This window comes from Telmatherina bonti (assembly GCF_933228915.1).
Source record: "Telmatherina bonti genome assembly, chromosome: 5".
NCBI lineage: Eukaryota > Metazoa > Chordata > Actinopteri > Atheriniformes > Telmatherinidae > Telmatherina > Telmatherina bonti.
In genome coordinates this window covers 6,825,569-6,896,218 of record NC_136623.1, presented here as the reverse complement: position 1 = coordinate 6,896,218, position 70,650 = coordinate 6,825,569, and the positions used below count along the sequence as shown (strand labels likewise).

Below are 70,650 nucleotides of genomic sequence, written 5' to 3'. Positions count from 1 at the left end.
CTTGTATTGTTTGACCACTAGGTGGCAGCACCGTACATTTATGGTCACAACCTAGTTAACTAGGAACGTTTGTGCAGGCGGTCGGTGTTGCTTGTGCAAAGGTGAACACAGTTTTTTGATCATTCGTTGTCGTGCATGTTCATTGTTTTCTTCCATCATCTATGGACAATATGCTGACAATCATCGCGAACGGATTGGTTCATGATACACACGGTGGGCAATAAAAGGTCAAATAAATCTGTGTTTAGAACTGACATTTTTGGATGAAACTAGTCTTAGCGATCAAACGCGTCGATTAGAGTTCACGCAAGCAGCACCAGAGGCGCTTTAAGGTTAGGCTTAGCACCTTTACACTCACCTCCAGGTCGTCTTCCACGATCACCACAGAGGAGTGGGCGAGCGTGCGGAACACCTGGTTGAGCGCCCAGCGGTAGTGTCTGGAGATCTTGTAGTAGCCCTGAAACTTCTTGTGCTCCGGTCGAACTGCGATGTCTGACAGATCCGGCTGTTTCAGGTGAGTTACTTTATCGCCGTAAGAGCGGATCACCTCCGCCGTGTCGCTGTGCCCGCAGTCCTGGCTCACGATGATGGGGTAGAGCTCTGGCGAGGGCCGGTACTGGAGGAGCTTGTCCAGGCAGCGCCTCACGGTGACCCTGTTGCAGGCGATGACCAGGATGGGGATGACGGGCTGACTGGCGGCCATGACCTTCGTTTTACGCCTGCTGGACGGCTCCCACAGCGTCAGAATTTGCAGCAGGAAGTTCTTCTGCTGCTCCAGCTCCTTTTCAAAGCCGTCGGCTATTCGGATCAAATCTCCCACCATGTCGCTGGTGGGGGCCTCGGCCGCTTCTTGCTCTCCGTTTTCCAGCTGGCCCGACGGAGGACGGCCCCACAGCAGGAGCACCAGGATGGCATTCCAGGTGACAAACAGGAACGCGGCGCAGAATACGAGGGAGCCACGTTTACGGATCATGTCACAGAGATGCAGGAGGTGGCGGGGCGGGGAGGACAGAAGGAAGGGGAGGCGACGGCGTGAATAAAAAGAGCTGTCCTGCTTACAGACAAAAGGGAACGGAGAATGGAGGGGCGGCCTGGCATCAAAAGTGCATGATTATAGTTCTACATGCCTCACTGTGCTGCTTCTACAGTCAGAAAGACACCAATCAGTGTCAGAAAGGGCGAAAGTGGCTGAAAAGTGACGAGGACTCATCCTGGAGCACAGCGGAAAAAGGCTGATGTTGAACTTTAGAAATCAATAGTCTGCAAAAGATAAGGAGAGAATGTTCAAATTCCACATTTTTACCGTAGAAAAGGTTTAAATTCCACATTTTTACTGTAAAAAGGTTTAAATTACACATTTTTACTGTAAAAAATGTTGAAATTCCACATTTTTTTCCGTAGAAAATGTTGAAATTCCAAATTTTTTACCGTAGAAAATGTTTAAATTCCACTTTTTTTACCGTAGAAAATGTTTAAATTCCACTTTTTTTTACCGTAGAAAATGTTTAAATTCCACTTTTTTTTTTTTACCGTAGAAAATGTTTAAATTCCACATTTTTTACTGTAGAAAAGGTTTAAATTCCACATTTTTACCGTAGAAAATGTTTCATGTTAGAAATTTCTGTCCAAACTTTTGATTTCTGCATAGAGACAAATAAAGTTGGTTTGATTCAGTGATGATTCATCAAACTGAGACTTTTTTCATTTCTCTCGGATCACCTGTGGCTGTCGCGCGCACAGCCGCGCGCTCAGTCTGAAGGTGAAAAAGCACCAAACAGCTCCATGATTCTCCAATTTTTGGCTTTTTACTTTAGTTTCTAAACATGACCCTCTTACAGCAGCTCGAGGAGCAGCGAGTGGAAATGATCCTATTACCTGACCACGCGCAACTTCCACGTCGCGCGAGCTTTTCCACGATGGCCAAAGTTCCACGCCGTGCGGCTTTTCCGCTGATTCTTCCGCATAAAAACGATCAACTTATCGCCTCTGAACGCCTGTTGTTTCTCACGGAGCTGAAAGCGAGAAAAGGAGGAGGAGGAGGAGGAGGAGGACTTCCTGGTTTGAGGGGAGACGCGGAAGTCCCGCCCTAACTGTCACCTTGAGAAATTACGCAACACTTTGACGCGCGAGCTTCTCTCCGCGGAGCTAATTAAAAGCAGCCGCCTTTGATGTCTCTGTTCTGATTTATTGTTTTCTCTCACACACCAAAACCTCGACATATGGCGACGTTCAGACACATGTAGAAACTTTAATAAATCTGGTTAATTTTCACTTCGCTCGAGCTGAATCATTTGCATGATTCTCATGTCTGGAGGGACTGAAGACAAAAGGAGGGAGGTTTCCACACCTGATACGAACTGTGTGCTGAACAATAATCTAAACTCTACAGTCACAAAATATAATGCATATAATGAAAATTACGAAAGGTGGATTTTAGGTTTTTAATTTATTTGAATCAAAACTCAAAAGAGGAAAAGTTGGAATGACGTGGAAAATCAAAACAAACCCAAAATAATCCATGTTTATCCCACCAGATGCATTTAATCTATTAATATAATACCGACATTACAGTTTCATGATTTGGCAGAGGTGTTACTAAACATGAGGCACTACTGAGGAACAGCCCCCACCCCACCCCCACACTTTTATCTCAGCAGCCGGCTGAAGCACTGATCCCACAGACTGTATATAAAAGGTGGGCGGAGCCTCCGTGACGTCATCCGTAGGTTTCTGAAGAGCTGAATTGAAGCTCAGTGGGCGGTTCCTACCATCACCATCTTGGCAGGGGCATGCGTGTCGTCTCGCCCGGAAAATACAAAAATAAGTGAAAAGAGGTGGAGCTGAGAGGGGGTGTTGGGGTCCACCACAGGGGGCTGTGAGTGTCATGGTGGATGATTGACATCTAGCAAACTCCGAGCTTTCAGTAGCTAAGAGCTAACCGAGCTAACCCGGAGATAACAGGAGCTAACCAGCTAACGGAGGTAAGCGGGCTAAAGCTAAGTCATGTTGTTAACCAGCTAAAAACCGCAGTTGTTCTACGTTCTTCTGACTTGAAGCGGGAGATTGGGTACCTGTCAATCAAAAGGACACGCCCCTAAATATGCAGAATTTCAAGATTAAATTACTTTTAAAAGGGTGAGTTAGAAAGAAATTCACTCCCCCCACAGTTGTCATGAAGGTAAACCTGACCTAATAAACCTAAAATGGATTTTTGTACCAGGCTGTAAACATGTTTATTTCTGCTGTGAAGTTGATCTTTTTAACATGGGCGTCTATGGGGATTTGCGCTGTTTTGGAGCCCCTAGTGGATGAAGGGGGAACTGCAGTTTTTGGCTTAATTTTTATGTAAGTTACCGCTTGTCATCAACTGTCTGCAGAAGATGAAAGAGATTTAATACAATCCAGGCATTTCCCTTGTGAACATGCAACTTTATTCAGTTTTATTTTCAACGCACTTTTTAAAAAAAGTGCCAAACTGTGTTGGTTAAAACTTAAAACAGAATAAATAACATACAAGACAATTAAAATGTAAAATACTACAACTAAAAGTAAAACAATTACAATCATCTAAAAGACAATCAAAACAAAATCAGATTTAAAATAAGGGAATTAATCATTGCATATAAAAAGCCAGCGTAAACAAAAGGGTCAATGTAAACATGCTAACAAAAAAGACCAAAGTAGACCGGAGCTTGCTGCCTGGTTGATCCTGACAGCAGGATGGATCCATGTTGTCAAGATGTTTCCAGCAGATTCTGATCCTACCATGTGGATGTGGAGCTGAACTGGAGACTCATCAGACCAGCAACGTTTCTCCATCCTCTATTGTCCTTTTTTGTACAAACATCAGACGTACTCCTAACTACCAGAATCTGTCAGAAGAGTTTATCTGCATTGTTGTCATTTCACACTAAACGCAGATTATTCTTTAATTCTTTTAAATTCAGCTGAAATGTCTCACATAGAAGATCTGAAGCATGATGAAGGTTATTCTAACCTGCCCGAGAGGCCTGTTAAACATCCTTTCCAGGCCGGACGGAGCTGTCGACCAGGACCCAGCGGGACCTCAGAGACCTGCAGCTCAGACTACAGATCCATTTGTTCTCATTTTCCTGCTGAAGACGACTCTTTCTGGAGATTTACATTCAGGTTTCAGACCTTCTTGGTTGTAAGCAGAAACAGTAAAAATGCTTCGGTGTGTGAACTGTAGCCTCAGTTTCATGTTATTTCCTGCTCTACTTCCTGTTTCAGACCTTCCCTGGAGATGGTTGTGTGTGTGGGAAAAAACCAGTAAACAGACCAGTGTTGTGGATATTTTATGTTCTGATTTAGATATTCATATATTTCATACATGGGCAGGCTTGGTCTGCTTATCCTCCTTACAGACATGGGTAATGTATAGAGACGTATAGAGATGTCTGCATTCAGACATCTGGGCTCTGATTAGCCAGGACACTCTCTACCATGGTAGAGGTTTACAGCTCGGAGGTCAGATACCAGGGAGCCACAGGGAGACTATAAGTCTGTAGGATAACAGATCATCCTTGGTTTAGATAACATAGACTGGGACAGACAACGGACGTCCTGTAGGTGAGTCTAGGAAAGCAGAAGTAGAAAGTAGAAGAAGAATGTAGAACGTAGAAGTAGAAAGTAGAAGTAGGAAGTAGAAAGTATAAGGTAGAAGTAGGAAGTAGAAAGTAGAAGGTAGAAGTAGAAAGTAGAATTAGGAAGTATAAAGTAGAATTAGGAAGTAGAAGTAGAAGTAGAAGTGGAATTTGAAGTAAAAAGTAGAAGTACAAAGTAGACCATAGAAGTGGAAAGTAGAAGTAGAAAGTATAAGTAGGAAGTAAAAAGTAAAAGTACTAAATAGAAGGTAGAAGTAGAAGCTAGAAAGTAGAAAATAGAAAGTAAAAGTAGAAGTAGAAAATTGAAAGTAGAAGGTAGAAAGTAGAAGTAGAAAGAAGAAGTGGAAAATAGAAAGTAGAAGGTAGAAGTAGAGGCAGAAAGTAGAAGTGGAAGTAGAAGTAGAAAGTAGAGAATAGAAGTAGAAAATATAAAGTAGAAGGTAGAATTAGAAAGTAGAAGTGGAAGTAGAAGTAAAAAGTAGAAGCAGGAAGTAGAAGCAGAAATAGAAAGAAGTAGAAAGTAGAAGCAGAAGCAAAAATAGAAAGTAGAAGTAGAAAGTAGAATTTGAAAGAAGTAGAAGTAGAAAGTAGAAGTCCTGTCTGGCAGCTCTTTCCATCCACTGCCGGCAGACGAGCCTGTTGGTGGAAACACCTCTAGATGCATCGGTAGATCCAAACAAACGGCAGGACTTCTACTTTACTTCTACTTTACCTCTACTTCTACTTCTACTTTATAGACCTCTGCTGGTCTCATCCTGACAGAACCGTGGAACAGTTCCACACCAGTTCTACTTTTCCTGGTGGAAATCGCCACCATTTAGGACGTGGGGTGTGAAACTCAGTATCTGTCGGATTTTTGTCCTGATTTTCCCTCCAACAACACACCTGATTCAAATCAATGGATCCAGCAGCTTCTTGTCAACCCATGTATTCATTTCAGTCAGGTGCGTTGGAGCAAGGAGACAACAAAAGCCTGCAGGATACCGGCCGTCGACGACTGGAGTTTGACACCTGTGATTTAGGTTGTGAAAATCAGACGTAGGGGATCCTGAAGTCCGCCTGCCGTCCCCTTCAGGACGCTTGGAGAAGATCTGATCAGAGTCTCTTTCCGCCGCCGCAGCAAGCTGACAGAAAAAGTCTGGAAATGATGCGACATAAGAGAAGAGTCGCTCCGGAACGTTCCACCATGCTTTTCTTCCAGCCAACAGAGATGAAAACCTCCCCAGCCTTTAGACCAGTGTTTTTCAACCTGTTTTGAGCCAAAACACTTTTTCTCACTGAAAAATCAGAAAACACACCACGAACCAAAATGTTGTTTTTTTTAAAGTCCATATTAATAACATGAAGTCCGTCTCTTCGAAACATCTTGAATAGAAATCAGACAAACACGAGAAGATGGAACTTTATCATCCTCCACCGGGCCTGTTTGGATGAACACACAGCTGCTTTTTAGACCAATCAGGTGAAACTGGGAATCCCTCAGAACACACGAGTGTACCACAGTGGTTGGAAACTTAGACTGCAGGAAGTTAACTGATGAGGCTGAAATTTCCACTTCAAACTGTTAATAATGGAAAACAAAAGGTTCAGTCGTTCTTTCTGTTTTTATTCTAATGTCCTGAAAGTTGTTTAAACTTTTCATAAAAGGCTGAGATAAAAGAGCTCCAACGCTGGCCGCTGGCTCTCGTCCACTGGGACCACTGGCCTGACGGTTATCTGTCCAAACGAGGACATTCACCCCGATCCAGAAGCTGGCTCCAAACTTTCTGTGATACTTCAGTCTTTTACTGGAAACATAAATAACACGTCTTTGCCTTGTAAGCTGACAGATCAGACAGAATGAAGAGAAAACTTCTTATCACCAGTCTGAAACGCGCTGCAGAAGCTTGATAAGGCTAGAAAACTGTGAAACGGTTCGTTACGAGGAGCGGTGCTGCTTTCTAAATGCAGCTGTAACAGCGGGATCTGCAGTAAACACACCTCCTACGTGGACAAACATGGACGTAACGTTTTACTCCCAGCAGCAGAGAAACAACATGTCCGATGGTGAAACTTACATCTGATCGTTGCAGCTGATTGGGAATCTGATGCAGCAACACATCTGGAAACATCTGGAAACAGCTGCAACAGGAGGAACAAAAGGCTGGAAGAGAAACATCTGGAGGCGTGTTAGATGAGGTAAATCTCTCAGACAGAAAGATGAACAGAGCTTCGCCAACCCAGGACAAACTGGTTCTGAAAACTGTGGAACAACTCCAGGAGAAGATCTCACCAAAGTGTTGATTATCAGAGAATTAGAAGGAATCTCTGTATGGACGGGACAAGGTTTGATGCTGCTGATCTTCTGCATTAACAGCAGACATGATTCTCTACTGGAAACCAGTGCATGGACTCAGGAAGCTTCCAGAAACCAGTGTGAACCCAGTTCATGCAGGTTAAAGCTCCATCATGAAGAGGATCCAGAAACACGCCGTCTTCTCTGGACCAAAGCTCATTTAAAATGTTCTGAGTGGAAACCTGGATGAAGATGTGGAATTGTCTGTGGACAGCATGGACGGCGTGTCCTGCAGACTAAAGAGGAGAGGGAGCATCCAGCTTGTTATCAGCCTGCATCTCTGATGGGATGGGGTTGCATTAGTGCCGATGGCGTGGGCAGCTTCCACATCTGGGAAGCTCCATCAATGCTGAAACATCTGCTCCCATCCAGACAACGTCTCTTTCAGGGAAGACCTTGCAGGTTCCACCATGCTGGACCACATCCTGATGGTGGAACAGGAGAACTGGTCCAGCAGGACCATGCTGAACCACATCCTGATGGTGGAACAGGAGAACTGGACCAGCCGGACCATGCTGAACCACATCCTGGTGGTGGAACAGGAGAACTGGTCCAGTAGGACCATGCTGAACCACATCCTGATGGTGGAACAGGAGAACTGGTCCAGTAGGACCATGCTGAACCACATCCTGATGGTGGAACAGGAGAACTGGTCCATCAGGACCATGCTGAACCACATCCTGATGGTGGAACAGGAGAACTGGTCCATCAGGACCATGCTGGACCACATCCTGATGGTGGAACAGGAGAACTGGTCCATCAGGACCACGCTAGACCACATCCTGATGGTGGAACAGGAGAACTGGTCCATCAGGACCACGCTGGACCACATCCTGATGGTGGAACAGGAGAACTGGTCCATCAGGACCACGCTGAACCACATCCTGATGGTGGAACAGGAGAACTGGTCCATCAGGACCATGCTGAACCACATCCTGATGGTGGAACAGGAGAACTGGTCCATCAGGACCATGCTGGACCACATCCTGATGGTGGAACAGGAGAACTGGTCCATCAGGACCACGCTGAACCACATCCTGATGGTGGAACAGGAGAACTGGTCCAGTAGGACCACAGGAGAACTGGTCCAGTAGGACCACGCTGGACCACACCCTGATGGTGGAACAGGAGAACTGGTCCAGCAGGACCACGCTGAACCACATCCTGATGGTGGAACAGGAGAACTGGTCCAGTAGGACCACGCTGAACCACATTCTGATGGTGGAACAGGAGAACTGGTCCAGCAGGACCACGCTGAACCACATCCTGATGGTGGAACAGGAGAACTGGTCTGCTGCAGTCCAGACCTTCCACCAGTACAAAACATCTGGAGCATCATGGAGCAGCTGGAATCCTGCATCAGGACCAGAATGGGACGACATTCCTCTCCTACAACTCCAGCAGCTGCTCTCCTCACTTCCCAGATGTTTGCAGAAGAAGAAGAGATGCTAACAATGCTAACCATCATTCTGATGCTACTTCTTACAGATTCACAATCAGCTCGGATCAGTGGCGGATTTAAGGGATTTGGGGCCCCAGGGAAAGGCAGGCAGGGGGCCCCGTGTACATTATCTAACAAACAGCCGGGGTAAAAGTCTCTTTCAGAAGAAGGGTTGCTTCACTCGATGGTACGAACTGATCATTTATTGTGACGAGTCATTCTTTAAGTTACAGATCAACTTACTGACCGCATCACACACAGATCACATCAGGTATCAGTGCGCGGCCCTATATACCAGAAGGGGGGGGGGGGGGGGGCCCGAGACACACATAATATAATAATCATTCTGCTGACAGTTTAGCATATGCATTTTAATCAAAAACATAATTTTAGTTAGTAATGAATAACTAAGTAATAAATAACCAGAAATGTGTGACAAGTTTTATGGGTCCCTAAAGAACTGGGGGCCCCAAAGAACCGCCTCATGGTTTTGCCTCATGGTAAGTCCGCCCCTGGCTCAGATTTTCCATCAAATGATAAAACGTCTCAGTTTCATCACCTGATGTGTTGTTTATGTTCTGGGAATAAAATATGGGATTTATAAATCATTGCTTCCTGTTTTTATTTACGTTTCAAAGCGATTTGTGGAGCTTTGTTGGATCATCAGGATTATTCTGAGATAAATGAATAACAGGAGAGCTGAGCTGATGGATGACGTCATCCTCTCGACTGGCGATTTGTTGGGAGAAAAGGTGAAAAATGGAAATAAAATAAAGACATCAGCTTTTATTTGTCCATCTAATTACAGAATTCGCTTGATTTGAATGAATTTAGGTTGAAAAGTCTGAAAGTTTCTTTTATTTTGGGCTGAAAAGTTGGAAATGAGGGAATGGAGTCCAGACGGACCGGGTCTGGTCTTCACCTCCTGTCCAGATCAGAGGCCGTCCCGCGTGGACACGTGCACTTGTCCACGTGTCTGGAAGAGCATGATGTGCAGGCATCAGGTTGGTGTTCAGAAAGGCTTCAGTGAAAGTGTCGCGCGGCTCACCTGGCGTCCCGCTGCAGATGCGCCAGATGTTGCGCATCGCCGCTGCTGCGTCCACGCAGCCTCACCAGGAAGACTCTGGACAGCAGCTGGGTGACACAGAAGCAGCTGTGGATCAGCCTCCAGCAGCAGCTCCGCTTTTCTGCCACGGACAGCTTCAGAGATCCGCGTGGGAGCGTCCACGCGTGGACGGAGAGCACTCCACAGACATGCGCAGCTTTAGCTTTGGGTTCCGTCGTGGGAATGATTGTGGAGCAGGTTTCTCTGCCGAGCAGTGCAGATCTCAGTCCGCGCGCGAGCGTCGCACGCGCAGAGTGGGGTGTCGGGTTCCACGCGGATTGCGTAAGTTCGGGGTGACGTAACTTGTTGTTTTTCTTGTATTCTTCTTGTCCTGACACGTCATCGCCCACCCTCGCCCACCGACACGCCACGGCGAGCCGTGTCCCCGCACAGAGCGTCCACGCGGACGCCAGCGTGGATCCGCTGCGTGGATCCAGCCCGAGGCCGCGCGCCGCGCCGGAGGGCCGCTTGGTCGGCGGGTTCCGGGTCCAGATCTTCCCCCGGCAGCGCAGGACTGCAGTCAGGGCGGAGGCGGAGGGGGTCGACGCCATTCCCACAGAGCCCGTCCACGCGTGTCCCGAGTCCCAGCTGTCCACAGACCGTCACATAACCAGGCCTGGGGGGTGGGACGCGCGAGGGGACGAGAGGAGGGTGGGGGGCTTTCCACCACACTGACCCGGAGGGGTCAAGGGGGGGAGTGTCTCTGCGAAGGAAGAACACTGTAAAAAGAGTCCGGTTAGAAACACTCGTGGGTTTTTTCTCATTAATGTTCAGCTGAGATGAAACTTAAGTCCTGATCGAAGCAGATGAACATTCCTTCATTTTTCAGTTCCAGTTCAGGTCCAAGCTGCAGTCTGTCCCCAGTGGGGGGAGTTTGGGACCAGACACTACCCACTCTGCAAACTGTACATTTTTGTTTCTGCTTCAATTGTTTCAAAATGATTTTTAAAAAAGCTTTTCGTGGGAATAATAAAGAGCTGGGGCTGTTTTTAACCCTTTATGGGGCAAGTGACAATTTTTTATCTCTTTATTTCCTTTCATATTCAGCATGAAACTTTATTTTTGTTAATGTAACAACAGAATGGAGGTCTTGGTTCATACCAGGACGATTTTAGGTTAAAATGTTTAATTTGAAGGTATTTCATTGAGTGCCCTATAAAGGGTTAAATCACAGCACATGTAACTTGGTTATCTTGATGCTGATATCTGTTCATCCCCTTTCATTAAAGAAAAGCTGAATTTACAACATTCACTCAAATAACTGGAGACTTAAAAAAGGAACAATAACTAAAAATGTGCAAAAATATAATTTAGTAATATAAGACACTTTTTTTTTTTTTTTTTAAATTTAATTGAGTTAAAGAAAGAAAAAAACAAACAAACAAATTGGTCCTGGACAAATGAGAGACTTTTCTGTTGAACAGTGGGACAAAATACCTGTCAACAGGTGCAGAAGTCTGACTGAGAGGAACAGAAAACACCTGACTGGAGCGGAAACATTAAAGGATTCTTCAACTAAATATTACTTTATGTAATATGTAATAAATTATCTTATTTGTTTGCTTTTTAAAAAAATATATTTCTATTGAACCAGAATTAGAAAATAATGTCATGATTTTCATAAAATGTTTATTTATTATTATTTTGTCAATATCAGTTTATTTTACAGGCAGCTGTTTTTCTCCTTCTTTAATGAAAGGTGATGAATAAATATGAGCACAACTGTAGATGGTTTATCAGTTTATATTACTGCTATATTATATTACAACATTTGAAAAAATATTCATTATTTTTAATGACAGTTAAATGATTTTCTTAGTACATCTTTTTGGGCCCGTATCAAGTCCTGGGGCCCTTAGAATCTTCCTAACTTTCGCCCGCATATGGCGCCTCTGGTCCCCAGACCAGGTTTCTGTGGACGCCTCGACGATTCAAAGAAAACATAAAATCAAAGAGAAACAAAGAGAAAAATCTCAATTAAATCATAAACTAAACAGTTGAAAAGAAAGATAAGTTAAAAGTTAGCTAGCAGGACAGAAACACTTCGGATCCAGATATAAAACATTGTTTAATCACCACTGATGGTGCGTTCGCTGACCCGGAATCTGCAGGAAACATCATGACAACATGGATCCACCCTGCCGGATCAGCAGTTTGCCTCCGCAGCCTCCATGTCCATCCCTTTCTGAGCACAGTGTAGCATCTTCTGATGGAAACTTCCAGCAGGATGATGCACCATGTCACAAAGCTCACATCATCTCCACCATGACGATGAGTTCACTGTCCTCCAACTGCAACAATGAAAACTCCTAATATGAACATAAAAAGCTTAAACGGGGAAGTTTCAGAGGAATATCCAGTGAAATAACGTCCAGGTGCAGCTGAAACCAAACATGACTTCAGACAAGTTTTCTTTTTAAAAAGAACCATTTAAAGCTCAGGTGTCGGACTCCAGTCCTCCAGGACCAGTATGCTGCAGGTTTTTCTTGTCTCCATGCTCCAACACACCTGACCAGAAAAAAGAACAGGTTGACAAGAAGCTGTTGGATCCATTTGATTTGAATCAGGTGAGTCTGAGCAGGGAAACAACCAGGACCTGCCGGATACCGGCCCTTAAAGGGTCTGAGACACCTGATTTAAAGGAACAAACCTCCCAACAGCTTCTTTTCTGTGTCGTTCAGATCCTAAAACAAGATGATTCTCCACACAAGTGCTGCCGACAAGCTCTCCCAGAACCACCAAACACTCTGACTGGAGCTGGTTAATGTGTTACATGGTCCGACTGGTGGGGCGGCAACGGACAACGTGAGGAATCCGCCCTCCTGCCGCCTGCTTCATCATCTATTCCTCCATCCATCCATCCATCCAACAACCAAGCCATCCATCCATCCGTTCACCCACCCACCCATTCATCCATCCATCCATCCATCCATCCATCCATCCACCAACCCATTCATCCATCCATCCATCCACCAACCAAGCCATCCATCCATCCATCCACCAACCCATTCATCCATCCATCCATCCACCACCCCATTCATCCATCTATCCATCCGTCCATCCACCCACACATTCATCCATCCATCCATCCACCAACCAAGCCATCCACCCATCCACCAACCAAGCCATCCATCCATCCGTCCATCCATCCACCCACACATTCATCCATCCATCCATCCATCCATCCACCAACCAAGCCATCCATCCATCCATCAATCCATCCACCAACCCATCCATCCATCCACCAACCAAGCCATCCATCCATCCATCCACCAACCCATCCATCCATCCATCCACCAACCCATCAATCCATCCACCAACCCATCCATCCATCCACCAACCAAGCCATCCATCCATCCACCAACCAAGCCAGCCATCCATCCATCCATCCATCCACCAACCCATCCATCCATCCATCCATCCATCCACCCACACATTCATCCATCCATCCATCCACCAACCAAGCCATCCATCCACCCACACATTCATCCATCCATCCATCCACCAACCAAGCCATCCATCCATCCATCCATCCACCAACCCATCCATCCATCCATCCACCAACCCATCCATCCATCCACCCATCCATCCACCAACCCATCCATCCATCCACCAACCAAGCCAGCCATCCATCCATCCATCCATCCATCCATCCATCCACCAACCCATCCATCCATCCGTCCATCCACCCACACATTTATCCATCCATCCATCCATCAACCCATCCATCCATCCACCAACCCATCCATCCATCCGTCCATCCACCCACACATTTATCCACCCATCCATCCATCCATCCATCCATCCATCCATCCACCAACCCATCCATCCATCCGTCCATCCACCCACACATTTATCCATCCATCCATCCATCAACCCATCCATCCATCCACCAACCAAGCCATCCATCCATCCATCCATCCATCCATCCACCAACCCATCCATCCATTCATCCACCAACCCATCCATCCATCCACCAACCCATCCATCCATCCATCCACCAACCAAGCCATCCATCCATCCACCCACACATTCATCCATCCATCCATCCACCAACCCATTCATCCATCCATCCATCCACCAACCAAGCCATCCATCCATCCATCCACCAACCCATTCATCCATCCATCCATCCATCCATCCACCAACCCATTCATCCATCCATCCATCCGTCCATCCACCCACACATTCATCCATCCATCCATCCACCAACCAAGCCATCCATCCATCCGTCCATCCACCCACACATTCATCCATCCATCCATCCACCAACCCATCCATCCATCCACCAACCAAGCCATCCATCCATCCATCCATCCACCAACCAAGCCAGCCATCCATCCATCCATCCATCCGTCCATCCACCCACACATTCATCCATCCATCCATTCATCCATCCACCAAGCCATCCATCCATCCACCAACCAAGCCATCCATCCATCCACCAACCCATCCATCCATCCATCCACCAACCCATCCATCCATCCATCCATCCACCAACCCATCCATCCATCCACCAACCAAGCCATCCATCCATCCACCAACCAAGCCAGCCATCCATCCATCCATCCGTCCATCCACCCACACATTCATCCATCCATCCATCCATCCACCAACCAAGCCATCCATCCATCCGTCCATCCACCCACACATTCATCCATCCACCAACCCATCCATCCATCCATCCACCAACCCATCCATCCATCCATCCATCCATCCACCAACCCATCCATCCATCCACCAACCAAGCCAGCCATCCATCCATCCACCCACCCACACATTCATCCATCCATGCATTCATCCATCCATCCATCCACCAACCCATCCATCCATCCATCCATCCATCCACCAACCCATCCATCCATCCATCCACCAACCCATCCATCCATCCACCAACCAAGCCATCCATCCATCCATCCATCCACCAACCAACCCAGCCATCCATCCATCCATCCACCAACCAAGCCATCCATCCATCCATCCACCAACCAAGCCATCCATCCATCCACCAACCCAGCCATCCATCCATCCATCCATCCACCAACCAAGCCATCCATCCATCCATCCATCCACCAACCAACCCAGCCATACATCTATTTTCCATACTCCAGTTCAGGGTCGTGAGAAATTGGGAGTCTATCCCAGCAATCATTGGATGAGAGGCAGGTACACCTGGTCAGGTTGTTTGTCCTCTAAGTGGAACAGATATGATACAAATCGTTTCAGATTTTTATTTTTATTTAAATGTTTACTGACTTCATTTTTTCTCTTACTTGGGTTTTAATGTTGTTTAAAACTCTTATTTATTGTCCTTGCAGTATTTTCTTTTAAACCAAAGATATTTTTTTATTGATATCTTTGGTGTGCATACTTTGAACTTGATTATAATTTTGTTCAAAACTTTGGTTAATGGAGGTTGTGTTAATAATAGAAATAAAGTTTGAACTGAATTGTTACATTTAGCATCACTTTATGGTAAAAACTTTGCTCAAACTCTGTTGGACACAATCTGATGTTTTTCGTCCTCCTGTTAATGTACTCCAGAATAATTCCACATATCAGATGGAAATTTATGGTAAATATCAATACAAATTCCTGAAAGTTTGTTGAAAAAGCAAATAAAGAAAATCTGTTGTTTTCCAGGAAGTTCCAGGTAACTTCCTGTTTCTTTCTGAGTGTGGAAAATGTTTCCTGATGAGGACGTTTGGTTTTCTCTCCCTTTTCCTCATATTTTCTCTTTTTCCACCTTTTCTTTCTGCTCTCTCTTTCTCTCCTGTCTGATCAAGCAGTTATAGGCAGAAATGGCAAAAAAAAACAAACAAACAGAAAAACAACAGAAAAACATCTATGATATAAATAAACTAATAAAGAATAAATCCTAAGAATCCGGAGAAGCCTCGTGTCCAGAAGGTTCCTCTTGGCAGAGTGGATCTGTTCAGCACAACACGGCAGCTGGACCATCGTTCTGCTGTCAGGATGCAGGTTAAAAAACAAACAAACAAAAACAAGCCATGGCACTAAGAATTAAATCTGTTCTGGAGGAAAATATAAGGTGGACCAGGTAAAGTGGCTCCTGGATGTAAAAATGAATCCAAACTACAGAATCTGTTCATCATAAAGGAGGAAAGACATCAGAAACGTTGGGAGAAAAGCAGATTGTTGCTCCGAGACGTTTTCTTCTTTTGTTTTTCTAAGCCAGTAAACATAAAAGCTTGGTCATAACTTCAGGATGACATTCTGTTTCATCCCCCTGCAAAGAAAACTGGTCCTGGACCAGCTGGCCTGATTAAAAGCCTGGACGGATCGCCTTGACATTCCCGCAGCCTGTTGTTGACACATCCGCCCTGCATCAACACGGCGAATGGCATGCGGTCCAACCAGCTGCTCCGCCTGACAGCCAGGACTGCAGCCGTCGTGTTTCCAGCTGACTTTGCACCGCTAGAGGGGATCCGGTGTCTGCAGATCTGGACCGGCTCAGAGAGATGGACAGGAAGTCCCCGTCACAACAAACCCGTTCGGCGCGGTGAAAGACAGGGACAGCGTGGAGATGTTACAAAGAACGACTAAAATGTCTTCATTTCATGATAGAAGAAATAAATCTGTACTTATTTACTTACAAATATACATCTTCCATTTGTACAAGCAGAGTAAAGAAAGGAAAACAATCCGGGTTTGTTTATTTACATGAACTTGATGTTTTTCCTTCATTGCTTTGTGTGTAAAAATGCTGCAGGCCTCGTTTTCCTTCATTTCATCACGCCGCTGCTTCAGGGCGCCCTCCTTCCTCCACCACGCCGTCACGTCCGCGCTCGCCGCCTCAAGGTCTGGTCTAATGCCCGTCAGGATGGCCGTCGTGTCCTGGCAGGTTGGTGGCGTTCTGGCCGCCTGGTCGGGGGGGCCTGCTGCTGCTGTTGATGCTGGGGATGATGACGAAGGCCAGGATCCCCACCAGCATGAGCCCCACGGTGATGGTGATGATGGAGGCCACCACGGCGTAGTAGCACTGGTCCGAGCGGAACAGCCTGCGCAGGCGGCCCCCCATCCTGTTGGGAGGTCGGCCCACGTCCACCACGGTGGCCGGGGCCACCCCCAGCTCCATGGCGTTCAGGTTGCCTCCGGCGCCATCCGGCTCCTGAACGTCCTGGTTCTTCTTGGGGAGGGAGAAGACGCTGGGCTTGGTGTGGCTGTTGGGGAGGGGGTTCTTCAGCACCAGCTTGCCCTTGCTGCGCTTGAAGCGGACGGACAGAGCCCGCTGCATGTCCGCGGGCAGCTTGCTGATGATGTCCTGGTTGTTGCCCAGGCGCGGCAGGTCGCGGCTGTGGCGCAGCTGCGTCAGCTCGCGGCACACGGGGCATGACAGCGTCTTCAGCTCGGGGGAGGTCACGTTGATGCGAGCCAGACACTCCAGGCAGAAAGTGTGGCCGCACACCAGCAGCTTGGGGGTCTTGAAGACGTTGTCATAGGAACAGAAGCACACGGCGCACTCGGTGTCCTCCACGTCGTCTTCCACCTGCTTCCTACTCCAGTCGCTTCCAGCTTCCTTTCTGTCCTGTCTCCGGGCCTCCTCACTCCTCCCCCGGTGCGCCCTCTCCCCCTGCAGTCTGTCCCGCTCCCTCCTCCTCCCCCGCTCCGAGTCGGTGCTCCGTGACCTCCTGACCTTTGGGGGCTTCTCCTTCTTTCTGGGCTCCTCCTTGCTGTTGGGCTCCTCCTTCTTTCTGGGCTCCTCCTTCTTTCTGGGCTCCTCCTTGCTGTTGGGCTCTTTCTGGCTGAGTTTGGGTTTGACATTGGGGGCCAGTCCGGTTCCCTGGCTCCCCCCAGGCCTGCTTCTGCTCGTATCATCGCTCATGATGGAGGGATGTTTGTCAGCTGGAGGTCGGTTCCCAAATCCCCAGCAGCAGCTGTGGGGTAAACAAACGCCATTAGCAGAGCAGGAAACAAGGTGCAGGACTTTACTTTCTGCTGTGTCAACATGATGAAGCAAAATGTCCACTTCCTGCTCATTCAGCTGCATGTTGATGAGTTTTCTGCTCTGACAGGAGCAGAGAGAGTTCAGCCTTTAAAAGCTGGCGACGTCGAGGGCAGACGTCCACTTTGGAGACTGAAGTCCTGCTTCACCTTGCCAGAGTCGCGTATTTTAGGTATTTTCAGCTACAGCTACGTCATTGTGGAGATAAACCAATCAAACCTGATCTCTAAAAATCTTTTCTGACATTTTAATACCAAGAAAACAAACTGAAACAGCAAAGATCCTCGCTGGCAGATTTTTGCTTTACTAAACAAATAAGTCTAAAGTTTTAGATAATGTCAGCTGTCTGAACTTCTCCGTACGACTCGGTAAAATCAGCTTTATGGAGCCAAAAATGTGTCAACTTGCGAAATAAACTGGTATTTTCTGACTGGCAGAGATCTCTACTGGTCACCATTTCTGTTACGGATGCATATGTAGCGGGTGAGGACCGGTGGGTCTGGGAGGCTAAAAGTCTGGTGAATCCTTTGAGCTGAAACCATTAAAGTTTGGAAGCACACAGGAAGCAACATTTTGTGGTTGTCAGCGGAGTTTGGTGTCTCGATAAGGTTTAGTGACCAGATGAAACCAACAAAATGGAGCCATTCATATTTTCTTCCTCATTTTATCCAGGTCATTTATGACCTGGGAGCAAAACTCAAATATGAAGTGGGGCAAAAAAAAGTAAAATTGGAAAAACTCGCAGGCCAACATGGATATTCACTGAAAAAATCTTCCAGATGAGACAAGGAAGCTCCTGAATTGGTGGTTAAATTCTGCGTTTCTGTTCAGCCTTCACTTAAAAATGCTTTTTTTTCCTCACAAACCTTCATCTCAGACCTTTTCCACAAACTCTCCCTCATTGAAAGGCTCATTTAGCCTCTCTAGCTTCAAGTTGCTATGACTACCGTCGACTAGAGGTGGGAAAATCAAATTTAAAAAAATCGGGATTTTTTGCTTCACAATTTTAAAAATCTTTTTTTTTTGTTAAAAAAAAAATCTTTTTTAAAAAAAAAAACAAATTAAAATAATCCATTTAAAAATTTTTGTCATTTCTATTGATCTTTTTACTCGTCTTCTTGGAGGTTATAGCAGCAGAATGATGGTCTGGCTACTGTGTTGATTTTTTCCTCATAAAAAAAATAACTAGCAAAAAAAAAGTTTTGTACATTTTTCTTTGTTTATAATCTTCAAAAATCAGTAATATCAAAGAATTGTGAGAATCGCCATTTAAATCGAATCGGCAACCAAAAAAATCGGGACAAAAGCACATCGTCACAGCCCGACTGTCTACAGAGGAGAGGGTCCCGATTCACACACCAAACCACCACCAGGTTACATGTGCTGTACAACACCAGTAGTATCGCCTTCGGGGCCAAATAGTTTGACAGATTTGCTCTTCTTTCCTTTCATCTAAAGGAAAAATTTAGATGAATTTGCTGTAATATGTAGAATGAAACAGACATAAACCAGTGTATGGAAAGCTGCGTTTAGGACTCTGAACACAGGAGCCAAACTGCAGTCCTCAAGGGCCGGTATCCTGCAGGTTTTAGTTGTCTCCCTGCTCCAACACACCTGACTGAAGTTCATAAACAGGTTGACAAGAAGCTGCTGGATCCATCTGATTTTTTCAGCTGTGTTGATAGAAGGAAACAACAAAAACCTGCCGGCCTCCAGGACTGATGATCTTTTTTTTTTAGGCAAGCCAGAGTTTTCTTCCTTCATGCTTTGTGCCATTTTAATTCATCTTTCTCCATAAACACAAACACTGATATTCAGACATCTCTTTACTGAAAATATCTTTTCATTATAATCCAAAAGTATTTAAATAAACCTCGTAGCTGTAGAGATTTATTTATTATTTTACGCAGAGGTTAAAACAGTCGGGCTCAAACCTTTTAATGCTACCACCAGTCTGGTTTGAAAACTTCCTTCTGTAGCTGTTTTCAGACCAGCTGGGAGCATCAGACGCAACATTTCAGACAATGTACTCATTTAAAAAGTCTACAAACATGCAAAATGGTTAGAAGAGAACTTTTTCTGCTTCCTTTAATGGATTATGGATGGATTATTCTTTTTTATGTTAGATCTATTTTTAGGCAATCCTGAATTTGTTTTCCTTTGTGCCGTTTTAATCTATCCCTCAGCAGAAACACAAACACTGATATTCAGACATCTCTTTACTGAAAATGAGCCTTTATTATGATCCAAAACTGTTCAAATAGACCTGCTGGTTGTAGAAATGTACTTATTTCACGCAGAGGTTGGAAAAGTAGGTCTCAAAGGGTTAACCTTTAACACCACTGCCTCGCTGGTTTGAAATGTCACGTCTAACTTCCCGCTGTATCAGTTTTCAGAGCGGCTGGCGCTTCAGGTGGAAAATTTCATCACTTTTATTCCTTCAAAGCATCTAAAACCAGCAGAAACATCTGCAGCAGGTTGGAACATTTCAGCTGCGAGCAGCAGAGTTTTCCCACAGAGAAGAAGACGACGACGAGGCTGTAAACCAAACTGACCTGCTGAGGTGGATGGAAGTCAGAGCCGTTAAGTAATCCTGTTGTGCAGAAACACAGCGAAGTGCGAGTCACCAAACTTCATCACTAGTCAGGAACATGAGGATCCGAGCTGTGGAACTGGCCTCTTCCCTCTCCCCCACGCAGACTTTTCCTCTTACATGTTATTTCTGATGGCAGCAGGGCGCAGCCTCCTCCCAACCCGCCCCCCGACTGGTCGGACCAGTCCAACCAGCTGCAGAGGTCCACTGCTCTACTTCCCCGTCTGCGTGTGGAAGAGGCAGACATGTACTCAGATAGCTCCCATGGTGGTGTGGAGCTGGAATCTGTCGTCATGTAAGGTCTGATCAGATCAGGAGGCAGAAACATGTTCATGTTAATCAGCTGGAAAATTCCTCCGGTGGAGAAAGGCCGCAGGTATGCAGCGTATCAGCATGTCATAGCTGCCATACCGCCGCCACACGCAGCACACACACCCACACACACACCCAGCATGTTAAACTTTAACAGAATTAAACCACACAGAATGTTTCTGTTTGCTTTGTAGAGCAGCTCTTCCTTAAGATGCATCACATGTTGCTGAACGACAACCTGCAGCAGTCAGGACAGAGGTCTGACGTCTGAGGACAGAGGTCTGAAGACGGAGGACAGAGGTCTGACGTCTGAGGACAGAGGTCTGAAGACGGAGGACAGAGGTCTGACGTCTGAGGACAGAGGTCTGAGGACTGAGGACGGAGGACAGAGGTCTGAGGACAGAGGTCTGAGGACAGAGGTCTGAGGACAGAGGTCTGACGTCTGAGGACAGAGGTCTGAAGTCGGAGGTGTGAGGACGGAGGTGTGAGGACGGAGGTCTGAGGTCGGAGGTGTGAGGACGGAGGTCTGAAGTCGGAGGTGTGAGGACGGAGGTGTGAGGACGGAGGTCTGAAGTCGGAGGTGTGAGGACGGAGGTCTGAGGTCGGAGGTCTGAAGTCGGAGGTGTGAGGACGGAGGTCTGAAGTCGGAGGTGTGAGGACGGAGGTGTGAGGACGGAGGTGTGAGGACGGAGGTCTGAGGTCGGAGGTGTGAGGACGGAGGTCTGAAGTCGGAGGTGTGAGGACGGAGGTGTGAGGACGGAGGTCTGAGGTCGGAGGTGTGAGGACGGAGGTCTGAAGTCGGAGGTGTGAGGACGGAGGTCTGAAGTCGGAGGTGTGAGGACGGAGGTGTGAGGACGGAGGTGTGAGGACGGAGGTGTGAGGACGGAGGTCTGAAGTCGGAGGTGTGAGGACGGAGGTGTGAGGACGGAGGTCTGAGGTCGGAGGTGTGAGGACGGAGGTGTGAGGACGGAGGTGTGAGGACGGAGGTGTGAGGACGGAGGTCTGAAGTCGGAGGTGTGAGGACGGAGGTCTGAGGTCGGAGGTGTGAGGACGGAGGTCTGAGGTCGGAGGTGTGAGGACGGAGGTGTGAGGACGAAGGTCTGAAGTCGGAGGTGTGAGGACGGAGGTCTGAGGACGAAGGTCTGAAGTCGGAGGTGTGAGGACGGAGGTGTGAGGACGGAGGTCTGAAGTCGGAGGTGTGAGGTCGGAGGTGTGAGGACGGAGGTCTGAAGTCGGAGGTGTGAGGACGGAGGTCTGAGGTCGGAGGTGTGAGGACGGAGGTGTGAGGACGAAGGTCTGAAGTCGGAGGTGTGAGGACGGAGGTCTGAGGACGAAGGTCTGAAGTCGGAGGTGTGAGGACGGAGGTCTGAAGTCGGAGGTGTGAGGACGGAGGTCTGAAGTCGGAGGTGTGAGGACGGAGGTGTGAGGACGGAGGTCTGAGGTCGGAGGTGTGAGGACGGAGGTCTGAAGTCGGAGGTGTGAGGACGGAGGTGTGAGGACGGAGGTCTGAGGACAGAGGTCTGAGGACAGAGGTCTGAGGACGGAGGTCTGAAGTCGGAGGTGTGAGGATGGAGGTCTGAAGTCGGAGGTGTGAGGACGGAGGTCTGAAGTCAGAGGTCTGAGGACAGAGGTCTGAGGACAGAGGTCTGACGTCTGAGGACAGAGGTCTGAGGACTGAGGACGGAGGACAGAGGTCTGACGTCTGAGGACAGAGGTGTGAGGACTAAGGACTGAGGACGGAGGTGTGAGGACGGAGGTCTGACGTCTGAGGACAGAGGTGTGAGGACTAAGGACTGAGGTCGGAGGTGTGAGGACGGAGGTCTGAGGTCGGAGGTGTGAGGACGGAGGTCTGAGGACGAAGGTCTGAGGACGAAGGTCTGAAGTCGGAGGTGTGAGGACGGAGGTCTGAAGTCGGAGGTGTGAGGACGGAGGTCTGAAGTCGGAGGTGTGAGGACGGAGGTCTGAAGTCGGAGGTCTGAGGACAGAGGTCTGAAGTCGGAGGTGTGAGGACGGAGGTGTGAGGACGAAGGTCTGAGATCGGAGGTCTGAGGACGGAGGTCTGAAGTCGGAGGTGTGAGGACGGAGGTGTGAGGACGGAGGTCTGAAGTCGGAGGTCTGAGGTCGGAGGTCTGAGGACAGAGGTGTGAGGACGGAGGTCTGAAGTCGGAGGTGTGAGGACGGAGGTGTGAGGACGGAGGTCTGAGGTCGGAGGTCTGAGGACGGAGGTCTGAAGTCGGAGGTGTGAGGATGGAGGTCTGAGGTCGGAGGTCTGAGGACAGAGGTGTGAGGACGGAGGTCTGAAGTCGGAGGTGTGAGGACGGAGGTCTGAGGTCGGAGGTGTGAGGACGGAGGTGTGAGGACGGAGGTCTGAGGACGGAGGTCTGAAGTCGGAGTTGTGAGGACGGAGGTCTGAAGTCGGAGGTCTGAGGTCGGAGGTCTGAGGTCGGAGGTCTGAAGTCGGAGGTGTGAGGACGGAGGTGTGAGGACGGAGGTCTGAAGTCGGAGGTCTGAGGACAGAGGTCTGAGGACAGAGGTCTGAGGACAGAGGTCTGAAGTCGGAGGTGTGAGGACGGAGGTGTGAGGACGGAGGTCTGAGGTCGGAGGTCTGAGGTCGGAGGTCTGAGGACAGAGGTCTGAAGTCGGAGGTGTGAGGACGGAGGTGTGAGGACGGAGGTGTGAGGACGAAGGTCTGAAGTCGGAGGTGTGAGGACGGAGGTGTGAGGACGGAGGTCTGAGGACGGAGGTCTGAGGACGGAGGTCTGAAGTCGGAGTTGTGAGGACGGAGGTGTGAGGACGGAGGTCTGAGGACAGAGGTCTGAGGACAGAGGTCTGAGGACGGAGGTCTGAGGACAGAGGTCTGAGGACAGAGGTCTGAGGACGGAGGTCTGAGGTCGGAGGTGTGAGGACGGAGGTGTGAGGACGGAGGTCTGAAGTCGGAGGTGTGAGGACGGAGGTCTGAGGACAGAGGTCTGAGGACGGAGGTCTGAAGTCGGAGGTGTGAGGACGGAGGTCTGAGGTCGGAGGTGTGAGGACGGAGGTCTGAAGTCGGAGGTGTGAGGACGGAGGTCTGAAGTCGGAGGTGTGAGGACGGAGGTCTGAGGACAGAGGTCTGAGGACGGAGGTCTGAAGTCGGAGGTGTGAGGACGGAGGTCTGAGGTCGGAGGTGTGAGGACGGAGGTCTGAAGTCGGAGGTGTGAGGACGGAGGTGTGAGGACGAAGGTCTGAGGTCGGAGGTGTGAGGACGGAGGTGTGAGGACGGAGGTCTGAAGTCGGAGGTGTGAGGACGGAGGTCTGAGGTCGGAGGTGTGAGGACGGAGGTGTGAGGACGGAGGTCTGAGGTCGGAGGTGTGAGGACGGAGGTCTGAAGTCGGAGGTGTGAGGACAGAGGTCTGAAGTCGGAGGTGTGAGGACAGAGGTCTGAAGTCGGAGGTGTGAGGACGGAGGTGTGAGGACGGAGGTCTGAAGTCGGAGGTGTGAGGACAGAGGTCTGAAGTCGGAGGTGTGAGGACGGAGGTCTGAGGTCGGAGGTGTGAGGACGGAGGTCTGAGGTCGGAGGTGTGAGGACGGAGGTGTGAGGACGGAGGTCTGAAGTCGGAGGTGTGAGGACGGAGGTCTGAAGTCGGAGGTCTGAGGACGGAGGTGTGAGGACGGAGGTCTGAAGTCGGAGGTGTGAGGACAGAGGTCTGAAGTCGGAGGTGTGAGGACGGAGGTCTGAGGACGGAGGTCTGAGGTCGGAGGTGTGAGGACGGAGGTCTGAGGTCGGAGGTCTGAAGTCGGAGGTGTGAGGACGGAGGTCTGAAGTCGGAGGTGTGAGGACGAAGGTCTGAGGTCGGAGGTGTGAGGACGGAGGTCTGAGGTCGGAGGTGTGAGGACGGAGGTGTGAGGACGGAGGTCTGAAGTCGGAGGTGTGAGGACAGAGGTCTGAAGTCGGAGGTGTGAGGACAGAGGTCTGAGGTCGGAGGTGTGAGGACGGAGGTGTGAGGACGGAGGTCTGAAGTCGGAGGTGTGAGGACAGAGGTCTGAGGTCGGAGGTGTGAGGACGGAGGTGTGAGGACGGAGGTCTGAAGTCGGAGGTGTGAGGACAGAGGTCTGAAGTCGGAGGTGTGAGGACGGAGGTCTGAGGTCGGAGGTCTGAGGACGGAGGTCTGAGGTCGGAGGTGTGAGGACGGAGGTCTGAAGTCGGAGGTGTGAGGACGGAGGTCTGAAGTCGGAGGTGTGAGGACGGAGGTGTGAGGACGGAGGTCTGAGGACGGAGGTCTGAAGTCGGAGTTGTGAGGACGGAGGTCTGAGGACAGAGGTCTGAGGACAGAGGTCTGAGGACGGAGGTCTGAGGTCGGAGGTGTGAGGACGGAGGTGTGAGGACGGAGGTCTGAAGTCGGAGGTGTGAGGACGGAGGTCTGAGGACAGAGGTCTGAGGACGGAGGTCTGAAGTCGGAGGTGTGAGGACGGAGGTCTGAGGTCGGAGGTGTGAGGACGGAGGTCTGAAGTCGGAGGTGTGAGGACGGAGGTCTGAAGTCGGAGGTGTGAGGACGGAGGTCTGAGGACAGAGGTCTGAGGACGGAGGTCTGAAGTCGGAGGTGTGAGGACGGAGGTCTGAGGTCGGAGGTGTGAGGACGGAGGTCTGAAGTCGGAGGTGTGAGGACGGAGGTGTGAGGACGAAGGTCTGAGGTCGGAGGTGTGAGGACGGAGGTGTGAGGACGGAGGTCTGAAGTCGGAGGTGTGAGGACGGAGGTCTGAGGTCGGAGGTGTGAGGACGGAGGTGTGAGGACGGAGGTCTGAGGTCGGAGGTGTGAGGACGGAGGTCTGAAGTCGGAGGTGTGAGGACAGAGGTCTGAAGTCGGAGGTGTGAGGACAGAGGTCTGAAGTCGGAGGTGTGAGGACGGAGGTGTGAGGACGGAGGTCTGAAGTCGGAGGTGTGAGGACAGAGGTCTGAAGTCGGAGGTGTGAGGACGGAGGTCTGAGGTCGGAGGTGTGAGGACGGAGGTCTGAGGTCGGAGGTGTGAGGACGGAGGTGTGAGGACGGAGGTCTGAAGTCGGAGGTGTGAGGACGGAGGTCTGAAGTCGGAGGTCTGAGGACGGAGGTGTGAGGACGGAGGTCTGAAGTCGGAGGTGTGAGGACGGAGGTCTGAGGACAGAGGTCTGAGGACGGAGGTCTGAAGTCGGAGGTGTGAGGACGGAGGTCTGAGGTCGGAGGTGTGAGGACGGAGGTCTGAAGTCGGAGGTGTGAGGACGGAGGTGTGAGGACGAAGGTCTGAGGTCGGAGGTGTGAGGACGGAGGTGTGAGGACGGAGGTCTGAAGTCGGAGGTGTGAGGACGGAGGTCTGAGGTCGGAGGTGTGAGGACGGAGGTGTGAGGACGGAGGTCTGAGGTCGGAGGTGTGAGGACGGAGGTCTGAAGTCGGAGGTGTGAGGACAGAGGTCTGAAGTCGGAGGTGTGAGGACAGAGGTCTGAAGTCGGAGGTGTGAGGACGGAGGTGTGAGGACGGAGGTCTGAAGTCGGAGGTGTGAGGACAGAGGTCTGAAGTCGGAGGTGTGAGGACGGAGGTCTGAGGTCGGAGGTGTGAGGACGGAGGTGTGAGGACGGAGGTCTGAAGTCGGAGGTGTGAGGACGGAGGTCTGAAGTCGGAGGTCTGAGGACGGAGGTGTGAGGACGGAGGTCTGAAGTCGGAGGTGTGAGGACAGAGGTCTGAAGTCGGAGGTGTGAGGACGGAGGTCTGAGGACGGAGGTCTGAGGTCGGAGGTGTGAGGACGGAGGTCTGAGGTCGGAGGTCTGAAGTCGGAGGTGTGAGGACGGAGGTCTGAAGTCGGAGGTGTGAGGACGAAGGTCTGAGGTCGGAGGTGTGAGGACGGAGGTCTGAGGTCGGAGGTGTGAGGACGGAGGTGTGAGGACGGAGGTCTGAAGTCGGAGGTGTGAGGACAGAGGTCTGAAGTCGGAGGTGTGAGGACAGAGGTCTGAGGTCGGAGGTGTGAGGACGGAGGTGTGAGGACGGAGGTCTGAAGTCGGAGGTGTGAGGACAGAGGTCTGAGGTCGGAGGTGTGAGGACGGAGGTGTGAGGACGGAGGTCTGAAGTCGGAGGTGTGAGGACAGAGGTCTGAAGTCGGAGGTGTGAGGACGGAGGTCTGAGGTCGGAGGTCTGAGGACGGAGGTCTGAGGTCGGAGGTGTGAGGACGGAGGTCTGAAGTCGGAGGTGTGAGGACGGAGGTCTGAAGTCGGAGGTGTGAGGACGAAGGTCTGAGGTCGGAGGTGTGAGGACGGAGGTCTGAAGTCGGAGGTGTGAGGACGGAGGTCTGAGGTCGGAGGTCTGAAGTCGGAGGTGTGAGGACGGAGGTCTGAGGTCGGAGGTCTGAAGTCGGAGGTGTGAGGACGGAGGTGTGAGGACGGAGGTCTGAGGTCGGAGGTGTGAGGACGGAGGTCTGAAGTCGGAGGTGTGAGGACGGAGGTGTGAGGACGGAGGTCTGAAGTCGGAGGTGTGAGGACGGAGGTCTGAAGTCGGAGGTGTGAGGACGGAGGTCTGAGGTCGGAGGTCTGAAGTCGGAGGTGTGAGGACGGAGGTGTGAGGACGGAGGTCTGAGGTCGGAGGTGTGAGGACGGAGGTCTGAAGTCGGAGGTGTGAGGATGGAGGTGTGAGGACGGAGGTCTGAAGTCGGAGGTGTGAGGACGGAGGTCTGAAGTCGGAGGTGTGAGGATGGAGGTGTGAGGACGGAGGTCTGAAGTCGGAGGTGTGAGGATGGAGGTGTGAGGTCGGAGGTGTGAGGACGGAGGTCTGAAGTCGGAGGTGTGAGGATGGAGGTGTGAGGACGGAGGTCTGAAGTCGGAGGTGTGAGGACGGAGGTCTGAAGTCGGAGGTGTGAGGACGGAGGTGTGAGGACGGAGGTCTGAAGTCGGAGGTGTGAGGACGGACGTGTGAGGACGGAGGTCTGAAGTCGGAGGTGTGAGGACGGAGGTGTGAGGACGGAGGTCTGAGGTCGGAGGTGTGAGGATGGAGGTGTGAGGACGGAGGTGTGAGGACGGAGGTCTGAAGTCGGAGGTGTGAGGACGGAGGTGTGAGGACGGAGGTGTGAGGACGGAGGTCTGAAGTCGGAGGTGTGAGGACGGAGGTGTGAGGACGGAGGTCTGAAGTCGGAGGTGTGAGGACGGAGGTCTGAGGTCGGAGGTGTGAGGACGGAGGTGTGAGGACGGAGGTCTGAAGTCGGAGGTGTGAGGACGGAGGTGTGAGGACGGAGGTCTGAGGTCGGAGGTGTGAGGACGGAGGTGTGAGGACGGAGGTCTGAGGTCGGAGGTGTGAGGACGGAGGTCTGAAGTCGGAGGTGTGAGGACGGAGGTGTGAGGACGAAGGTCTGAAGTCGGAGGTGTGAGGACGGAGGTGTGAGGACGAAGGTCTGAAGTCGGAGGTGTGAGGACGGAGGTCTGAGGTCGGAGGTGTGAGGACGAAGGTCTGAAGTCGGAGGTGTGAGGACGGAGGTCTGAGGTCGGAGGTGTGAGGACGGAGGTGTGAGGACGGAGGTCTGAAGTCGGAGGTGTGAGGACGGAGGTCTGAGGTCGGAGGTGTGAGGACGGAGGTGTGAGGACGAAGGTCTGAAGTCGGAGGTGTGAGGACGGAGGTCTGAGGACGAAGGTCTGAAGTCGGAGGTGTGAGGACGGAGGTGTGAGGACGGAGGTCTGAAGTCGGAGGTGTGAGGACGAAGGTCTGAGGACGGAGGTGTGAGGACGGAGGTCTGAGGACGGAGGTGTGAGGACGGAGGTCTGAAGTCGGAGGTGTGAGGACAGAGGTCTGAAGTCGGAGGTGTGAGGATGGAGGTCTGAAGTCGGAGGTGTGAGGACGGAGGTCTGAAGTCGGAGGTGTGAGGACGGAGGTGTGAGGACGGAGGTGTGAGGACGGAGGTCTGAGGTCGGAGGTCTGAGGACGGAGGTCTGAGGTCGGAGGTCTGAGGACGAAGGTCTGAAGTCGGAGGTGTGAGGACGGAGGTGTGAAGTCGGAGGTGTGAGGACGGAGGTCTGAAGTCGGAGGTGTGAGGACGGAGGTCTGAAGTCGGAGGTGTGAGGACGGAGGTGTGAGGACGGAGGTCTGAGGACGGAGGTGTGAGGACGGAGGTGTGAGGACGGAGGTCTGAAGTCGGAGGTGTGAGGATGGAGGTGTGAGGACGGAGGTCTGAGGTCGGAGGTGTGAGGACGGAGGTGTGAGGACGGAGGTCTGAGGACGGAGGTGTGAGGACGGAGGTCTGAAGTCGGAGGTGTGAGGATGGAGGTGTGAGGACGGAGGTGTGAGGACGGAGGTCTGAAGTCGGAGGTGTGAGGACGGAGGTCTGAGGACAGAGGTCTGAGGACGGAGGTCTGAGGACGGAGGTCTGAAGTCGGAGGTGTGAGGACGGAGGTGTGAGGACGGAGGTCTGAGGACGGAGGTGTGAGGACGGAGGTCTGAAGTCGGAGGTGTGAGGACGGAGGTCTGAGGACGAAGGTCTGAAGTCGGAGGTCAGACATGACTCGGCTGGTTTTGGCCAGCAGGGTGGACATGAAGGAGCGTCCAGAAGAGACGTGGACGCTCCTCCTGAGCCTCCAGAGACGTTTCCAGTCTTCAGTCACGACGAACTCTTCAGGTCTAACGGATCATTCACGGTGATGACGGATCGGCCGTGTGATTGGCTGATGAGCCAGTGGGCGGGTCAAGGTGGCGGTTCATCTCTGATGGAACACAGAAACCGGAGCGACACGGGAAAACGTGGACAACGGACAGACTGGAAGAAAAGCAGCTCCACAGACTGATTGTAAAACTTTATTACTACACAAGCCGTGAACGCCGTCGGTCGCCCCGGCGTGGTGGACGTCTGCTGCCGGCAGCTTCAGGAAGTCCCTTCCTGCATGTCGACAGTCGGGTTTAAAAGGCACCAACAGTCAGGAAACAGTGTCTGCTGCAACTGGTTTGTCATTAGACCAGTAAGACTGGCAGAAGGCCGGTCCAGGAGAACCGCCGCGGGGAAGATTAAACAACGGCTCCTCCGGCGACAGTTTCCTAGCTTTTTTACCGATACAGAGCAGCAAATGGCCGCAGCGACGCGGCGCCTCAGCCCAGCTCCTCCTTGCTCTTGCCCTGCTTTCGGGGCATCTTCTTGCTGCTGCTGTCCTCCAGCTCTTTGCTCTTGTAGTAGTGCGGCGCCACCTCCAGCAGCCAGCCACTCTCGATCTCGATCACCTGAGGAAACCGCCAGAAAGTTAGATATGATGCAGGAAAACGTTTGCATCCTCACCGGGCTGCGCTACTTTCACGTCTTCTCTACGGGACGGATCTGGGAACATGGCGTCTCACCCACCTGCCTCATGAACTCCTTGGTGGTGAAGACCAGCTCGTGGTAGATGAGCCAGCGAGGCTGCTCCTCGAACAGAGAGCTGTTAGGGTGGACGTAGACCGTCTGCTGGTGCTTCACCGTCTTGTAGCCGCCTTTGCTGAGTCGTGCCGTGTGGTAGAAGTATCCTGCAGTCACCGCCTGGCGGGAAAAGGAGACGCATGTAGGAAGCGGATCAGTGTCAGGTTTGGAGATGCAGACTGAGGTTCTGCAGCAGTTTGGGTCTGAAGGTTCTGCAGGTTTGTACAGAAATGAAATGGAAAACGGGGATGAATCAACAAAACACGCTGAAGTCTCATCCTGAACACGAAGAAAAGACGGAGAATTCTCCCGAAGAAATAAAAACGCGAGACTCTCATCCTGATGAGGTGGAACGGGAGATTCTCATGGTGATGAGGTGGAACGGGAGATTCTCATGGTGATGAGGTGGAACGGGAGATTCTCATGGTGATGAGGTGGAACGGGAGATTCTCATGGTGATGAGGTGGAACGGGAGATTCTCATGATGTGGTGGAACAGGAGATTCTCATGGTGATGAGGTGGAACGGGAGATTCTCATGGTGATGAGGTGGAACGGGAGATTCTCATGGTGATGAGGTGGAACGGGAGATTCTCATGATGTGGTGGAACGGGAGATTCTCATGGTGATGAGGTGGAACGGGAGATTCTCATGGTGATGAGGTGGAACGGGAGATTCTCATTGTGATGAGGTGGAACGGGAGATTCTCATGGTGATGAGGTGGAACGGGAGATTCTCATCATGATGTGGTGGAATGGGAGATTCTCATGGTGATGAGGTGGAACGGGAGATTCTCATGGTGATGTGGTGGAATGGGAGATTCTCATGGTGATGAGGTGGAACGGGAGATTCTCATGGTGATGAGGTGGAACGGGAGATTCTCATGGTGATGAGGTGGAACGGGAGATTCTCATGATGTGGTGGAACGGGAGATTCTCATGATGTGGTGGAACGGGAGATTCTCATGGTGATGAGGTGGAACGGGAGATTCTCATGGTGATGAGGTGGAACGGGAGATTCTCATCATGATGAGGTGGAACGGGAGATTCTCATGGTGATGAGGTGGAACGAGAGATTCTCATGGTGATGAGGTGGAACGGGAGATTCTCATGGTGATGAGGTGGAACGGGAGATTCTCATCATGATGAGGTGGAACGGGAGATTCTCATCATGATGTGGTGGAATGGGAGATTCTCATGGTGATGAGGTGGAACGGGAGATTCTCATGGTGATGAGGTGGAACGGGAGATTCTCATGGTGATGAGGTGGAACGGGAGATTCTCATGATGTGGTGGAACGGGAGATTCTCATGATGTGGTGGAACGGGAGATTCTCATGGTGATGAGGTGGAACGGGAGATTCTCATGGTGATGAGGTGGAACGGGAGATTCTCATCATGATGAGGTGGAACGGGAGATTCTCATGGTGATGAGGTGGAACGGGAGATTCTCATGGTGATGAGGTGGAACGGGAGATTCTCATCATGATGAGGTGGAACGGGAGATTCTCATGGTGATGAGGTGGAACGGGAGATTCTCATGGGGATGAGGTGGAACGGGAGATTCTCATGGTGATGAGGTGGAACGGGAGATTCTCATCATGATGAGGTGGAACGGGAGATTCTCATGGCGATGAGGTGGAACGGGAGATTCTCATGGTGATGAGGTGGAACGGGAGATTCTCATGATGTGGTGGAACGGGAGATTCTCATGATGAGGTGGAACGGGAGATTCTCATGGTGAGGTGGAACGGGAGATTCTCATGGTGATGAGGTGGAACGGGAGATTCTCATGGCGATGAGGTGGAACGGGAGATTCTCATCATGATGAGATGGAACGGGAGATTCTCATGATGAGGTGGAACGGGAGATTCTCATCATGATGAGATGGAACGGGAGATTCTCATGATGAGGTGGAGTGGGAGATTCTCATGATGAGGTGGAACGGGAGATTCTCATGATGAGGTGGAACGGGAGATTCTCATGATGTGGTGGAACGGGAGATTCTCATGATGTGGTGGAACGGGAGATTCTCATGATGAGGTGGAACGGGAGATTCTCATGGTGATGAGGTGGAACGGGAGATTCTCATGGTGATGAGGTGGAACGGGAGATTCTCATGATGAGGTGGAACGGGAGATTCTCATGGCGATGAGGTGGAACGGGAGATTCTCATCATGATGAGATGGAACGGGAGATTCTCATGATGAGGTGGAACGGGAGATTCTCATGGTGATGAGGTGGAACGGGAGATTCTCATGATGAGGTGGAACGGGAGATTCTCATGGCGATGAGGTGGAACGGGAGATTCTCATGGTGATGAGGTGGAACGGGAGATTCTCATGGTGATGAGGTGGAACGGGAGATTCTCATGGTGATGAGGTGGAACGGGAGATTCTCATCGTGATGTGGTGGAACAGGAGATTCTCATCATGATGAGGTGGAACGGGAGATTCTCATCGTGATGTGGTGGAACGGGAGATTCTCATAGTGATGAGGTGGAACGGGAGATTCTCATGGTGATGAGGTGGAATGGGAGATTCTCATGGCGATGAGGTGGAACGGGAGATTCTCATAGTGATGAGGTGGAACGGGAGATTCTCATAGTGATGAGGTGGAACGGGAGATTCTCATGATGAGGTGGAATGGGAGATTCTCATGGCGATGAGGTGGAACGGGAGATTCTCATGGTGATGAGGTGGAACGGGAGATTCTCATGATGTGGTGGAACGGGAGATTCTCATGATGTGGTGGAACGGGAGATTCTCATGGTGATGAGGTGGAACGGGAGATTCTCATGATGAGGTGGGACGGAGATTCTCATGGCGATGAGGTGGAACGGGAGATTCTCATGATGTGGTGGAACGGGAGATTCTCATGATGAGGTGGAACGGGAGATTCTCATGATGAGGTGGGACGGAGATTCTCATGGTGATGAGGTGGAACGGGAGATTCTCATGATGTGGTGGAACGGGAGATTCTCATGATGAGGTGGAACGGGAGATTCTCATGATGTGGTGGAACGGGAGTTTCTCATGATGTGGTGGAACGGGAGATTCTCATGATGAGGTGGAACGGGAGATTCTCATCATGATGAGGTGGAACGGGAGATTCTCATGATGTGGTGGAACGGGAGATTCTCATGATGTGGTGGAATGGGAGATTCTCATGATGAGGTGGAACGGGAGATTCTCATGATGAGGTGGAACGGGAGATTCTCATGATGAGGTGGAACGGGAGATTCTCATCATGATGAGGTGGAACGGGAGATTCTCATCATGATGAGGTGGAATGGGAGATTCTCATGGTGATGAGGTGGAACAGGAGATTCTCATCATGATGAGGTGGAACGGGAGATTCTCATCATGATGAGGTGGAACGGGAGATTCTCATGGTGATGAGGTGGAACGGGAGATTCTCATGGTGATGAGGTGGAACGGGAGATTCTCATGGTGATGAGGTGGAACGGGAGATTCTCATCGTGATGTGGTGGAACAGGAGATTCTCATCATGATGAGGTGGAACGGGAGATTCTCATGGTGATGAGGTGGAACAGGAGATTCTCATCATGATGAGGTGGAACGGGAGATTCTCATCATGATGAGGTGGAACGGGAGATTCTCATGGTGATGAGGTGGAACGGGAGATTCTCATGGTGATGAGGTGGAACGGGAGATTCTCATGGTGATGAGGTGGAACGGGAGATTCTCATCGTGATGTGGTGGAACAGGAGATTCTCATCATGATGAGGTGGAACGGGAGATTCTCATCATGATGAGATGGAACGGGAGATTCTCATGATGAGGTGGAACGGGAGATTCTCATGGTGATGAGGTGGAACGGGAGATTCTCATGGCGATGAGGTGGAACGGGAGATTCTCATGGCGATGAGGTGGAACGGGAGATTCTCATGGTGATGAGGTGGAACGGGAGATTCTCATGGTGATGAGGTGGAACGGGAGATTCTCATGGTGATGAGGTGGAACGGGAGATTCTCATCGTGATGTGGTGGAACAGGAGATTCTCATCATGATGAGGTGGAACGGGAGATTCTCATCGTGATGTGGTGGAACGGGAGATTCTCATAGTGATGAGGTGGAACGGGAGATTCTCATGGTGATGAGGTGGAATGGGAGATTCTCATGGCGATGAGGTGGAACGGGAGATTCTCATAGTGATGAGGTGGAACGGGAGATTCTCATAGTGATGAGGTGGAACGGGAGATTCTCATGATGAGGTGGAATGGGAGATTCTCATGGCGATGAGGTGGAACGGGAGATTCTCATGGTGATGAGGTGGAACGGGAGATTCTCATGATGTGGTGGAACGGGAGATTCTCATGATGTGGTGGAACGGGAGATTCTCATGGTGATGAGGTGGAACGGGAGATTCTCATGATGAGGTGGGACGGAGATTCTCATGGCGATGAGGTGGAACGGGAGATTCTCATGATGTGGTGGAACGGGAGATTCTCATGATGAGGTGGAACGGGAGATTCTCATGATGAGGTGGGACGGAGATTCTCATGGTGATGAGGTGGAACGGGAGATTCTCATGATGTGGTGGAACGGGAGATTCTCATGATGAGGTGGAACGGGAGATTCTCATGATGTGGTGGAACGGGAGTTTCTCATGATGTGGTGGAACGGGAGATTCTCATGATGAGGTGGAACGGGAGATTCTCATCATGATGAGGTGGAACGGGAGATTCTCATGATGTGGTGGAACGGGAGATTCTCATGATGTGGTGGAATGGGAGATTCTCATGATGAGGTGGAACGGGAGATTCTCATGATGAGGTGGAACGGGAGATTCTCATCATGATGAGGTGGAACGGGAGATTCTCATCATGATGAGGTGGAACGGGAGATTCTCATCATGATGAGGTGGAATGGGAGATTCTCATGGTGATGAGGTGGAACAGGAGATTCTCATCATGATGAGGTGGAACGGGAGATTCTCATCATGATGAGGTGGAACGGGAGATTCTCATGGTGATGAGGTGGAACGGGAGATTCTCATGGTGATGAGGTGGAACGGGAGATTCTCATGGTGATGAGGTGGAACGGGAGATTCTCATGGTGATGTGGTGGAACAGGAGATTCTCATCATGATGAGGTGGAACGGGAGATTCTCATGGTGATGAGGTGGAACAGGAGATTCTCATCATGATGAGGTGGAACGGGAGATTCTCATCATGATGAGGTGGAACGGGAGATTCTCATGGTGATGAGGTGGAACGGGAGATTCTCATGGTGATGAGGTGGAACGGGAGATTCTCATGGTGATGAGGTGGAACGGGAGATTCTCATCGTGATGTGGTGGAACAGGAGATTCTCATCATGATGAGGTGGAACGGGAGATTCTCATCATGATGAGATGGAACGGGAGATTCTCATGATGAGGTGGAACGGGAGATTCTCATGGTGATGAGGTGGAACGGGAGATTCTCATGATGAGGTGGAACGGGAGATTCTCATGGCGATGAGGTGGAACGGGAGATTCTCATGGTGATGAGGTGGAACGGGAGATTCTCATGGTGATGAGGTGGAACGGGAGATTCTCATGGTGATGAGGTGGAACGGGAGATTCTCATCGTGATGTGGTGGAACAGGAGATTCTCATCATGATGAGGTGGAACGGGAGATTCTCATCGTGATGTGGTGGAACGGGAGATTCTCATAGTGATGAGGTGGAACGGGAGATTCTCATGGTGATGAGGTGGAATGGGAGATTCTCATGGCGATGAGGTGGAACGGGAGATTCTCATAGTGATGAGGTGGAACGGGAGATTCTCATAGTGATGAGGTGGAACGGGAGATTCTCATGATGAGGTGGAATGGGAGATTCTCATGGCGATGAGGTGGAACGGGAGATTCTCATGGTGATGAGGTGGAACGGGAGATTCTCATGATGTGGTGGAACGGGAGATTCTCATGATGTGGTGGAACGGGAGATTCTCATGGTGATGAGGTGGAACGGGAGATTCTCATGATGAGGTGGGACGGAGATTCTCATGGCGATGAGGTGGAACGGGAGATTCTCATGATGTGGTGGAACGGGAGATTCTCATGATGAGGTGGAACGGGAGATTCTCATGATGAGGTGGGACGGAGATTCTCATGGTGATGAGGTGGAACGGGAGATTCTCATGATGTGGTGGAACGGGAGATTCTCATGATGAGGTGGAACGGGAGATTCTCATGATGTGGTGGAACGGGAGTTTCTCATGATGTGGTGGAACGGGAGATTCTCATGATGAGGTGGAACGGGAGATTCTCATCATGATGAGGTGGAACGGGAGATTCTCATGATGTGGTGGAACGGGAGATTCTCATGATGTGGTGGAATGGGAGATTCTCATGATGAGGTGGAACGGGAGATTCTCATGATGAGGTGGAACGAGATTCTCATCATGATGAGGTGGAACGGGAGATTCTCATCATGATGAGGTGGAACGGGAGATTCTCATCATGATGAGGTGGAATGGGAGATTCTCATGGTGATGAGGTGGAACAGGAGATTCTCATCATGATGAGGTGGAACGGGAGATTCTCATCATGATGAGGTGGAACGGGAGATTCTCATGGTGATGAGGTGGAACGGGAGATTCTCATGGTGATGAGGTGGAACGGGAGATTCTCATGGTGATGAGGTGGAACGGGAGATTCTCATCGTGATGTGGTGGAACAGGAGATTCTCATCATGATGAGGTGGAACGGGAGATTCTCATGGTGATGAGGTGGAACAGGAGATTCTCATCATGATGAGGTGGAACGGGAGATTCTCATCATGATGAGGTGGAACGGGAGATTCTCATGGTGATGAGGTGGAACGGGAGATTCTCATGGTGATGAGGTGGAACGGGAGATTCTCATGGTGATGAGGTGGAACGGGAGATTCTCATCGTGATGTGGTGGAATAGGAGATTCTCATCATGATGAGGTGGAACGGGAGATTCTCATGGTGATGAGGTGGAACGGGAGATTCTCATGGTGATGAGGTGGAACGGGAGATTCTCATCGTGATGTGGTGGAACAGGAGATTCTCATCATGATGAGGTGGAACGGGAGATTCTCATCGTGATGTGGTGGAACGGGAGATTCTCATGGTGATGAGGTGGAACGGGAGATTCTCATGGTGATGAGGTGGAACGGGAGATTCTCATGGTGATGAGGTGGAACGGGAGATTCTCATGGTGATGAGGTGGAGTGGGAGAGAGTTGTGTTAACCATGCTGTGAAAACGTGATGATGCGAAGGATGAAAAGCTGAAGAAGTCTTGTTATTCTGCGGATAAACGTGTGGAACTGACTGTGAGAGGCTGGAGTGCTGAAGGTAGGATTTATCCTGAATTAGCAAACAAACACCTGAAACATTCACACCTGTTTACGTAAACCAGATGAATAAGGGCGTGTTTCTAAAAGCAAAGTTTAAAAACAGCTCTGACCTCGAATTACAACCATCTGACCCATGACTCACCGCTGAATTTCTCCCTTTTTACAGCCAGTTTTGTTTATGTTCGTACGTAAGTGAGACTTAAAGGAAGGAACATCCAGGACACGAGAAAAGCTGGTTTTTGTTTGTTTGGCTAGAGGATGTTGACAGATGCAAAGTCGGCTTGAGATGATGGAGGTTTGAAAAAACAACGCCCTCAGCTTATCTCAAGCTCCTCCACATCCAGATCCACTGATGGTTAATGATTTCCAGCTTTCTTTTCACATTTTATTTAGTTCCTGTTAAATCAGTTTAAGTGTTCGCCGTACTGATGAAAGCCTTCTGTGGCGTCTCAAATGTCACCACTCAGCTGCCGCTTACAGAGGAAACCGATTCAGAGAAAAGGAGGTTTTTACAGGAAGCTGGTTTCAGTCCTGCCCTCTGCCGAGTCTGAAACGGTGAACATTCAACCTCTGGAGGCCAAATTACAGCAGAAATGACAATGATTCAGTTCCCAGAAAATAATCTGGACCATCTGTGTCCAGCCAAATGAGACTGGAATTAATAATAATAATAATAATAATAATAATAATAAAAATAATAATAATAATAAATGTTGGAAATTAGAAAAAAAAACAAAAACGTAAGAAAATAAAAACATTAATTTAAAAAAATTATTTATATTCAATTTCCAGAAAATAATCTGAACCATCTGTGTCCAGCCAAATGAGACTGGAATTAATAATACTAATAAAATTTGTTTTTTGGGAAATTAGAAAAAAAAAAAGTAGGAAAATACAAAACAAATTTAAATAATTATTTATATTCAGTTCCCAGAAAATAATCTGAACCATCTCTGTCCAGCCAAATGAGACTGAAATTTATAATAAAAAATTAAAAAAAAGGAAAAAAAGAACTTGAAAATGAGAAATAAAAGAAAAACGCAATATAAAATAAAATTGAAATAATTATTTAAAACTACATTAAATATTTAATGCATAGATAGACGTGTTAATGATCAAATTTACAGTAAAAGTTAAATAAAATTAAACAAAAGTAAGAAAAAATACATGCCAAATAGAATTAAAAGAAACATAACTGGAATAAATATTCCAGATGTTCCATTTAAAAAGCAGAAAGCAAATTAAAACAATATTAAATACAAAACACAAATTTAAATAAAAACAAAATATTAACATAAACCTAAACAAAAAATTTCATAAAACAAAATTTAAAAATTTAAATAAAAATTAAATTAAAATGTAATAAAATTAAATACTGACAGTGTTTTCTTTGGGCCGACATATTAAAAAATGAAATAATTGCAGCGTTAAGTTCTTCGAAGGAACGTCAGAAAGTGGAAACTTTATGTGGATCATGAGACGGTTTAAGAGAAGCTTGTTTGGCTAAAAAACGATCGTTTCCGTCGGGTCTGCCAGGAGAAAACAAGAAACTCTGCTTCAGAAGGCGAAACTTTTGTGAGGCAGATTTTATCTGCGCAGCTGCAGCGGAGCAGGACATTCTTCGTTCCCCGTTACGTGAGACAGACACGTTTCAGGAAAAGTCTCCGTCCAGCAGCGTCATGAAGCCAAACTACCTGCGGCGACTCGACCTGCTCCACATCACCTGACGTCATCACCTTCGACATCCCCCTTTGACCCAAAACTGGTCTGGTTCCGGTCCTGATCCTGCTCTTTCCAACGCTGCTCCCAGAGACCGGCGGACGTCAGCAGCCGACAAAACGGGAGGAAGGTAAAACTGCTGCCAGAAGACGCGGAACGAACCCAGCGAAGCAACTTTCACCGATTCAGACGCCAGAAGTCCAGAATGTTCCGGGGCAGCGGAGAGACAACCAAGACCCCAGACTGGTCCACACTGGGTCCAGACTAGTCCACACTGGGTCCAGACTAGTCCACACTGGGTCCAGACTAGTCCAGACTGGTTCCAGACTAGTCCACACTGGGTCCAGACTAGTCCAGACAGGGTCCAGACTGGTCCACACTGGGTCCAGACTAGTCCAGACTGGGTCCAGACTAGTCCAGACTCGTCCAGACTGGGTCCAGGCTAGTCCAGACTGGTTCCAGACTAGGTCCACACTAGTCCAGACTGGGTCCAGGCTAGTCCAGACTGGGTCCAGACTAGTCCAGACTCGTCCAGACTGGGTCCAGGCTAGTCCAGACTAGTCCAGACTAGGTCCAGACTAGTCCACACTGGGTCCAGGCTAGTCCAGACTGGTTCCAGACTAGTCCACACTGGGTCCAGACTAGTCCAGACAGGGTCCAGACTGGTCCACACTGGGTCCAGACTAGTCCAGACTGGGTCCAGACTAGTCCAGACTCGTCCAGACTGGGTCCAGGCTAGTCCAGACTGGTTCCAGACTAGGTCCAGGCTAGTCCAGACTGGTTCCAGACTAGTCCAGACTAGGTCCAGACTAGTCCACACTGGGTCCAGGCTAGTCCAGACTGGTTCCAGACTAGTCCACACTGGGTCCAGACTGGTCCAGGCAGGGTCCAGACTGGTCCACACTGGGTCCAGACTAGTCCAGACTGGGTCCAGACTAGTCCAGACTCGTCCAGACTGGGTCCAGGCTAGTCCAGACTGGTTCCAGACTAGTCCAGTCTGGGTCCAGACTAGTCCAGACTAGGTCCAGGCTAGTCCAGACTAGGTCCAGACTAGTCCAGACTAGGTCCAGACTAGTCCACACTGGGTCCAGGCTAGTCCAGACTGGTTCCAGACTAGACCAGACTAGTCCAGACTAGGTCCAGACTAGTCCAGACTGGGTCCAGACTAGTCCGGATAGGGTCCAGACTAGTCCGGACTGGGTCCAGACTACATCCAAACTAGGTCCAGGCTAGTCCAGACTGGGTCCAGACTAGGTCAAACTAGGTCCAGACTAGTCCAGACTGGTTCCAAACTAGGTCCAAACTAGGTCCAGGCTAGTCCAGACTGGTTCCAGACTAGGTCCAGACTGGGTCCAGACTGGGTCCAGATTGGGTCCAGATTGGGTCCAGACTCGTCCACACTGGGTCCAGACTAGTACAGACTGGTTCCAGACTAGGTCCAGGCTAGTCCAGACTGGGTCCAGACTAGTCCAGACTGGGTCCAGACTAGGTCCAAACGAGATCCAGGCTAGTCCAGATTGGGTCCAGACTAGTCCAGACTGGTTCCAGACTAGGTCCAGGCTAGTCCAGACTGGGTCCAGACTAGGTCAAACTAGGTCCAGACTAGTCCAGACTGGTTCCAAACTAGGTCCAAACTAGGTCCAGGCTAGTCCAGACTGGTTCCAGACTAGGTCCAGACTGGGTCCAGACTGGGTCCAGATTGGGTCCAGATTGGGTCCAGACTCGTCCACACTGGGTCCAGACTAGTACAGACTGGTTCCAGACTAGGTCCAGGCTAGTCCAGACTGGGTCCAGACTAGTCCAGACTGGGTCCAGACTAGGTCCAAACGAGATCCAGGCTAGTCCAGATTGGGTCCAGACTAGTCCAGACTGGTTCCAGACTAGGTCCAGGCTAGTCCAGACTGGGTCCAGGCTAGTCCAGACTGGGTCCAGACTAGTCCAGACTGGGTCCAGGCCAGTCCAGACAAGCTCTAAACTAGTCCAGACTTGCTCCAGTCTAGGTCCAGACTGGGACCAGACTAGGTCCAAACTAATCCAGACTGGGTTCAGGCTAGTCCAGACTGGTTCCCTGCTAGTCCAGACTGGGTCCAGACTCGGCCACACTGGGTCCAGACTAGGCCACACTGGGTCCAGACTCGTCCACACTGGGTCCAGACTAGTCCAGACTGGGTCCAGGTTAGTCCAGACTGGTTCCGGACTAGTCCAGACTGGGTCCAGGCTAGTCCAGACTAGTCCAGGCTAGTCCAGACTGGGTCCAGACTGGTTCCAGACTAGTCCAGATTAGGTCCAAACTAGGTCCAGTCTAGTCCACACTGGGTCCAGAGTAGTCCAGACTGGGTCCAGACTAGTCCAGACTGGTTCCAGACTACGTCCAAACTAGGTCTAGGCTAGTCCAGACTGGTTCAAGACTAGGTCCAAACTAGGTCCAGGCTAGTCCAGACTGGTTCAGACTGGTTCCAGATTAGGTCCAAACTAGGTCCAGGCTAGTCCAGACTTGGTCCAGACTAGTCCAGACTGATTCCAGACTAGTCCAGTCTGGGTCCAGACTAGTCCAGTCTGGGTCCAGACTAGTCCAGACTGGGTCCATACTAGATCCAGAATAGTCCAGACTAGGTCCAGACTAGTCCAGACTGGGTCCAGACTAGTCCAGACTGGGTCCAGACTAGTCCAGACTGGTTCCAGACTACGTCCAAACTAGGTCTAGGCTAGTCCAGACTGGTTCAAGACTAGGTCCAAACTAGGTCCAGGCTAGTCCAGACTGGTTCAGACTGGTTCCAGATTAGGTCCAAACTAGGTCCAGGCTAGTCCAGACTTGGTCCAGACTAGTCCAGACTGATTCCAGACTAGACCAGACTAGTCCAGTCTGGGTCCAGACTAGTCCAGACTGGGTCCATACTAGATCCAGAATAGTCCAGACTAGGTCCAGGCTACGTTCAGACTGGTCCAAAGTAGGTCCAGACTAGATCCAGACTGGGTCCAGAATAGTCCAGACTAGGTCCAGACTAGTTCCAGAATAGGTCCAGGCTACGTCCAGACCAGATCCAGACTGGATCCAAAGTAGGTCCAGAATAGGTCCAGACTGGGTCCAGACTAGATCCAGACTGGGTCCGAAGTAGGTCCAGAATAGGTCCAGACTGGATCCAGACTAGATCCAGACTGGGTCCAAAGTAGGTCCAGAATAGGTCCAGACTGGATCCAGACTAGATCCAGACTGGGTCCAAAGTAGGTCCAGAATAGGTCCAGACTGGGTCCAGACTAGGTCCAGACTAGACTAATAAATCTTTAATGAGTAGATAAATATTTAAACAATGCAACAAAACAAATTAAAAAAAAAACCCTACATAAAATAAATATATTAAAAAAATAAATAAAATAAAACAAAACAAATAAAAACTAAATATAATAAATGAATAACAAAATAAAATAAAATAAAACGGTGGACTGACCTTGCGAATGGGCATGTTGTCTCCCTGACAACTGACCACCTCCACCTCAATGCGATCCATCAGACCCTCCAGCTGGTCCCGGACATCCCGCGCTCTCCTCATGGAACGGAACTGGATGAAGTTCTCGTAGCACCACTGTGTGGAATGGCCGCTTTCCACCCACTGAGGGGAAACAGACACCACCCGACGCCCCACCCATCAGATAAACACTCGCATTCCACACCAACCCCATGACCCAACCCAATGACCAGGCCAACATTACAGGTTTCGTCGATATAAAAAGTAACTTCGAGACATTTGATCCCAAAAGGGAAATGTGGGGGAATAAGTCATGAATATCCACCCAACTCATCAGAAGGACGAATACGACCCGGCGGGGTTTACTACCTGTGTGTAGACGTTCAGCAGCACCAGGTGGTCTCCTCCCGGAACCACAAAGTTCATCCTGGCGTTGTCGGCGTGCACCACCTTGTCTTTGGGCCGGTAGAAGATGGAGTTGTTCACCGACAGCATGGCTGCTATCGTCAACACTTCCTCTGAACATTTGTACCTGCAAACGTGGCCTTAAGTCAGGATGAAGACACAGCAAAAAGCACGAATCTGTTCTGCAGCTGCGGCATTTCAGGCTCGACTCGTCCAGCTGAAATGCCGCAGCCACCGGCGCCAAATGTCGTAAAAATCAAAGTGTTATCAGTTATCATTAAACATCATTATTATTATTGTTAAAAAATAATAATAATAACGATGATTTCCTAATAATTAAATATGAAACTAGAAAAGAACTCGCCAAGCATAATGTTAAAGAATCCTTTAAAAAGTTCCTTGATCCAAACGGTGACCCGGATCAGCACCAAAATCAGCACCAGTTCTTCCTTTTCACATTTCTAACAAGTCCTGAAAATTTCACTAAAACCTGTCCATAACCTTTTGAGTTATCTTCAACACAAACAGATAAACGGTAGGTGAAACATAACTTCCTTAGCGAAGGTAATTCATCATTTTCTCATTTAAATCACGTTGTGGAGCAGGGGGTGGGTCCAAGTCCGGTCCTGGAGATCCACCATCCTGCAGTCTGTATGTAGATGCAACATTTGTCCAACACGTGAATGAAACGAAAGTCTCGTCGCCAGGTGTCGGCAGAGCCGGATGACGTGCAGAGGAGGGAATTCAGCGGTTTGATTCAGGTGTGTTGGACAAGGGTTGGATCTAAACGCTGCAGGATGGGGGATCTCCAGGACCAGACTCGGGGCCCCCCCCTGTTTTAGATGCTTCCTGGACAGATCAGAATAACTGGGAATGTTGGAATAATTACTTTTTCTTTAGATCGGTTTCTATGCAAGCCCTTTCACCAGAAATGAAAATAAAATCCACGTTAAATGGAAAAAACGACGCAAATAAACTCTTCCGTCTGCTTTTTCTAATCATGCTGAATGCATAAATTACAGAAAAAAGTGTCTATTTCAGGGCCCCCCAGCCCCCCCCTCTCGCTGCACCTCTGGAAGTTCATGCCATACAGACAAAGGTGATTATTATGCACGGCATCATATAAGGAGATTTTTAAAAGAAGGACGGAGTAGATTCTGGGTCTGAAGTCATTTTAGGATCCTTCTAGAAAGAAAAGCAGCGAGACGGAGGAGGAGAAGGAATCTAGCAGTTACATAACAGCTTATTTATCCCTGTGACCTGCGGGAGAGTCACTGTCCGGAAGAGATTCTTCATTCTTATGGTTACAACATTCAGTGAAGCATGAGGACAGAAATGATGAAGAAGCTCAAACAGCTGCTTCTACCATCTTTTATTTACACTCCCGGCTTCTTCTTCTTCATTCACACAACAAGCCAAAGACCTCGTCATGTAGAAAGAAAAGCAGAGCGGAGACTCACTGTTCGGAGGCCAGGATCATCTTGCTGAGCATGGGATCCACCGGCAACTCTGCCATCCTGCGACCCAGCTGAGCAGACAGACAGGTCAAAGGTCAGTCAGTAAGATGTCCATAAACACACATTGCTGTCCGGCTAAACCCGGAGCAGAGATGTTGTAAACTGCAATCCTACCAGCAGAACTGTGATCTTTTTGACCAGACTTTCAAGTGTTTACTCTGCTCTTCTGATGGAGGAAGTCTGAGCTGGACGGCAGAAAGCGGCACGGCGGGCTTCAGGCGTGTCGGGAGCAGCACGCACACGCTGGAAAGATGCTTTTCTCTCCGCCGTGAACAGCAGCTGATCTCACAGCTTTTCATACATTAAAAATGTCCCAAAAACAGGATTTTATCATCTAAAAACATCGGCAGAGCTCGCGTATCTGTCTCCTGCAAGCATGGAGGTGCTGATGCCCCCATTCCCAGTACAGCACATTCCCAGTACGGCCCTGCTTGCTGGTCTTCCCAGAGAGTCAGCGGTTCTGACGAGGACGACAAGACGGGTTTAAAACGGCTGCATTGGCTTCCTGTGTGTTTCAGGACTGATTTTAACCTTTTTTTAGTCATTTGTAAATGTCTACACGGTCTTGGGTCTTCTGATTTATCTGTAAGATGTGAACCCAGGTGAACCCCGAGGTCCACTGGTACCAACTGGCCTTTTACTGGTGAGAACCAAACCTTATGGTGAGGCCTGTTTTCATCACTACGTTCCCCCTATGTGGAGCGTCCTGTCGGAGAACCTCAGGGCTGCAGAGGCTGTTGATGTTGTTATAAAGAATCTTTTTAGTTTAGCTTTTAGATGATCTCATCTGGTTTTTAGTCTGTCAGGATTATTTATTATAATTATTATTTTATTGTTATTATTATTGTTATCATTATTATTATTATATTCATCTTTATTCACCGATTTATTTTTACTGTATTTTATTGCCTCATTACTTAAACATGTAATTAGACATTTTAAATAAGTAAAAGAAAAAATATAAAAATATGTATTCAGATATTTTATTCCAACACACAAAGTTTTTATGTTTGTCTTTATTTTGAGGAATTCTTATGTTTACTTTGATCTTTTTGATCCTAAGCTGTTCTTTATTGGTCATAGTTCAGTTAATTCTGGTGTTTTTGTCATGGCGGACCTCCGCGCTGGGGGTCATGCCTACTCAGTCGTTGCCATGGAGATGGCTTTCGACTGGGCAGCCTTCTGGCTGAGGGGGCGGAGGGCTGGACGCTGGTGTGAACAGATCCCAGGATGCGGTTTCCTCCAGATCAACCAGATGTTCATTTATTTCGGTATTTACTTTCAGTGAAGGAAACAGAAGAGTTGTGTTCTGCAACACGAGAGTGGGTGTGTGTGTCTGTGTGTGTATTTGCATTTTTCTGCCGTTTTTAAACACATGTAAAGCACTCTGCGCTGCTTCTGCTGCTATACGAGTAAAATTTGGTTTCATGGCAAAGAGAAACTTTCCTGAACTGCAGAAAGTTAGGCTGCAGTTCAGGAAAGTTTCTCTTTGCCATGAAACCAAATTTTACTCGTATATGAAACGCAGGTTTCCCAGCTCCCCTTGCAGCACAATGCCGGGGTTCCACGCCGCTGGTAGCACACTGCCGGGGTTCCACGCCGCTGGTAGCACACTGCCGGGGTTCCGCGCCGCTTGCAGCACACTGCCGGGGTTCCGCGCCGCTTGCAGCACACTGCCGGGGTTTAGCGCCGCTTGCAGCACACTGCCGGGGTTCCGCGCCGCTTGCAGCACACTGCCGGGGTTTAGCGCCGCTTGCAGCACACTGCCGGGGTTCCGCGCCGCTTGCAGCACACTGCCGGGGTTCCGCGCCGCTGGTAGCACAATGCCGGGGTTCCACGCCGCTTGCAGCACACTGCCGGGGTTTCCCAGCTCCCCTTGCAGCACACTGCCGGGGTTTCCCAGCTCCCCTTGCAGCACACTGCCGGGGTTTCCCAGCTCCCCTTGCAGCACATTGCCGGGGTTCCGCGCGGCTCGCAGCACAATGCCGGGGTTCCGCGCCGCTTGCAGCACACTGCCGGGTTCCGCGCAGCTTGCAGCACACTGCCGGGTTCCGCGCAGCTTGCAGCACACTGCCGGGGTTCCGCGCCGCTCGCAGCACACTGCCGGGTTCCGGCCCGCTCGCAGCACACTGCCGGGGTTCTGCGCCGCTTGCAGCACACTGCCGGGTTCCGCGCAGCTTGCAGCACACTGCCGGGTTCCGCGCAGCTTGCAGCACACTGCCGGGGTTCCGCGCCGCTCGCAGCACACTGCCGGGGTTTATCGCCGCTCGCAGCACACTGCCGGGGTTTATCGCCGCTCGCAGCACACTGCCGGGGTTTATCGCCGCTCGCAGCACACTGCCGGGGCTTATCGCCGCTCGCAGCACACTGCCGGGGTTTATCGCCGCTCGCAGCACACTGCCGGGGTTTATCGCCGCTCGCAGCACACTGCCGGGGTTTATCGCCGCTCGCAGCACACTGCCGGGGTTTATCGCCGCTCGCAGCACACTGCCGGGGCTTATCGCCGCTCGCAGCACACTGCCGGGGTTTATCGCAGCTCGCAGCACACTGCCGGGGCTTATCGCCGCTCGCAGCACACTGCCGGGGTTTATCGCCGCTCGCAGCACACTGCCGGGGCTTATCGCCGCTCGCAGCACACTGCCGGGGTTTATCGCCGCTCGCAGCACACTGCCGGGGTTTATCGCCGCTCGCAGCACACTGCCGGGGTTTATCGCCGCTCGCAGCACACTGCCGGGGTTTATCGCAGCTCGCAGCACACTGCTGGGGTTTATCGCAGCTCGCAGCACACTGCCGGGGTTTATCGCCGCTCGCAGCACACTGCCGGGGTTTATCGCCGCTCGCAGCACACTGCCGGGGTTTATCGCCGCTCGCAGCACACTGCCGGGGTTTATCGCCGCTCGCAGCACACTGCCGGGGTTTATCGCCGCTCGCAGCACACTGCTGGGGTTTATCGCAGCTCGCAGCACACTGCCGGGGTTTATCGCCGCTCGCAGCACACTGCCGGGGTTTATCGCAGCTCGCAGCACACTGCCGGGGTTTATCGCCGCTCGCAGCACACTGCCGGGGTTTATCGCAGCTCGCAGCACACTGCCGGGGTTTATCGCAGCTCGCAGCACACTGCCGGGTTCCGGCCCGCTTGCAGCACACTGCCGGGGTTTATCGCCGCTCGCAGCACACTGCCGGGTTCCGGCCCGCTTGCAGCACACTGCCGGGGTTTATCGCCGCTCGCAGCACACTGCCGGGTTCCGGCCCGCTTGCAGCACACTGCCGGGGTTCCACGCTGCTTGCAGCACACTGCCGGGGTTCCGCGCCGCTTGCAGCACACTGCCGGGGTTCCACGCTGCTTGCAGCAGTCGTTTAGCTAAGACGTTCGGTGGGAATCTGGTTTTCTGTCAGTTTGTTTCCACCCTGACGCTTTAGCAGACACAGCAGCAGCGACGGTTGAACGCCTTCAGCGTTTGTGTCGGCCTTTACGGACCACCTACGGCGCACCTCCCTTAGCTCCAGACGCAGACGGATACTCAGGGAGGAGAAAGTCCTGCAGCCTGAAGCCGGCAGGAGAAGGACGGACTCCTGTCAAGCGCCTTGTAGCGACACTAAGTTTGCACCTTTGTGAGCTCCCCCAGGTGGTTGAGTGCTCCCAGAGCGTAGAGCTGCTCCAGCGCCAACACCAGGGTCTCATGAGGAGGCGGGTCCATGAAGTCGAAGTGGATGAGGTCGTTGATGCCTGCACAAGCAAAACAAACAGGATGATCAGGACTCGCCGCTCCAACTGCGCCGTCATGGCAACGCCGACCTCTCCTCACCTAAACTCTTCAGAAGCAGGACAACGTTTCCCAGGTTGGTCCTCTGGATCTCGGGCACGGTGGTTTCCTCCATCTCGTGTTTGAAGGCCCAGGCCGTGTAGAGCCGGAAACATTTCCCAGCAGCCACTCTGCCTGCACGTCCCGCTCTCTGATTGGCTGAAGCCTGATGGGAAATCACAGAGGACGGCTGAGTGATCTGAGGTTTTTCAGACTGATGTTAAACCCAACATGTATGAAGTAGAGTGTAGAAGCCTGACTGGGGAAGGCTTCTACACTCTAACACAGACGCCGAGCAGTTAAAGCAAAGGCAAACACTTATCAGAGGTCAGAGTCTGGAACATCCAGACCTCAAAATCCACTTCAGGAACTAGCAGGAATCATGCCGTGCGATATGAAACCAACTCTGTGAGTTATTCAGCAGCGACTGCTGAGACTGGGATAAACTCCCGTCATTATTTGCATAGTTTCAGGAAGCTGCACACCGCTGTTCCAAACACTGCGGTGCATTCATCTCTGTGTGCATCAATTTACCAGACTCTCCATGCTGGTCCACTGTGCCTGAGTCTGGTCTTTTAGATCTAAAACCATGCAACTTTTAGATGCATCCCTCCTGCAACAGCGGTTGGTTGCAGAACTCTGCAGAGCCGGTTCAGGCGTGCTGGAGCAGGGACACATCTAACAGCTGCAGCAACATGGCGGCAGCAACACGACGTGGACACAGAAGAACTGGTGTCTAAAGCAGCTGCTGGTACGAGCCACGCTGGCTGAGAGCTTCGGGTCTCGCTTTAAACCCCGTCAGCAGCCAGTAAACTGGTGTCACAACAAAGCGATGTTATGTAACCTGTTGGAAAGGTAACTGCAGCCCCGCCAAGCCCGTCCCAACAATGGGACATTCATCGCTGTCCTGCAGGTATCAGGCTGCCTCCTGCATGAAAGACACACGCGCTCAACATGAAGATTAATAAACAACATTCTGCCGGTGAAACGAAGCACCGAAAGTTCAGACCAGTTTGTTCCCAGTCAACTGCAGCCGATACAAATACTGAAGGAGGAAACTTGTGGCTCCGTTCTGCTGATAAAATGTAAAGCTGTCTGAGCTGAAGGAGATGTGTGTCCACTTCACAAAGCACCACGCCTGACAGCCAACGTGACCCATTTCACAAAGCGCCGCCAGACCTCGGGTCCGGGAATGATGTGGACGTTAGGAGGAGGAAGGAACAAAAGCCAGAACCCAACCATCGGCGGAGTTTCTGGACGCTTGTACTGTCAGAACGATAAACTCCGACACCTTCCTGGAAGAGACGGAAACGGATACTGCAGACTTCCTGGTTGTAAATGTCGGCTTTTCAGGACCAAACACGCCGGAGATGAGATGAAAAACCGCGTTGTGGTGCGGTTTACATGAAGTCCAGAGTTTAAACATCAGAAATGTGCTGAAAGAGACGGACGGCTTTGTGGAAGAGAGAAGAATGAGGTCGTTTTCAGACAATAAAGTACCACAGATACACATCTTTCTCAGGTATCTGCTCATTAGGGTTGTGACAACATGCTTTTGTCCCGATTCGATTCCTATATTTTTGGGTGCCGATTCGATTTAAATTGTGATTTTCACAATTCTGCGATATTGCTGATTTTTGTAAACAAAAAAAAAATGTATAAAACTCGTCATTTTTCTTCATTTTAATGAGAAAAAAGCAACCCAGCAGCCAGACCATCACTCTGCTGCTATAATGCCCAAGAAGACACGTAAAAAGATCAATAAAAACAATAAAAATGACAAAAATTTTATCGCGGAATAATTTTATTTATTTGGAAAAAAAAACCTGATTTTTTAACAAAAAAAAAAAATCGATTTTAAAATTGTGGAGAAAAAAAATATCAATATCCGATTTTTCGATTCGATTCGATTTTCCTATCCCTAATGCTCATCATCCCTCCTCCTGCTGCTCCTGGTGATTCCGGGCCAGCTCCTCCTGATGCCTCCAGGCCAGCTCCTCCTGATGCTCCAGCTCCTCCTGATGCCTCCAGGCCAGCTCCTCCTGATGCTCCAGCTCCTCCTGATGCTCCAGCTCCTCCTGATGCCTCCAGGCCAGCTCCTCCTGATGCTCCAGCTCCTCCTGATGCATCCGGGCCAGCTCCTCCTGATGCTTTCAGGCCAGCTCCTCCTGGTGCTTTCAGGCCAGCTCCTCCTGGTGCTTTCAGGCCAGCTCCTCCTGGTGCTTCCGGGCCAGCTCCTCCTGATGCATCCGGGCCAGCTCCTCCTGGTGCTTTCAGGCCAGCTCCTCCTGGTGCTTTCAGGCCAGCTCCTCCTGGTGCTTTCAGGCCAGCTCCTCCTGGTGCTTTCAGGCCAGCTCCTCCTGGTGCTTTCAGGCCAGCTCCTCCTGGTGCTTTCAGGCCAGCTCCTCCTGGTGCTTTCAGGCCAGCTCCTCCTGGTGCTTTCAGGCCAGCTCCTCCTGGTGCTTCCGGGCCAGCTCCTCCTGATGCTTTCAGGCCAGCTCCTCCTGGTGCTTTCAGGCCAGCTCCTCCTGGTGCTTTCAGGCCAGCTCCTCCTGGTGCTTCCGGGCCAGCTCCTCCTGATGCATCCGGGCCAGCTCCTCCTGATGCATCCGGGCCAGCTCCTCCTGGTGCTTCCGGGCCAGCTCCTCCTGATGCATCCGGGCCAGCTCCTCCTGGTGCTTTCAGGCCAGCTCCTCCTGGTGCTTCCGGGCCGGCTCCTCCTGGTGCTTTCAGGCCGGCTCCTCCTGGTGCTTTCAGGCCGGCTCCTCCTGGTGCTTTCGGGCCAGCTCCTCCTGGTGCTTTCAGGCCAGCTCCTCCTGGTGCTTCCGGGCCAGCTCCTCCTGGTGCTTCCGGGCCAGCTCCTCCTGGTGCTTTCGGGCCAGCTCCTCCTGGTGCTTTCGGGCCAGCTCCTCCTGGTGCTTTCGGGCCAGCTCCTCCTGGTGCTTTCAGGCCAGCTCCTCCTGGTGCTTTCAGGCCAGCTCCTCCTGGTGCTTTCAGGCCAGCTCCTCCTGGTGCTTTCAGGCCAGCTCCTCCTGGTGCTTTCAGGCCAGCTCCTCCTGCTTCGACCCCGAGGATCATCCAGACAACCAGAATCATCCTCGTCAGAAGCACCTCAGGCGACGCTTTGCCAAACACATCACTAACGTCTGTCGCCAGACACACAGACTCCTCAGGAGGAGCTTCTTCAGTCCTAATCTCCACCTGAGAGGGTTCGAAGGAGACGGACCAGCGAAGGGAGACGTTTTGCCCTCCAGCTCAGCTACTTCTGCAGCGTCCTCCTCCCCGCATGATGAACCCCAATCATCCCTGGCAGATGAGCTGGGAACTCCTCCAAACACATCCTGGAACTCCTCCATGAGGAGAAATATCTGGTAAAAGCAGCTAAATAAGAGCAGCTGAACAGAAACAGCTTCACGTTGAGGGGAACAAACGAACCTTCGTATTCAGGACGATAAAACGGGCATCAGGCAGCGTATCTGCTGGCGAGGAACACGCCGACCCCGTTTTACAAACTAAACGTTGGATTTTTTAGCTCCTTTTATAAAACGATGCAGCAAAAGTTGCAGGTTTTCATTTCCTTGGAAAAAAATTCTCTTCTTCTTGAAAAATGTTAACATTGTTCATTGAAATAAGTTGACGGGGAAGCATCCGGCACCACCATCAGACAGCACGTCTGCACGTTAATGACCGGAAAGTTAACGCCATAACGTACCTGTGTCAGGTGACGAGGAGGAGAGCTGTGATTGGTCAAAGCTACAGTGTTTGGAGGAAACTGCAAAGACGTGCAGAAGGCCTGACAGAGTCTGCATCGAGCCAAAACATCACTCGTTCCCGCAGACACCGGACAATCTGAGCTGCTCCGCTCTGGACAATCCAGAGGCCAGAGTGGACTAAGACACGTCCTCAAGGGCCACAACCCTGCAGGCTGTCTGTGTGTCCCTGCTCCAACACACCTGGCTCAAATTAACCAGTCAATGTGCAGAACTCTGCAGGACACAAAGATCTTCTATAGGATGCTTCACTCTGACGATTTACAGCAACGCAGACAGAAAAGAGCGGTTCCACATGGAACTGCTTGTTCTAATAACAGATTCACAAGCTTATCTACAAATACTGAACATTTCTTCTCTTATTTGTTCATTTCTTCAGTAAAACCATAAAAAATCTGAGATATTTTCCAACTTGAGTCTTTTTTAAAAAAAATGAAAACAAGTGAATGTGTGGCGTCTGGACTTCTGGACACACTTCCTGCTGGTTAAACATCAAAAAGAAGGAGTTACCCGCGAGCAGGGCGTAACGATGAGCGACTCCATGCCCGTGCGGGCGTTGTAGCTTTTCTGTTTGCAGAAGCCGGGATCGATGACGTAGATGATGCCGTCTATGGTCAGAGACGTCTCTGCTATGTTGGTGGCCACCACCACCTTGGGTTGATAGGAAGCAAACAAAGAGAAGGAAGATGTGGTGAAATTACAGCTCTGGAGTGGGAAACAGAAAGCGTAAAGAAGAAAAATCCCGCCGGTTGCTGCAGGAAACACCTGATTTAACCTGTTCTAACAGTTTAAAACCTTTTCTGCTGAGTTTAGTGACTTCCTACATGTGAGGTGAAACAGCGACAGCTTCAGAGAAAGACGACGCACCTTCCGGGCGCCGGGAGGAGTAGGACTGAAGATCTTTGCCTGCATGTCAGACGGCAGGTTGGCGTAGATGGGAAGGACCAGCAGCTCGGCGATCTTCGACCCGAGCCGCCGGCACCTCTCCTGGAGCAGCTCGCAGCACGCTTCGATCTCCTCCTGCCAGAAACAAACATTCAGACATCAGCAGAGCTCCGAGCTCGCTTTGTGTTCGCTTGGACGGCGTCTCTCAGGTTCATAAGACCAACACAGAAACGCAGAAACACAGAAAGCTCCACATGGAGCGCCATCTTAGGCACTGCACGATTCCATTATTAACGATTTTCCTGCATCCGTCCAGGTTTTATTCTCACTGTGTGGCTCCTTTTCACTCCATCCAGTGTCCAATAATTCATGTAACCAAACTATTTGTCTTCACTGGGTTTTATTTGTGTAAAACCATAAATAATCAACATGTTTTTATATTGTCCATAAATGGAAACGAGTGTTAGCAACAGTTAGCAACAACCAGCTCCTCTGACTGGGCTGAACGGAGCGGCTGTCACTTGTTTGGAGATTTAATGTTGGATTTTATTTTGGCTTAAATATCTTCCATCTGCAGGAAGTCTCGTCTCTTCTCTCGTCCTTAAAAACCAGAATGTTTCCAAATGCTGCCTTCAGGCCAATAAGGAAATCTCAGGATCAGTAGCAGTAGCGCTAGCTGCAGGGCTAGCTTCAGCGCTAGCTGCAGAACTAGCTGCAGGGCTAGCTGCAGGGCTAGCTGCAGCGCTAGCTGCAGAACTAGCTGCAGGGCTAGCTGCAGCGCTAGCTGCAGAACTAGCTGCTGCACTAGCTGCAGGGCTAGCTGCAGGGCTAGCTGCAGAACTAGCTGCAGGGCTAGCTGCAGCGCTAGCTGCAGAACTAGCTGCAGGGCTAGCTGCAGGGCTAGCTGCAGCGCTAGCTGCAGAACTAGCTGCAGGGCTAGCTGCAGGGCTAGCTGCAGCGCTAGCTGCAGAACTAGCTGCTGCACTAGCTGCAGGGCTAGCTGCTAGCTTCCTCTATCGCTGTTGTTTATCGTTTGTCTGGAAGTCCGTCCTCGTAAAGTCTCCGTACGGCGGACAGAACTTTATGGTCTGGCAGCTTTTTCCAGCTGCTTTTCTGTCGTCATGATGTAAAATAATCATTTTGCACATTTACGAGTCGTCATTAAATCTGTTGCATCATCATGAATCGATAAAACGGTGAATTAACTCACATCTAAGAAGATAATAAAGATATGAAGGGATTTGTTTGAAGACATTTTCTTGAGTTCGCCTGGTCTGATCCCTTCCATCTGCAGGGACCTGAAAACGGACTAAACACTCCGTCTCCATCTGAACTCCGAGCATGAATGATGAGACGCAGCAACATCTCTGGATCAATGTGATCAATACTCCCTGCTGTGTTTGCTGTAAACCGTACCTGCCCAGTGAGGAAGACCAGGATATCTCCAGGAGGCTGGGTGACGTGGATCTGCAGCACCGACACCACACATGCTTCCAGGTAATCTGCCTCTGGAGCCTGAACAGCGCCAACATGCAACTTTAGACTCTGCGAACCTGAAAGTTCGTCTTTCTGCCGACAAACCGACCAATCCACGGCCTTACTTTGGTGTAGAAAATGTCTACGGGGAACCTCCTGCCAGGAATCCTGAAAACAGGAGCGTCGTCGAAGAAGCAGGAGAAGCGCTCCGTGTCCAGAGTGGCGCTGGCGACCAGCACCTTCAGGTCCGATCGGAACCTGGCGATGTCCTTTATGAGGCCAAACAGGATGTCGGTGTGGAGCGTTCGCTCGTGGGCTTCGTCGATGATGATCACGCTGCGGGGACAGGAAGGCAAAGTTCATCTCCGGTGCGTTTAACTCGCTGTTTGTGTAAAAGCGACTTCAGGAAGCGGCGCTACCTGTAGCTGGCCAGGTCGGGCTCGGTGAGGAACTCCCGTAGCAGCATGCCGTCCGTCATGTACTTCAGCACGGTCCTCTCCGACGTGCAGTCCTCAAAGCGAATGCTGTATCCCACCTGGACGGGGTTCGGGACATCAGAAAGACACCCAACAGCTTCGTTCTGAACGCTAAATGAGCCAAACTCACCTCGTTGCCCAGCTTGACGCTCATTTCTTCCGCCACTCTGGCCGCCACCGACATGGCCGCCACCCGGCGAGGCTGCGTGCAGCCGATCTTCATCCCGCCTTCAGTGTAGCCCTGCAGGCGGAGCGAGTCATACAGTCATCTGACGGGTCACACAAAGACAAAGCTCCGGAACGACTCTGGTTAGGCGACATGCGGTGAAAACCAGGCTGCGTTGACGGGACGGAGAAATGACGCGTCTGAACTGAAGTCGGTTTGATCCAAAGCAAACCAGTACCAGCACCAGTACAAACACCAGTACCAGCACCAACACCAGCACCAGTACAAACACCAGTACCAGCACCAGTACAAACACCAGTACCAGCACCAGTACAAACACCAGTACCAGCACCAACACCAGCACCAGTACAAACACCAGTACCAGCACCAGTACAAACACCAGTACCAGCACCAGCACCAGTACCAGCACCAGCACAGCACCAGTACCAGCACCAGCACCAGCACAGCACCAGTACCAACAGCAGTACCAGCACCAGCACCAGTACCAGCACCAGCACAGCACCAGTACCAGCACCAGCACAGCACCAGTACCAGTACCAACAGCAGTACCAGCACCAGTACCAGTACCAGCACCAACAGCAGTACCAGCACCAGTACCAGCACCAGCACAGCACCAGTACCAGTACCAACAGCAGTACCAGCACCAGTACCAGTACCAGCACCAACAGCAGTACCAGCACCAGTACCAGCACCAACAGCAGTACCAGCACCAGCACCAGTACAAACACCAGCACCAGTACCAACAGCAGTACCAGCACCAGTACCAGCACCAGTACAAACACCAGCACCAGCACCAGTACCAACACCAGCACCAGCACCAGTACCAACACCAGCACCAGCACCAGTACCAGCACCAGTACAAACACCAGCACCAGCACCAGTACCAACACCAGCACCAGCACCAGTACCAACAGCAGTACCAGCACCAGTACCAGCACCAGCACCAGTACCAGCACCAGCACAGCACCAGTACCAGTACCAACAGCAGTACCAGCACCAGCACCAGCACCAGTACCAACAGCAGTACCAGCACCAGCACCAGTACCAGTACCAGCACCAGCACCAGTACCAGCACCAGTACCAGTACCAGCACCAGCACCAGCACCAGCACCAGCACCAGTACCAGCACCAGTACCAGTACCAGCACCAGCACCAGTACCAGTACCAGCACCAGCACCAGTACCAGTACCAGCACCAGCACCAGTACCAGCACCAGTACCAGTACCAGCACCAGCACCAGTACCAGTACCAGCACCAGCACCAGTACCAGCACCAGTACCAGTACCAGCACCAGCACCAGTACCAGTACCAACAGCAGTACCAGCACCAGCACCAGTACCAGTACCAGCACCAGCACCAGTACCAGCGGAGAAACGGGAGAATATCTATTTTTCATCAAACGTGCAGAAAATGCAGAAGAAGAATCTTTACATCGTGACGAGGCTGGAAGTCTGTTTCCTGTTGAAACACCGTTTCATGAAGCAAAAACTAGAAAATAAAAGTATGAATGTCGAACTGATCGGACAACGGAAACGCCCTGCTCTGACAGATTTTACAGCAGCCTAGCCTAAATTAAATTAAATTAAATTAAAATTTAAATAATTAAACAAAAATGTAATTTATCTAAAAATTAAAAGAAGAAATAAAACAAAATTAAATTGACAGTTAAAATTAAATCAATTAAGAATTTTTAAAAAAAATTAAATTAAAAATGAGAAAAATTTACATTTATATTTAAATTAATTTAAAATTATTTAAAAATCAAATTAAATGTAATTTATCTAAAAATTAAATGAAGAATTAAAATTAAATTAAATTGACAATTAAAATTAAATAAACTAAGAATTATTTTAAAATTAAATAAAAATTAGATAAATTAACATTTAAATTAAAATGAACTAAAAATTATTTAAAAATCAAATTAAAAATATAATTGATCTGAAAATTGAATGAAGAATCATTCATTCATTCCTTTTCTGAACCGCTCATTCCAATTCAGGGTCGCGGGGAAGCTGGAGCCTATCCCAGCTGGCTTTGGGCGACAGGCAGGGTACACCCTGGACAGCTCGCCAGTCCATCGCAGTAAATGAAGAATTAAAATGAAATTAAATTGACAATTAAAATTAAATAAATAAATTAAATTATATTAAAAATGATTCAAAGATCAATTAAAAATAAAATGAAATGACTCCCCAGAGTTAATTCTACAATTCATTTATGATCAGCTTCGTTGTTTGGATCTATTTTGTGATTAAAGTTCTGCTGGATAAAACGTCTGTTCTGTAAAGTACAACACGTCAGCAGTTGTGTTCCCATCATGCCATTCAGACTTACATCCTCCAGGAGGTACTGTGGGATCTGGGTGGTCTTTCCTGAGCCCGTTTCCCCTTCGACGACCAGGATCTGGTGCTCGTTGATGGCGGCCAGCAGGTCGTCTCTGTAGGGAAAGATGGGCAGGCTGCGTCGGACCTCCTGCATGCTCTGTTTCTTCAGCTCGGCCTGAGACAGAGCCGGCGCCTCCTGATCCTGGACGGTCAGAGGAAAACACACCATGCGGGAGCCAGAGTAGAGGTTTACACTGACGGAAGAGAACGTATCTTACATCCTGCTAGCAAACATCTTCAGTTACTTGATGGTTACTGAGAGTTTTCTCTCTAAAGCAAAGGAAAGAGACGCTTGGATGTTCCCCTCTGAGAGTTCCAGGTTATTTCTTCAGGATAGAGAGCACTGAACTGCAACCTGCAAACATCAGCGACGTTACGCGGGGTGAGAGGCGACAGCGCGGCCTGACCGGCTGTATCCCAGCGACCAGGTCCAGCCAGGTGTCGCTCAGCCGATCACACGTTAACTTACGCTGACATGGAAAAGTTGCTGCTCCTGACTTGTCCAGCCTAACGTCACCTCAGTGGATCAATGAGGATTTTATCTCATACTGCTGATGGAAGCACATGTTTGTGCTGAAAACCAGACCTTGTAGCGTTGCGTCTTCATCTTAGGTCATCTATTAAGTTGATGTGGGCGTGGTGAGCCCGAGGGACGATGATGACCCTTCCTCTCTACCGACGCTTCTAAACAGACGTTAAGTCTCACCAGCAGAGCGGCTGCAATCGTCGCCACTCAGGAAATAAACTTTGACATGCAAGAAGAAAGCAGACATGAAAACATGTTACGTCTCACTGGGAGTAAACCATGCTCACGTCGGGTCTGGAGCAGGATAAGTCGCCATGGTAACCGATGGGCTAATAACTCGGTTTGATGGAGCAAGCCGAGGAACAGACTGGACTCAGGCAGAGGGGTGAGACCGCCATCTAGTGGCTCATCATGGAACAGCAGGGTTAATGCTGGTTCTACAAGCTGTTTTACTGGATCGCTCCCAGTTCTCCTGTGCTTAAACACTGGTTTAACCTTCTGTTACTGGTTTTTGGTTTGGAGAACAGGAAACAACAACTTCTTTACTGGCTGAAGTTTCCGTAGAGACGAAGGAGGATCTCTTTGCAGATCCATGAAGACCTTCCACACGATGATGACGAGGCGAGCTTACTCGGCTCGACCATAAACGCAACATGGTGGCTTCGCACCAGGAAGACATCCCGGTCATGCCAGTGTAATCAGATTACTTTTGCTTTGGGAAACAACAGCCGGACTCACTGGAAAGTGCAGATTTGAGACAGCTGACGTGTAAAAGTGATGCAGGAGATAAATGACTGTAACTGATAGGGGTGGAAAAATCGAATTGAAAAATCGAAAACTTGTCATCTTGGGCGTTATGGCAGCAGAATGATGGTCTGGCTACTGGGTTGTTTTTTCCTATTGAAATCAAGGAAAATGACGAACATAAAAGAGAGTTTTATACATTTTTTTGTTTATAATCTACAAAAATCAGCAAGATCATAGAATTGGGAGAATCGCAATTTAAATCTAATGGGCACCCAAAAAATCGGAATTGAATTGGGACAAAAGCGTATCGTCACATCCCTCGTACCTCAGCCTGAACGCCGACGACATTTCTTCAGCATTTAACGTCGTTAAATGCAGAAACGACACGTTTTCCCTCATTCCCACTTTTTCTGCTCCCATTTAGCGGCTCTCCTCCCTGAAGCACCTCCGCTGCCCGCCGGCTTCGCTCCACACACAGAGGAACATTATTTTCCTTCGTTTCTGCTCACTGAGGAAAGAGGAACCAGAACAAGCCGCTGACCTTGTCGGATCGAGTCCCCTTCATGGTGATGGCCGTGCTGACGAAGTCGATCATCTCCTCCTCCTCCAGGATCAGCTGGTACTTCTCCTGCTCCTGCCTCACCCCCTGCTCCCGCTCCTTCTTGGCTCCGAAGCTGAGGGAGGCCGTCTTCAGCCTCTCCTCCTCCCAGCGGCCCTGCTCTCCTCCCACCTCCATGGGGGTTTCCTCCAGCTCCAGCTCCCTCTGTGGCACGTCCTGCTCAGCAGAGGGAGACGGTTAAGGGAGCGATCCGAGCGGACCTCCTTTTGTTTCTGCGACATCACTGGTTCTTACCTTCCTCCTCTTCTCTTCCGGCATGTAGTACCTGTTCTTCCTCTCCTCCTGCTCCTTGGCTCCGGCCTTCTTGTACTCCTTGGCCAGGTCCCGGAGGGTGCGCTTGTAGTCCAGGTCCCTCTTCTCCCGCTCAGTTAGCTCCTCCGAGGAGAACAGATACTCGTCGTCTACAATCTCTGCTTCCAGGTCCTCCAGCTTCTCCGCCTCCCTCTTCTTCAAATATTCCCAACGGGAACGCTTCCTCAACTCCGGCAGCTTCAATCGGAGAAAACTTCATCACATTCTGTTGGACTTTGAAGCACAAGTCTGCAGGACGCTGACCCACCATGTTCTTCTGATCATCCTCCGCCATCTTCAGCCTCTTCTGAGCTTCTTCATAAGCCTGAAGACAAAACGCAGCAGAAGTTTCTAGCAGCACGATGAAGAGGAGGAGGAGGAGGAGGAGGAGGGAAGACCGAACAGAGAGGATGTTTTCACCTTTTTGTCCGTCCTCTCTGCGATGTTACGGGTCTTGTCTTTGTCTTTCTCCCTCACTCGCTGGGCAAACGCGTCTCTCTCCTCGATGTCTTGCAGTCGCTCTCTCTCCTCCTTCTCCCACTCCTCCTCCTCCTCCTCTTTCTTGACAGACCTGCGCTCCTCTTGGCCTGCACTGCCCCTGATATGACATAAAAAAAGCATCACAGACTTCTAGAGTTCACCGCTGGAGTTTTTTTGCAGGAGGACTGGGAGCTTGAAGCGGGGCTCCGACAGCCAGACTGTCACAATCGCTGTCCCTCCAAACTGGTGAGTGACTGGGAGACGGCGTCACTGCTGGGCAGACTGGGAACCTGCCGAAGTCAACCTGCTGTCTTATACGACCCGTTCACCAGACAGAGGAGGTCTCTTTGTCTCCCCGGCTTGTCCAGACGTTCCCACTCAGAAGCTAAAGGGGACGGAAGGACCTGAGTCTGACAAACACGGAGTTCTGATCCCATACCGATACCTGAAACTTGAATATCTGCCGATACCAGATGTGTTTATATGACAATATAGTGACTATGGTTATTACTGCTGTTATGACTGTAATATTTAATTAGTTCTCTTCACAAACAAGAGCTGCAGGCTGCTTGCAGAAACTCTGCTGTCCTAACGGCCCTCGCTGACCCTGTCAGAGTTGCCAGGTTTGGCTGATTTCAGCTGAAACCAAATTCATCATGACATGTTTAGATCCTTCTGTTATTTACAAATGTTCTTGTTTTAAGCTACACTGTTGATTTTTTTTAGATTTTTTACTGTTTGTCACATTAAGTTGCAACTTTGACCATGTTGGAACAGACCTGGACCATGTTGGAACAGACCTGGACCATGTTGGAACAGACCTGGACCATGTGGAACAGACTTGGACCATGTTGGAACAGACCAGGACCATGCTGGAACAGACCTGGACCATGCTGGAACAGACCTGGACCATGTTGGAACAGACCTGGACCATGTTGGAACATGCCTGGACCATGCTGGAACAGACCTGAACCATGCGGAACAGACCTGGACCATGCGGAACAGACCTGGACCATGTTGGAACAGACCTGAACCATGCGGAACAGACCTGGGCCATGTTGGAACAGACCAGGACCATGTTGGAACAGACTTGGACCATGTGGAACAGACCTGGACCATGTTGGAACAGACCTGGACCATGCTGGAACAGACCAGGACCATGCTGGAACAGACCAGGACCATGCTGGAACAGACCAGGACCATGTTGGAACAGACCTGGACCATGTGGAACAGACCTGAACCATGTTGGAACAGACCTGGACCATGTTGGAACAGACCTGGACCATGTTGGAACAGACCTGGACCATGTGGAACAGACCTGAACCATGTTGGAACAGACCAGGACCATGCTGGAACAGACCAGGACCATGTCGATCAGACCTGAACCATGTTGGAACAGACCTGGACCATGTTGGAACAGACCTGGACCATGTTGGAACAGACCTGGACCATGCTGGAACAGACCTGGACCATATTGGAACAGACCTGGACCATGTCGATCAGACCTGAACCATGTTGGAACAGACCTGGACCATGCTGGAACAGACCTGGACGATGTTGGAACATGCCTGGACCATGCTGGAACAGACCTGAACCATGCGGAACAGACTTGGACCATGCTGGAACAGACCTGGACCATGTTGGAACAGACCTGGACCATGTTGGAACAGACCTGGACCATGTTGGAACAGACCTGAACCATGCGGAACAGACCTGAACCATGTTGGAACAGACCTGGACCATGTTGGAACAGACCTGGACCATGCTGGAACAGACCTGGACCATGCTGGAACAGACCTGGACCATGTTGGAACAGACCTGGATCATGTTGGAACAGACCTGGATCATGTTGGAACAGACCTGGATCATGTTGGAACAGACTTGGACCATGTGGAACAGACCTGAACCATGTTGGAACAGACCTGGACCATGTTGGAACAGACCTGGACCATGCTGGAACAGACCTGGACCATACTGGAACAGACCAGGACCATGTTGGAACAGACCTGGACCATGTGGAACAGACCTGGACCATGTGGAACAGACCTGAACCATGTTGGAACAGACCTGGACCATGTTGGAACAGACCTGGACCATGTTGGAACAGACCTGGACCATGTGGAACAGACCTGAACCATGTTGGAACAGACCTGGACCATATTGGAACAGACCTGGACCATGCTGGAACAGACCTGGACCATGTCGATCAGACCTGAACCATGTTGGAACAGACCTGGACCATGCTGGAACAGACCAGGACCATGCTGGAACAGACCAGGACCATATTGGAACAGACCTGGACCATGTGGAACAGACCTGAACCATGTTGGAACAGACCTGGACCATGTTGGAACAGACCTGGACCATGTTGGAACAGACCTGGACCATGTGGAACAGACCTGAACCATGTGGAACAGACCTGAACCATGTTGGAACAGACCTGGACCATGTTGGAACAGACCAGGACCATGCTGGAACAGACCAGGACCATGTCGATCAGACCTGAACCATGTTGGAACAGACCTGGACCATGTTGGAACAGACCTGGACCATGTTGGAACAGACCTGGACCATGCTGGAACAGACCTGGACCATACTGGAACAGACCTGGACCATGCTGGAACAGACCTGGACCATGTCGATCAGACCTGAACCATGTTGGAACAGACCTGGACCATGTTGGAACAGACCTGGACCATGTTGGAACAGACCTGGACCATGCTGGAACAGACCTGGACCATATTGGAACAGACCTGAACCATGTTGGAACAGACCTGGACCATGCTGGAACAGACCTGGACGATGTTGGAACATGCCTGGACCATGCTGGAACAGACCTGAACCATGCGGAACAGACTTGGACCATGTTGGAACAGACCTGGACCATGTTGGAACAGACCTGAACCATGCGGAACAGACCTGAACCATGTTGGAACAGACCTGGACCATGTTGGAACAGACCTGGACCATGCTGGAACAGACCTGGACCATGCTGGAACAGACCTGGACCATGCTGGAACAGACCTGAACCATGTTGGAACAGACCTGGACCATGTTGGAACAGACCTGGACCATGTTGGAACAGACCTGGACCATGTTGGAACAGACCTGGATCATATTGGAACAGACCTGGACCATGCTGGAACAGACCTGGACCATGTCGATCAGACCTGAACCATGTTGGAACAGACCTGGACCATGCTGGAACAGACCAGGACCATGCTGGAACAGACCAGGACCATATTGGAACAGACCTGGACCATGTGGAACAGACCTGAACCATGTTGGAACAGACCTGGACCATGTTGGAACAGACCTGGACCATGTTGGAACAGACCTGGACCATGTGGAACAGACCTGAACCATGTGGAACAGACCTGAACCATGTTGGAACAGACCTGGACCATGTTGGAACAGACCAGGACCATGCTGGAACAGACCAGGACCATGTCGATCAGACCTGAACCATGTTGGAACAGACCTGGACCATGTTGGAACAGACCTGGACCATGTTGGAACAGACCTGGACCATGTTGGAACAGACCTGGACCATGCTGGAACAGACCTGGACCATACTGGAACAGACCTGGACCATGCTGGAACAGACCTGGACCATGTCGATCAGACCTGAACCATGTTGGAACAGACCTGGACCATGTTGGAACAGACCTGGACCATGTTGGAACAGACCTGGACCATGCTGGAACAGACCTGGACCATATTGGAACAGACCTGAACCATGTTGGAACAGACCTGGACCATGCTGGAACAGACCTGGACGATGTTGGAACATGCCTGGACCATGCTGGAACAGACCTGAACCATGCGGAACAGACTTGGACCATGTTGGAACAGACCTGGACCATGTTGGAACAGACCTGAACCATGCGGAACAGACCTGAACCATGTTGGAACAGACCTGGACCATGTTGGAACAGACCTGGACCATGCTGGAACAGACCTGGACCATGCTGGAACAGACCTGAACCATGTTGGAACAGACCTGGACCATGTTGGAACAGACCTGGACCATGTTGGAACAGACCTGGACCATGTTGGAACAGACCTGGACCATGTTGGAACAGACCTGGATCATGTTGGAACAGACCTGGAAGCTGAATGTTACTGATTTGGCAACGTAGCAGGATACGTAGCGTGGGAATGAATTGTTTCTCCTCTTGTCTTGGGATATTGAGTGCGGTTCTTGTTGAATTAACAGTGAGGATCACTGTTTTAGTGGAACTAAAATGTCACATTTTAAAATTCAAGGCATTTATTTCTTTTAAAATGTGTCTGAAGCATCAAACACATATGCGCTAGCTGGACTAGTGTGGTATCGGTAGTCCCCAAAACAGCAGAGGCCAGATCCTCGTCTACGTTTACGAGCTATTCATCAGCATCTCTTATCTGTCATGTGTGCATTAATCTGCCGCTGCAAGTCTTTTCACAGCTTAACGGGACTTCTGATTGGTTACTAAACTGTCTTTTTGCTTTTCCAAAATAAAAGCACTGCAAGCCTCCAACACAGCGCTGGAATACTTAACGCCCTTTAGTATAACACTGTTCCACTTGGCTATAACACTGTTCTACTTGGCTTACCCCACAGCGAGGACACAGCAGAGGGGAAAAACTGGTCCTCTTTTAGCTTTGGAACCCCCCCCCTCTCTCTCTCTCTGCTGACATGGAAGTGACTTCTGTAAACCCACCAGTTCAGACTCCAGTTTCATTTAAATTCGATTCATTTAGGATTTTATCTGATTGTTTGTGTTTTCATGATGTTTGTTTTCATGTTTAAGGAGGTTTCTAATCATGTTGGGCGACTTCAGCGTCTTTAAAGACACCGATAGGTAAAATGCATCATCATTATTATTATTATCAGTAGTAATAGTAGAATTAGTATCAGTAGTCATAGTATTAGTATCAGTAGTCGTAGTATTAGTATCAGTAGTCGTAGTATTAGTATCAGTAGTCGTAGTATTAGTATCAGTAGTCGTAGTATTAGTATCAGTAGTCGTAGTATCCGTATCAGTAGTCGTAGTATTAGTATCAGTAGTCACAGTATTAGTATCAGTAGTCACAGTATTAGTATCAGTAGTTGTAACTTGGTTCCATTCAGGTGGAGTTTAACCAACAGGACGTGATGACGACGTGTCTGTTGTGACATTTTAAACTTGTGATGTGGGTCAGAAACATTAATAAAGTGTAAAATGTCAGAATAATCTGATCCATCAGTAGAAATCTGTGGATTACCTTTTCATCTCTTCGTCCTCACTGGAAGACTCGCTGCCTTTCTTCTGTCTGATGTGCTTCCTCTTGCTTCCTCGGTCTTTGTCTCTGCTTTTCTTCTTCTCCTTCTGTTTCTCCTTCACCACCTCCTCTCCGCTGTCGCTGTCCTCCAGCAGCGTGTATGTCCGATTCTTCTTCTCCATTTCGATGGCTTGCCGTTCTATCGCTCGGGACGGTTTCTCTACGACCTCCTTACGAGGAATCTACGACACGCAGCGATGACTCGTTACTGTTTTCTTCACAAAGCAACAACTCGATTTGCTAAAAGTTACCTTTCCAAAGAGCTCCTTTGCAAAGTCCGCCACACTCTGGTCGATGTCGATCGTCCCCGTCTGCTCGAGTCGACTCACAAAGTCATCAGGACTCGACGACTTCCGAGCGATGCCGATCATGAACTGAGACACATATTTGTCACTCAGGCCGAGGATGTCGTGGAGACGGTCGTTCACCCACTGCTCCAGACTGGCCATGGTGCCTGTCGGGGATACAGAGCACAACAACAAGCTGACCTGCAGTCCAGGTGGAGATTAAAGGGTAGTTCCAACCCAACATTTAGTGGTAATGTTCACAGCTTCATTCACAACATTCTTTAACTGGTCAGCTGGTACGTAAACATTTCAATTATTCACCAATAACACCAATAAAACATGGACGGAGAGTTAGATTGACAAACAGATTGGTGCGGCGACCTGACTCCCTCTCCGGGTCGGGAGTCAGGTCCTGCCTCAAGTGGAGGAGTTTAAATATCTCGGGGTCTTGTTCATGCGTGAGGTCGACAGACGGATCGGTGCGGCGTCTGCAGTAATGCGGACTCTGCGCCGGTCTGTCGTGGTGAAGAAGGAGCTGAGCCAGAAGGCGAAGCTCTCGATTTACCAGTCGATCTACGTTCCTACCCTCACCTATGGTCATGAGCTGTGGGTCGTGACGAAAGAACGAGATCTCGTATACAGGCGGCTGAAATGAGTTTCCTCCGCAGGGTGGCTGGGCTCTCCCTTAGAGATAGGGTGAGGAGCTCAGTCATCCGGGAGGAGATCAGAGTAGAGCCGCTGCTCCTCCGCATCAGAGGAACCAGTTTAGGTGGCTCGGGCATCTGATCAGGATGCCTCCTGGTGAGGTGTTCCAGGCATGTCCCTCTGGTAGGAGACCCCGGGGAAGACCCAGGACACGCTGGAGGGATTATATCTCTCGGCTGGCCTGGGAACACCTCAGATTCCCTGTACTAACCGTACAGTTAGGTTAGTACAGTTAGTACTAACCTAACTATACTAAGATAACTGTACAGTTAATAGTAACCTAACTGTACTAACCTAAAACTTTACATCTGTGCAAACCGTACAACTACATCACTGGTTGATTCTCGTTGTATTATACTGTTTAATTTATCTGTTGTTGTTCCTTTTTAATGATCATCTTCATGATTACACTCTGTAAAAACGGAACCATGTAATAACTTTTTGAAAACTTAATAAAAAAAATAAATAATGAAAAGTTCTGATGCTCCAGACACAGCTAGCCTAGCTTAGCCTAGCCAGGCTCAGGCGGTCGCACAGACCAGGAAAGTGGACCGTATCGCTCCGTTTCTGTGGTCTTCACGTTGCTTTCAACACTTAAAAACCAAACTAGTTCCCAGCTTTACTTACCGATTTTTAAAACACCTAAAACTGTTTCTGGTGTGATGAAAGAAGCTAAAACTTAGCCGCCTCAGCTAACTTCCGCTACTAATCAGCTGTTAGCCTGCGTCATGTGTCACAGGTTCCCGGTAAAACCCCGAACCGGATGCATGTATCCACCCATGCAAACCTATCTGTTTGTGGTTTTATTAGACCGAAAACACAAAATGTGGAAAATATCGATTAATAAGTTTTGTTTTGCTAGCTTAGCTAAACGCACGCTGTACGGTAAAACGGAAATACGTCACATACAAACTGCCAACAAAGTGCGCGGCTGCGACAGAGGCGGCGGCGCTTACTGCCACTGGAGGAACAACAACACGGTGAAAATCTACAGTCCGAGCTGTGTTTGACTAATATCTGCATTTTATGTTAGCTGAGTCAGTTAATGGGTAAGAAATTTAAAATAATACATTTCTAATTATAAAAACTATTTTTCTTGTTTTTATTCTTTCTTTACAGTAAAAAAAGAAAGATGTCCGTTTCAAAAACTCGGCAAAAGCTTCAGTCCGAGCTGCGCACTTAGTTTGACTAATAACTTCATTTTATGTGAGCAGAGTCAGTTAATGGTGAAGAAATCAAAACAAATACATTTTTAATTTGTTTGCTTTGTCATTTCATATTTATGTTTGAGTTACAATCTAATTACTGTTCGAAATAAGTAATAAACAACAAATATAAACAACAACAACAATAATAATAACAAAAACTATTTAGTTTTTCTTTTTTTTCTACTTTCGGGTTTTTCTTCTTTCCTTACAGTAAAAAAAGAAAGATGTTTGTTTCAAAAACTCTGTGAGCTAGAAGTTCAAATCACAAGTCTTGTGTTAGTTTAGCTGTTTTCTGGTCATAAGTTTTATTCCAGCTCTAAACAGCTGTGATAACGTGTTCTCCTGGGACTCTGCCTTTGTTTGAAATAAATCATGAAGGTCTTGGTAGTTTCTATGACAATGGAGGTTAAACATGAATATATAGGGTTAGGGTTAGGGTTTACCCTAACTTCTTTCTAGATTATCTTGGTGTTTCTAATTTGAATTTGAGGAAAATGCCTTGATTCTCCAGAATCTGACTGTTGATATGGGCGTCCATACACGGCTGATGACATCCTGAGACGTTTACCAGGATAACACCTGTATTAAAACATGTAAAATGCTTTAGCTTACCTGCTTTATCTTCTATTTATGCATAAATAACCATCAGACATTACTTTACTAATTACTATACAAAGTGCAAATTAGGCTAATTTTTATAACATATAGTGACAAATAGACCATATTTAACCAGATCTTGGTAAAAATGTTTCTGGTTTGAGAAATGTTTATGTTATTTGTCCATCCATCCATCCATCCATCCATCCATCCATCCATCCATCCATCCATCCATCCATCCATCCATCCATCCACCCACCCACCCACCCACCCACCCACGAAGGAATGAATGAATGAATGAATGAATGAATGAATGAATGAATGATTGATTTCCTCCCGGATGACCGAGCTCCTCACCCTATCTCTAAGGGAGAGCCCGGCCGCCCTGCGGAGGAAACTCATTTCAGCCGCCTGTATACGAGATCTCCTTCTTTCTAACGAAATTATTTGTGATAATTCTAATTGTGTTCATTGTATTGTGTTTATTTAGATCACATCAGACCAGATTCTGTCACAAACCACAATACTTAGACTCCTAAAAGTCTAATTTGCATCATCATTAATAGAATGAAGGCTTCACAAATCAGAAACTGTGAAGAATATTTTATTCCAGATATAAAGGGTGTTAGGAAGACTGTCTGATCAGGAACTGGTCTCATATGGTCTTGGTTTTGAGGAATTTCCCTTTACACAGATAGCAAATCAGAAGCTAACTTCAGCACTGTGATCCATCACCTCCAGACTGGATTTCATGGTGTTCAGCCACACACCTTCTGACCCAGCCCCACGTCCGAGACCACAGCCCTCCTGTCCATCAGAACCTCCATTGGCTTCTCATCCTTATTGCATCTAATTCAAAGTCCTCCTCCTCACCTTTAAAGACCCCATCACCAACCCTCCCCCCTTCGTTACGGAACTCTTCCATCCCTCTACTCCCTCGACTAGGTCCAGGAGCCCAGGAGGGAATCTCCTAAAGAGCGCTGGGGTCCCAGAGGCTTTAACCATCCAAAGGCTTGTGAAAATTGATTTGTCCCTTTATTTATATTCAGTTTGTTTCTAAAGTAAGTTAATTAACTTCATTGATGGACAGAAATCAGCCAGATTATGGTGAGAATCTTGCTAATGAAGCGTCGAACCAAGCATGAGTCCAGCACAGGATGGGGTAGGGGCTTTTTGCGACTTGCATGAAGGAGAAAAGGTCAGGAGCCACAACTCTACTCCGTCCTAAAGCCTCCAGTCCTTCATCCTCTTAGGACCAAGGATCGCTAAAGAACGTCTGGCCCAACCGAGGCCTTGACTCACGGCTGCCAAAACTCAGCCATATGTGGCCCAGAAGGAAGCTGTCCCCATGTTCCCATACCGAAAGCCGTTCCATGGACCTAGACCTGGACCTAGACCTGAAGATAGACCTGGACCTAGACCTGAAGATAGACCTGGACCTAGACCTGGACCTAGACCTGAAGATAGACCTGGACCTAGACCTGGACCTAGACCTGAAGATAGACCTGGACCTAGACCTGAAGATAGACCTGGACCTAGACCTGAAGCTAGACCTGAAGATAGACCTGGACCTAGACCTGAAGATAGACCTGAAGATAGACCTGGACCTAGACCTGAAGATAGACCTGGACCTAGACCTGAAGATAGACCTGGACCTAGACCTGAAGCTAGACCTGAAGATAGACCTGGACCTAGACCTGAAGATAGACCTGGACCTGGACCTGAAGATAGACCTGGACCTAGACCTGGACCTAGAACTGAAGCTAGACCTGGACCTAGACCTAAAGATAGACCTGGACATAGACCTGAAGCTAGACCTGAAGCTAGACCTGGACCTAGACCTGAAGATAGACCTGGACCTAGACCTGAAGCTAGACCTGAACCTAGACCTGGACCTAGACCTGAAGATAGACCTGGACCTAGACCTGAAGCTAGACCTGAAGATAGACCTGGACCTAGACCTGGATCTAGACCTGGACCTAGACCTGAAGCTAGACCTGAACCTAGACCTGAAGCTAGACCTGAACCTAGACCTGAAGCTAGACCTGAACCTACACCTGGACCTTGACCTGGACCTAGACCTGGACCTAGACCTGAAGATAGACCTGGACTTAGACCTGAAGCTAGACCTGAAGATAGACCTGGACCTAGACCTGGACCTAGAACTGAAGCTAGACCTGGACCTAGACCTGAAGATAGACCTGGACCTAGACCTGAAGATAGACCTTGACCTAGACCTGAAGATAGACCTGTAGCTAGACCTGAAGATAGACCTGAAGATAGACCTGGACCTAGACCTGAAGCTAGACCTGGTCCTAGACCTGAAGATAGACCTGTACCTAGACCTGAAGCTAGACCTGAAGATAGACCTGGACCTAGACCTGAAGATAAACCTGAAGCTAGACCTGAAGATAGACCTGAAGATAGACCTGGACCTAGACCTGAAGATAGACCTGGACCTAGACCTGAGCCTAGACCTGAAGCTAGACCTGAAGCTAGACCTGAACCTACACCTGAACCTACACCTGGACCTAGACCTGGACCTAGAACTGAAGCTAGACCTGGACCTAGACCTGAAGATAGACCTGAAGCTAGACCTGGACCTAGACCTGAAGCTAGACCTGGACCTAGAACTGAAGCTAGACCTGGACCTAGACCTGAAGATAGACCTGGACCTAGACCTGAAGATAGACCTGGACCTAGACCTGAAGATAGACCTGGACCTAG

The 70,650-nt window shown here is 49.8% G+C and overlaps 4 protein-coding genes across 4 annotated transcripts in view; all 4 read right to left on the bottom strand.

Moving 5' to 3' along the window:
• Positions 1-2,000, bottom strand: part of mgat1a (alpha-1,3-mannosyl-glycoprotein 2-beta-N-acetylglucosaminyltransferase a) — a 3,183-nt gene extending 1,183 nt beyond the window's left edge. The window contains exons 1-2 of the mRNA XM_079241320.1: positions 1,876-2,000; positions 359-1,260 (exon numbers count right to left, since the gene is read on the bottom strand). Coding sequence (XP_079097446.1) covers positions 359-973 — 615 coding nt within the window. The 5' untranslated portion in view covers positions 974-1,260; positions 1,876-2,000. The remainder of the gene's footprint in view (positions 1-358; positions 1,261-1,875) is intronic.
• A 7,167-nt stretch (positions 2,001-9,167) lies between these two features.
• On the bottom strand, positions 9,168-10,198 carry LOC306756243 (uncharacterized protein). The gene is made up of 2 exons (XM_079240944.1): positions 9,450-10,198; positions 9,168-9,377 (listed from the first exon to the last, which is right to left on the bottom strand). The coding sequence occupies exons 1-2, from the start codon at positions 10,055-10,057 to the stop codon at positions 9,320-9,322; spliced, it is 666 nt and encodes a 221-aa protein (XP_079097070.1). The 5' UTR covers positions 10,058-10,198; the 3' UTR covers positions 9,168-9,319.
• Positions 10,199-16,335: 6,137 nt separating this feature from the next.
• On the bottom strand, positions 16,336-17,352 carry rnf183 (ring finger protein 183; the record flags this gene model as incomplete). The annotated part of the gene is made up of 1 exon (XM_079240553.1): positions 16,336-17,352. The coding sequence occupies one exon, from the start codon at positions 17,350-17,352 to the stop codon at positions 16,336-16,338; it is 1,017 nt and encodes a 338-aa protein (XP_079096679.1).
• Positions 17,353-29,189: 11,837 nt separating this feature from the next.
• dhx16 (DEAH (Asp-Glu-Ala-His) box polypeptide 16) lies at positions 29,190-66,998 on the bottom strand. Its single transcript, XM_079240118.1, has 21 exons — positions 66,746-66,998; positions 65,378-65,580; positions 65,070-65,308; positions 59,760-59,937; positions 59,608-59,664; positions 59,283-59,537; positions 58,971-59,204; positions 57,107-57,298; positions 54,716-54,826; positions 54,529-54,644; positions 54,235-54,445; positions 54,050-54,148; positions 52,616-52,768; positions 52,259-52,399; positions 47,982-48,144; positions 47,784-47,902; positions 44,119-44,186; positions 42,623-42,785; positions 42,236-42,397; positions 29,683-29,856; positions 29,190-29,564 (listed from the first exon to the last, which is right to left on the bottom strand). The coding sequence occupies exons 2-21, from the start codon at positions 65,573-65,575 to the stop codon at positions 29,436-29,438; spliced, it is 3,162 nt and encodes a 1,053-aa protein (XP_079096244.1). The 5' UTR covers positions 65,576-65,580; positions 66,746-66,998; the 3' UTR covers positions 29,190-29,435.
• Positions 66,999-70,650: the final 3,652 nt, after the last annotated feature.

Excerpts from the sequence above, each read along its gene's own strand:
- LOC306756243 (XM_079240944.1), bottom strand. The coding sequence starts at position 10,057 with ATGGCGTCGACCCCCTCCGCCTCCGCCCTGACTGCAGTCCTGCGCTGC. Across the intron at positions 9,378-9,449 it reads CATCTGCAGCGGGACGCCAG|ACACGTGGACAAGTGCACGT; the intron begins GTGAGCCGCGCG and ends ATGCTCTTCCAG.
- dhx16 (XM_079240118.1), bottom strand. The coding sequence starts at position 65,575 with ATGGCCAGTCTGGAGCAGTGGGTGAACGACCGTCTCCACGACATCCTC. Across the intron at positions 52,769-54,049 it reads TGGTCTTCCTCACTGGGCAG|GAGGAGATCGAAGCGTGCTG; the intron begins GTACGGTTTACA and ends TGTTTCTGGCAG. Across the intron at positions 29,565-29,682 it reads CCAAGGAGTTCATGAGGCAG|GTGATCGAGATCGAGAGTGG; the intron begins GTGGGTGAGACG and ends CGGTTTCCTCAG.